General features: G+C 45.2%; 1 protein-coding gene across 1 annotated transcript; it reads left to right on the top strand.

The window, feature by feature from the left end:
• The first annotated feature begins 30,306 nt into the window (after window positions 1-30,306).
• PRPF8 (pre-mRNA processing factor 8) lies at window positions 30,307-65,994 on the top strand. The gene is made up of 43 exons (XM_040423551.1): window positions 30,307-30,434; window positions 33,947-34,057; window positions 40,119-40,287; window positions 40,411-40,575; window positions 41,504-41,722; window positions 42,003-42,215; window positions 42,314-42,439; window positions 42,525-42,630; window positions 43,359-43,549; window positions 43,642-43,761; window positions 43,878-44,067; window positions 44,153-44,272; window positions 44,405-44,539; window positions 44,630-44,759; window positions 45,520-45,716; window positions 45,862-46,068; window positions 46,498-46,661; window positions 46,749-46,875; window positions 47,404-47,596; window positions 47,727-47,914; window positions 48,040-48,278; window positions 48,360-48,506; window positions 48,592-48,802; window positions 48,882-48,998; window positions 50,373-50,620; window positions 51,048-51,227; window positions 51,310-51,445; window positions 51,529-51,698; window positions 52,410-52,539; window positions 52,629-52,775; window positions 53,198-53,358; window positions 53,550-53,741; window positions 53,849-54,086; window positions 54,199-54,327; window positions 54,494-54,607; window positions 55,037-55,210; window positions 55,358-55,551; window positions 56,044-56,283; window positions 63,854-63,995; window positions 64,737-64,877; window positions 64,961-65,100; window positions 65,281-65,483; window positions 65,579-65,994. Exons 2-43 carry the CDS (start codon window positions 33,958-33,960, stop codon window positions 65,731-65,733), a joined length of 7,008 nt encoding a protein of 2,335 aa, XP_040279485.1. The 5' UTR covers window positions 30,307-30,434; window positions 33,947-33,957; the 3' UTR covers window positions 65,734-65,994.
• Window positions 65,995-72,089: the final 6,095 nt, after the last annotated feature.

The following is a 72,089-nucleotide window of genomic DNA, read 5'->3' as shown; positions in this document are numbered from 1 at the left end:
GACAAGGAACAGCTGAGGAGAAGGAGCTACAGATCCCTGAGTGAGCCAAAAGGGTTTGCAAAGCAAACCCAGAAATCTACCATAAGGAAACAGCCCTATCTTACATAGAGCGCGCAGCCAACAGCTGCAACTTCCTGACCACGGGTATAACGGAGTCAGGCGTGGTTCTTGACACCCTCGTGACACTTGCCTACCTCCTCCTCAAGGGCAGCGTTAGCGTCTATCAGCAGATTATGTGAGGCGGTAAGTTCCGCCATCTTGCCTTCTAGATGCGAAGTGCGCTCTCCCAGCTATATTATTTCAGCTTGCACTTCCCTGAGAACGATGTGGAAGTCCTATTATATGGAAGATCGCAGGGAGTCCAGAATACTCCGGAGCAGCTCCTCTGTAAGCGGTGAGGAGCTATCTGATAGTTGTCGGGATGTGACGCGAACTTCGCTTAGCGAGGAAGCGGAGGAGCCGTCACAAGATGGCATGGAGGGCAGCTTTGGGCTTACGCTCAACGGCGGCATTTTGTGAAAGGACTCTGTGAGTTTCGCCGGAGCCTGGTGCTTCTTGACTCGCCCCATATGTGGACAGGATGCAGGAGGAGAGATCCTCATAAATTTGGTAGCAGGAATGGCTAAGATTAAGCCGGATTGTAGTGCTGAAAGCGGAGCTCCTAGACTAAGCAGCCAGCGCCATCAGCGTCCAGGCCACGGCCCCCACTTGTTATTTTTTATTTTTTGTGGAGGTGAGGTGACAAAAACAGCAATTCCATCATTGTTTTTAACAATATTTTTACAGCGTTCACCGCGCATGATTAGTAACTTGATACCTTTATAGATCAGGTTATTATGGAGGCAGCGATACCAATTATGTGTAGTTTTTTTTATTTTTTAATAACTTATAAGTGAACGGATATGGGTTATATGCCATACATGCCATTTGGACGTAGGGTTGTGTCCAAATGCGTGAAGGGGTTAATATGCCTGGCATATATTTCTATACTTTTTTTAAAGCTACTTTTTATTTTTTTAAAGGGGTTGTCCAGTGTCATTAATGGCGTTTTCTGGAAGGGACATATTTTAACATAGAGACACTGTATCGAGACAAGTCTTATTAGACTTGTATGCTCTCCATTAAAGATAAACCAATGACTGTAGAGTCTAAGGATTCGTTAGATATATGATAATCACGCTACTACCAGATGATGGTGAATGGTACTGTTTATTGTTTATTGGTGGTAAATGTCCTCTTCGGTCCCTCTATGCCACTAGTGGATGGTGTGATCAACACTGAGGGCAGAGTCCAACAAGTTACCATTTTCTTGTTGATGTTGTTATCCGTTGGCACGCAGGAGAGGAAAAAACCCCTGTGGAGGAAACCTCTAGGGAACCATGGCGTAAGGACTACCCTTCCCTTGGGCACAAGAGGCAGCTTGTGGACTAGAAGCACTGGCGGTCAATTCATTGATTCGTGGAAGAATCTTCATCGACTTCCTGCTGCTTCTCTGCTCCTGCTACTCTGCAGGTTATGACCCTCAGGTTACTCCTAGTGGCAGTTCTAAATGAAACTGAAGGACCAGGACTGTTATATCACAGTACCGATAAGTCAGAGGTTGGAATTTGAGGCTCATACAAGGACAGCAATTCTCGGTGGATTTTTCTGGTGAGCGTGATGTCATCAAGAGGCTCTGCTATAACATGATGGTTTTCACCCGCTGATCTATTGCGGACATCTGTATATGTAGTGGAGCTGCTCACTTACAGTGGTTTATCCTCCTCCAGATCCTGTGGACGATCTCCCTCACAATTCTGCCAAATGTTATGCCAAGAGATAAAATAGCATTGTAATAGTAGTAACCACCTGTACTTTTACCCTGTAGACCCATCAGCAGTGGCGTACCGCCCATAGAGGCAGACCACGCCATTTCTATGGGGCCCGCGGCACTGGGGGGCCCGGAGCACAGAGAAGGCCCCGCCCACACTATTTAACCCCGCCCACTCATGACATGCTGGCCAGCTATGAGGCTGTGTCACGGAACCATGAACCAGACGTACAACAAGAGATAAGTGAAAATAAGAAGGCTTTATTGAAAATAAAGCTGTAAAGCAAAAGTCCAAACGGATGGTGAAACCGAGCAGAGTCTTTGCGAAGCCAGAGGTCAGGAACCAGAAGGGTAGTCAGACGAAGCCAGGATCAGGAACCAGCAGGGTAGTCAGACGAAGCCAGGATCAGGAACCAGCAGGGTAGTCAGACGAAGCCAGGATCAGGAACCAGCAGGGTAGTCAGACGAAGCCAGGATCAGGAACCAGAAGCAGCAGCAGTCTTAGAAGCATGTGAACACAAGAGGACCAAGCAAGGAACTGAAGCCACAGACCTCCTATATATATGAGCTAGGCATCCAGCTCCTCCCAGGGGAAGGAGGAGCCGCAGGGTGGAAGGCTACAAGAAACCCAGGACCCAAGATGGCCGCCAGCACATGTCAAACGAAGGAGAGCAGCAAGCAGGTAAGACCATGACAGTACCTCCCCCTCAAGGGCCCCTCCTCCGCGGAGCACAAAACGGTTTCTGAGGGAAGCGTGCGTGGAAGGCTCGGAGCAAGGCAGGAGCATGGACATCTGCGGAGGGAACCCAGGAACGCTCCTCTGGACCATAACCACGCCAATGGACCAAAAACTGCAACCGACCGCGGACCAGGCGTGAGTCCAGGATATTGCTCACCTCATATTCCTCACGATTGCCCACTTGGACCGGACGAGGCCGAGGAACCGAGGAAGTGAAACGATTACACACCAGTGGCTTCAACAGGGAGACATGAAACACGTTGGAGATCCGCATGCCAGGAGGAAGCGCAAGGGCATAGGCTACCGGGTTTACCCTGCGAAGCACTCGGAAGGGACCAACAAAGCGAGGCGCCAGCTTGGGAGTGGGCACTCGAAGGTTGAGGTTGCGGGTGGACAACCATACACGGTCTCCGACCTGGTAGGAAGGAGCAGGCGCTCGTCTGCGATCAGCCTGGAGTCTCTGGCGCTGCGCAGAGACCTCAAGGGACTTCTGGATCTGTACCCAAGAAGCACGTAGGACGGAAAGGTGATCCTCCACAGCCGGAATATCCTGGGGAGAGAATACCTCCGGTAACACGGCAGGTTGGAACCCATAATTGGCCATGAAGGGAGACGTCCCAGAGGAAGAGTTCACCGCCGTGTTCCTGGCAAACTCAGCCCAAGGCAGGAGGTCAACCCAATTGTCTTGGTGATCGGAGACATAGCAACGAAGGAATTGCTCCAAGGCCTGATTGGATCGTTCTGCGGCCCCATTGGACTGAGGGTGGTAGGCCGAGGAGAAGGAGAGATGAATCCCCAACTGGGAGCAAAAGGCGCGCCAGAACCTGGACACAAACTGACTCCCCCGATCCGACACAATCTCCTTAGGCAAACCGTGCAACCGGAAGACCTCCCTGGCAAAAATCGTGGCCAACTCTTGTGCAGAGGGTAACTTCTTGAGAGGAACACAGTGGCACATTTTGGAAAACCGATCCACAATCATGAGAATGACCGTATAGCCTCGGGATGCAGGGAGGTCCACAATGAAATCCATCCCCAGGTGTGACCATGGGCGCTCCCCGGTGGCTATGGGTTGCAGAAGGCCCAACGGAAGGTGCCGAGGGGACTTACTCTGGGCACAAACGGAGCATGCCGCTACATATGCGGCGATGTCGGAACGTAGGGAAGGCCACCAGAACAGACGTGAAACAGCCCAGGACAGCTGATTCTTTCCAGGATGCCCCGCGGTCTTGGAGTTATGGTAGGTTCGCAACAACCGAGTGCGCAACTCCTCAGGCACAAAACATCTGCCGTTGGGTCTCCCAGAGGGAGCACCAGATTGAGCCGCCAAAATCTGCTCACCCAGGGGAGAGGTCAGGCTGGTGCGAATGGCGGCCAGGATCTGATTCGGAGGTATGACCGAAGTCGGAATCGACTCCTCCCTGGACAGCTCGGAGTACTGCCGTGATAAGGCATCCGCCCTGATGTTCTTGGAACCGGGTAGGTAGGAGACCACGTAATTAAAACGTGACAAGAACTGAGCCCATCTGGCCTGACGTGGTGTCAATCTCTTGGCCTCAGAAAGGTAGGTCAGATTCTTGTGGTCCGTCAGGATGAGAACCGGAACCACCGAACCCTCGAGCAAGTGCCTCCATTCTTTAAGGGCCTGCACGATGGCCAATAACTCCCTGTCACCAATCTGATAGTTGCACTCCGCGGAAGACAGTTTCCGGGAGTAAAACCCACAAGGAAGCAGAGGACCCTCTGGTGTTCTACGCTGAGACAGAAGGGCGCCTACTCCCGTCTCAGACGCGTCCACCTCGAGGACAAAGGGCAACCCAGGGTTGGGATGCGACAGAATCGGAGCCGACACAAAGGCGGACTTTAGGGCCTCAAAAGCTCGGATGGCCTCGAGCGGCCAGACCTGGGAATTACTGCCCTTCCTGGTCAGATCCGTGAGAGGCTTGGCCAGCATGGAAAAGTCCCTGATGAACTTCCGATAATAATTGGCGAAGCCCAAAAAGCGCTGCAGGGAACGAAGACCACTGGGCTGGGGCCACTGTAAGACAGCCGAAACCTTCTCAGGATCCATGGAGAACCCCTCAGCGGAAATTATGTAACCTAAGAAGGTTACCTGGGATCGGTGAAATTCGCATTTCTCAAGCTTACCGAACAGCTTGTTCTCTCGTAACCGTTGCAACACTCGTCTGACATCCAGAATGTGGGCCTCCATGGATTCAGAATATACCAAGATGTCATCCAAATAGACTACCACACACTGCTGCAACAGGTCATGGAAAACATCGTTGATGAATTCCTGAAAGACTGCGGGCGCATTGCACAACCCAAAGGGCATCACCAAGGATTCGTAATGACCGGTCCTGGTGTTAAACGCGGTCTTCCACTCATCGCCCGCCTTGATCCTTACCAGGTTATATGCCGCCCTCAGGTCGAGTTTGGTAAAGACCGTGGCCCCTTTAAGGCGATCGAACAGCTCGGAAATCAAGGGTATCGGGTGAGCGTTCTTGATCGTGATGCGATTGAGACCCCTGTAATCGATGCAAGGCCTCAACTCACCGCCCTTCTTTTTCACAAAGAAAAATCCAGCCCCTGCCGGGGACGAAGATTTGCGAATGTGTCCGCGTGAAAGCGCCTCCCTCACGTACTCCTCCATGGCCTCATTCTCCGCTACCGACAGTGGATAGACTTTGCCACGAGGAGGAACGGCACCAGATTGTAACTCTATGGCACAATCGTATGGGCGGTGCGGAGGTAGGGCAACCGCGCGCACCTTATCGAATACATCCCGGTACTCCTCGTATTCAGGAGGCAACAGAGAGTCCGAGGAAGTACACAGCAACTTGACAGACCCATGGATGCAACTAGCCCCACACTGCGGTGACCACGAGAGGATCTCGACCGATCTCCAATCGAAAGTTGGATTATGCTTCTGGAGCCAGGGGTACCCCAAGACCACCGAGTAGTGTGGAGACGAAATAACCTGGAGGCAGACCGACTCTCTGTGAACGGCACCAATGGCTATCCCCACTGGAAGGGTCTCATGAGTCACGTGTGGCGGCAGAAGGGGTCTGCCGTCTATCGCCTCAAGAGCCAGTGGGGAACCTCGAGCCTGCAGATGAATGGAATTGGCGGCAGCGAACACACTATCAATGAACAAACCACCAGCACCAGAGTCCACCAACGCCTGGGTCGTCACCGAGCCCCCGACCCAGGAGAGGACAACAGTGATCAGTGGTTTGTCAACACGGGAAACCGGGGACGAGGAGACTCCACCCAAGATCTGCCCCTGACAGGATCTCAGGGTACGAGCGTTTCCCGGACGGTTCGGACATGCCAACCGAAAATGCCCACCGAGACCACAGTACATGCATCGTCCCTCGCGTCTCCGGAGTGCCCTCTCCCCCTCGGACAGGCGAGCAAACCCCAGCTGCATGGGTTCACCCCCAGACAAGTCATCCCCAGGAGGCGTGGGAGGAGAGGGAGGCACGGGTGGGACAGCAAACGTAGGCACCAATCTGTTAGAAGACCTCCGCAGGTTCTCCTTAAAGGAAGGTCTCTCCCTGAGTCTGGTGTCAATCAAAATCAGGAAAGAAATAAGAGACTCGAGCTCAACTGGTAGGTCCTTAGCTGCAACCTCATCCTTCAAGGCATCCGAGAGACCATGAGAGAAAGCAGCGACCAGAGCCTCATTATTCCAGCCCACCTCTGCTGCCAGGGTACGAAACTCAATGGCGTATTCAGCTACGGATCGTGAACCCTGTCTGATGGACATAAGGAGCTTCGCAGCAGAGGCAGCACGAGCCGGCACATCGAATACCTTCCGAAGAGAAGCAACAAAACCGGAAAACTCGGCAACCACCGGATTGTTGTTCTCCCATAAAGGGCTGGCCCAGGCCAAGGCCTTGTCCGAGAGCAGCGAGATCAAGAAGCCCACCTTTGATCTCTCAGTGGGAAAGGCATGTGGCAGCAACTCGAAATAAATGCCCACCTGGTTAAGGAAACCTCGGCACTGAGTTGGCTCTCCCCCAAAGCGCTGTGGAAGAGGGGCAGAACCGGTCATACCCCGAAACACCGCAGGCGCAACAACAGGTGTCGGGGTAGACTCTGGCGCAACAACCGGAGCGGCAGTAGGAGCGAGCCCAGGAGCGACAACCGACCCATCGGCAACGGGAGCGAAATGAGCCGTGCGTTCAAGCAGGGTTTGCAACGCCACAGCGAACCGACCCAACAGGTGATCCTGCTGATCAAGTCTGGCAACCAGCGTGGGTAGCGAGGATGGCCCTGTACCGTCAGAATTCATGGCTTGGTCCTAATGTCACGGAACCATGAACCAGACGTACAACAAGAGATAAGTGAAAATAGGAAGGCTTTATTGAAAATAAAGCTGTAAAGCAAAAGTCCAAACGGATGGTGAAACCGAGCAGAGTCTTTGCGAAGCCAGAGGTCAGGAACCAGAAGGGTAGTCAGACGAAGCCAGGATCAGGAACCAGCAGGGTAGTCAGACGAAGCCAGGATCAGGAACCAGCAGGGTAGTCAGACGAAGCCAGGATCAGGAACCAGCAGGGTAGTCAGACGAAGCCAGGATCAGGAACCAGAAGCAGCAGCAGTCTTAGAAGCATGTGAACACAAGAGGACCAAGCAAGGAACTGAAGCCACAGACCTCCTATATATATGAGCTAGGCATCCAGCTCCTCCCAGGGGAAGGAGGAGCCGCAGGGTGGAAGGCTACAAGAAACCCAGGACCCAAGATGGCCGCCAGCACATGTCAAACGAAGGAGAGCAGCAAGCAGGTAAGACCATGACACCTATGCAGAGAGTCAGCCGTCTCAGGTTAGTGTCATTGCACTACTACACCCAGAAACTCTATTACACACAACTTGAGTACGCTGCACTAGGAACACACCGAGACGTGCACCCAAACCAGTCAGCAATAGATAGAGTGCTGTGATCACTACGAGATTTTCTTTTCACATTTAACTTGGTATTAGTATTTTGGCTTATTTGACTTCGTCTCCTGCTCGCTCCTTTTGTACTGTTGCTTATCCTGGTATTAGACTTTTGCTTGACTTAGACTTGTCCTTGCCTGCTCCCTGTGTCCGACTGCTTCTCCTGGTATTGACTCTCGATAGTACATTGACGCTGCCTCTGCTTGTCCTCTGGTACCGCCTTGACCTCCTGGTTTTGACCTTTGCTAGTTCTACCTCTCTGTGTTTGTCTGTGTTGTTTGTCTCTCCGCACTTACGCAGGTTAGGGATCACCGTCCAGTTGCGCTCCGTTGCCTAGGACCGGTAAGTGTAAGTGGGCAGGGACAGGGGCGTGGGTGGAGTCAGTTTGCACCTTTCCCATCTCCCCTTTTGTGACAGGGTTGCAGTGCATCATAGGACTGCATCAGGAGTGGATCATAAAAGGAGAGAAAGTATTGAGGACAGATACGACTTTGCCTCTTTTTTGAATCCACTCCTGGTTTTAGCTTCCAGCACTGCATGCAGAAACCTCACCGTGTGGCCGTACCCTAACTATCTCAACCAAAACAATCAGGTGTTGGCGTTAGCCCCTTCATTATCCTATTGTAGCCAGATTTACCATACATAGCCATGGACACCAATAACTTTCAGAGAGAATCTATCAGCTCTTGTGACATGTTTTAATAAATTTTAATTTTAGAAATATGTATTCACCATAGCATGATAATGTTGGAACATTTGTTTGTAAAACTTTGCATATGGTTCTTCTGTTATTAATTCTGGAAATGTATGAATAACTTGGTGTTACCATTCCCCTTGTCAATTGGCTGTGTCCCTACACAGTATGACAGTGTCCAACCAGTGCTAATAATCTGTGTAAGGACACACCATATTCACAAAGGGAATGGTAACACGCAGTTGTCAATATTTATAAATTTCAAGGAGGAACAACAGAGGCACTAAACAATGTGTTGCTTTAAGAAAATGCTCCAGCATTTTTATTGCATAAGAAATAAAATTGAAATAACGGGAGAGCCAGCAGGACCTCTTTAATCACCCTTAGCTCAAAGGAAACTCAAGTTAATAATCCCTTAGTTCAGTAGTTTTCGAGGTTGGCAAACTATTTTAAATTTTTGTGGCAAACCTACAGAAGTGTTCTTAGCACACCACTCGTCACTGCTTATCATAAACACAAGTTTGACAGATGGGGTCCCTGCTGATCTTGGGAACGGAGGTTCTGTTCTCCCATTCGAATGGACCACTAGTCTCGCATGCTGCCGAGTACTTGTAATTAGAGATACTGTGGGCAGCTCTGAATTAGCTATTGCCGCAAAAAAGAAGTATGGCCACTAGGTGTCACCATTTCACACAGAACCTGATCAGCACACTGAAGCTTGAGGCAGAAGATACAGTATGTGATCACTTCTAAATGCCAATTTACCTGGACAATTAGAAAATAGTCAATTCAGACATCAGTCTGCTCACCGGTATTACATGTTAAGAACCAAGTATTGTCAACCAATGTCTGTAGTTTTCTCTGTCTTTCCTGCAGGCTAAGTACATTAGATGACTGTTAGGGCTCATGCATAGGCTGTCCGTGGCTGTATTGCAGACCACAATTGGCGAGTTGACTTGAATGGGTCTGCAATCTGGAAGTTACGCAGTGCAGAGTGGAGGCATGTATCGAAAACCCACGGAAGCGCTTCATAGGGCTTCTGATACATACGTGCGTCCACAACACAGGGCACAGATGCTCGTCTGCATGAGCCCTTATTAATATGGATCCTCAGACAACAAGCATTAAAGGGAACGTGTCGCCATGAAAATGCAGTGTAAGCTGCTGGCAGCATGTTATAGAGCAGGAGGAGCCGAGTAGATTGATATATAGTTTTATGGGAAAAGGTTCAGTACAACTTGTATATTAGTCATGTAAATTCCAGCTCATTCTGGGCTTTGAAGTCAAGCAGACGGTCCTATCAGTGACTGACAGCTTTCCCTCCATGACTGTGTATACAGATAGAGCTGTTGATATAGTATGATTATTTTAAACATAATTAAATCTTAGCTATACCTAGGGTGCAATATTTGTTATAAAATCTAGATGACTACAGAGGAAGGAGGCGTCATGTATCTAGACAAATAAATATTTATGCCTTGGTTTTCCCACCTGGAGTATCCTAATTGCATCCAGATGCATACTATGATGATATATACGTCACTCTTTGCTAAACCACGTCAATCATATCATATTGGATCATAAAATGTAAGATTTAGAGCAATGCAGACAACATGGTTAGATCCTTTGTTTAGGAATCATACAAAAATTCTACCATGACACTGTCAACCACTGTGATAAGACCACATCCTTGACTTCAAAGCCCAAAATGAGTAGGAATTTAAATGTATAAATGACAAATTATACTGAATCTTTTCCCACAGAACTATATATATATATATACACTACTCACAAAAAGTTAGGGATATTTGGCTTGTGGGTGAAATTTCAGGATGAACCTAAAATGCACTCTAACCTTTACAGGTGAACTTTATGTGACCTTCTCTAAACTTTTGAATGCACATGTCCAACTGTTCAGTGTTTAAGTACTTTTTGCACAACTTGCTGTTCTCTAACAAGGAGCTTAATGGCAAAATTCACAACAGGTGTTTGATCCATGAATTGCCCAATAAATTTCCTGGTTCAATTAGAATTGGTATTTAAACAGTCCTCCTCATCATGCTGTTCACATTTTGACATCATGAGACCAAGAAGACACCTAACAATCGATCAACAGTACGTCGCCGTTGCGAGGCTTCAAGCAGGATGTTCTCAGACGGAAGTGGCCACTGAGCTTAGAAGTGTCACAGAGTGTCATCAGCAGGTTGCAAAAGAGATACAGAGAGACTAGAAGAGTCAAAAAAGATATAGAAGTGGATGTCTTTTGGCCACATCCCACACTGATGACCACTTCATTGTGAACAATGGCCTGTGGAACCAGATGATGAATGCCACAGAAGGGGAGAGAGGCACCCAAGTGTCACGTCAGACCATTCAAAACCATTTACATCAGTGTGCGAGCTAGACGACCTGCAAGGGTATCTGACCACCGGCGTCATCGTCTTGCATGGGCCAGGGAGCGTCTACGCTGGACGAGGGACCAGTGGGTCTCAGTGCTGTTCACTAATGAAAGTCGATTCACGCTGAGGAAAAATTATGGCCACCAACTATGTTGGAGACATCAAGGAGAGCGCTATACATCAGCCACTGTTGAGCCTTTGGTGGTGGTGTTACAGTGTGGGCAGGTGTGTCTAGTCAATACAGAACTGCCCTACACTTTGTGAATGGTACAGTGATAATCCCATACTACTTGAACATCATTAATCCAGTCATTGTGCCTCAGCACGAACAACACAGGCCTAATTTCATCTTGATGGGCAACAATTTGCCAGCTCATCGAGGTCGCATCATTAGGGAATGGCTGCTGGAGACTGGGGTTCCTCAAATGATTTTTTAAAGGGTTTTTTCAACTGTTTTATACTGATAACTTATCAGGATAGGTCATCAGTATCTAATTGGTGGGGGCCCGACACCCGGGACCCCTACAGATCAGCTGTTTGAGAAGATACCAGTCCTCACAGCCTTCTCACAGCTTTCCCTTGGCCAGTGACGTCATGTTCATTGGTCATGTGGCCAAGTCATTGGGATGGAGCTGCAATATCAAGCACGGCCACTATCAAACATACGGCACTGTGCTTAGTAAGACACTGAGGCAGAAGAACATACAGAGGCGGGCTGCCAGCCCCTATCTCCCTGTATGTGCCCTCCCTGCCTGACTCGCTGCCATTGCTGACCTCTGGCAGCTCTGCTACTTTAGTTCTCCTCCCTGCACTTCTTTCTTAGGGCTCATGCACACGACCGTATGCCCTCCAACACTTACGGTCCGTGAGTGGGCCATATGTCCCGGAGCTCCATACATTGTGCGCACAGGAGTGCACAGCAATGTGATCTTATGAGTGCGGGACAATAGCCCCACGGGCGGCCCGACGTGCACAGCATTGTCTTGGAGGGCATACGGTCGTGTGCATGAGCCCTTAGTAAGCGCAGGGAATAGAGTCGGAATCAGGACTGCCATCGCTTAGAGATGACAGGAAGCACAAAGTAACACGGCAAATTTACTGTCATGGTGGCTTAAGCTGTTTTTGGTCCCTTGTGTTTTTTGAAGAGTTTTAAGGCAAGTCAAAAAGTGGCAGCTCTATCACGGAAGTCTATTGGAATTTTCATTTTAAAAACAATACAAACAGGTGTTTTTTTGCAGTGCTGTTTTTCAATGACGAAATGTTTTTTATGGGTCAATGGGTTTGTTTGTTTTTTAATCATGCAGTATGCTCTGGATGCAGCTGTTTTCGGGCATTTTCCCATACACTTCTATAAAGTGTTAAAAAAACTGAAAAACACCAATAAAAACAAGTGATTAAAAATGACACCCCTAAAAAAAGTCAGTTTTTTATAAGCCTAAAAAAGGCTACAAAAAAACAACATTGCGTGACTTAAGGGCCTCATACACATGGCAGATTTTCCAGATTCTGCCACAGACCTGCTCATGGTGCCATCAGTGGACACTCACTGTGGTTTCAAGCAGCATCCATCTGAACATGTCCTTTCTAGGTGCAGCCTCCCACTGAAAAGAGTGAGAGAATTCTGCATGGTTGGAGGAGGGTTTTTTGCACGGTATCCATGGAAAATTATGCTGGCAAAGGGACTCTGTGTGAACGAGGCCTAAAGGCTCATGCACACAACTGCACTGTGTTTTGTTGTCCGCAAATTGTGGATCCCCAAAACACAGATGCCGCCCGTGTGCGCTGCGCAATTTGTGGAATGGGCCGTCAATAATAGAAACGTCTTTCTTGTCCGCAAAACAGACAAGAATAGGACATGTTCTATCTTTTTTGCAGGGTCACGGAACAGAGCATCTTTTGTGGCCCCATTGAAGTTAATGGGTCCATATGCGAGTCACAAAAAATGGATGCGGACTCATAACGTTCGTGTGCATGAGCCCTAGTATGTTTCACACTCGGCTTTGTTAAAGGGGTTCTCCGGGAGTTCTAGGGAGCAATGATTAGGCGAAATAACATGGCCGCCGTCCTATTAGTGCACACAAAACCTGTCCTAATCACACAGGAGGACAAGTTACTTCAGGACATGGAGATAAAAAGCTGCCTCATCCTCCTCTCTGCTCTGCTTGTCAGAGATTATGACCCTGAATACAGCTGATAGGATCTTCAGCTGAATCTCTGTGGGAATGGAGTTCAGGAGGAGACATGAAGTATAGAGAGTCGACTATGGTACGGACTATGGTAATGGAGACTGCATATGAGTGCTGCTGCTCATTGGCCACATCTGCTCATGAACTCCATTCCTACAGAGATTGAGCTAAAGTTCAGCTGTATTCAGGATCATAATCCCTGACAAGTAGAGCAGAGAGGAGGACGAGGCAGCTCTTTAGCTCAGTGTTGTAAAGTAACTTGTCCTGCTGTGTGAGTAGGACAGGTTTTGTGTGCACTAATGGGACAGCGGCCATTTTGTTTCTCCTAATGATTGCTCCCCTGACAAAATGAGCCATTATGACTAATGTAAGGTATTTGGGAACATATTTATAATGAAGTAATATTTAAGTATTTTCATTTTCTTAATTCCCGGAGAACCCCTTTAAAGCAAAAATGTAATGGCCAAATGTTACATACTGGCCAACAGGTATTTATAAAACGACCTGCACTTTCAGTAATGGCGTTTTAAGTTCCTGTTATCTTTTGTCTCTCGCCGTGTCTTTCAAATAGCACCATGCTCTGGGTTTGGCAGTTTCCCACGCACATTCCAATAGACTTCTCTATATAGGGGAAAACAAGGCTGAAAAAATTCAAGTGAAACATTGTGTGACTAAAAAAAAAGCTACCAAAAAAAGCAGAAAACAAAAACAAAAAAGGCAAATTTCAAGGAAAAGTAAAAACCGTAAAAAAAATAAAAAATGTAGCATAGCAGCAGCCTAACTTATATGGACACAAAATGACAAATACAAATGCAGGGAGGCAAAAACAAAAAAAAAACATTCTCATCCTTAATTATAAGGCTACTTTCACACTAGCGTTGCTAGATTCCGTCAGGCAGTTCCGTTGCCGGAACTGCCTGCCGGATCTGGCAAACAGTATGCAAACTGATATCCTTTTTTTCCAGATCCGGTAAAATACCAGATCCGTATCATTTCGGAATAACGGATCTGGTACAGTATTTAAATTTTTTCAAAGATTAAAAGCGAAACCAGCTCCATCTATATCCCGGCGCATGCGCAAACCCGGAAAACTGGATTCGGCAATTTCCGGAACACTTGGTACCGGATCCGGCATTAATACACTGTGTACAGAATTATTAGGCAAATGAGTATTTTGACCACATCATCCTCTTTATGCATGTTGTCTTACTCCAAGCTGTATAGGCTCGAAAGCCTACTACCAATTAAGCATATTAGGTGATGTGCATCTCTGTAATGAGAAGGGGTGTGGTCTAATGAAATCAACACCCTATATCAGGTGTGCATAATTATTAGGCAACTTCCTTTCCTTTGGCAAAATGGGTCAAAAGAAGGACTTGACAGGCTCAGAAAAGTCAAAAATAGTGAGATATCTTGCAGAGGGATGCAGCACTCTTAAAATAGTAAAGCTTCTGAAGCGTGATCATCGAACAATCAAGCGTTTCATTCAAAATAGTCAACAGGGTCGCAAGAAGCGTGTGGAAAAACAAAGGCGCAAAATAACTGCCCATGAACTGAGAAAAGTCAAGCGTGCAGCTGCCAAGATGCCACTTGCCACCAGTTTGGCCATATTTCAGAGCTGCAACATCACTGGAGTGCCCAAAAGCACAAGGTGTGCAATACTCAGAGACATGGCCAAGGTAAGAAAGGCTGAAAGACGACCACCACTGAACAAGACACACAAGCTGAAACGTCAAGACTGGGCCAAGAAATATCTCAAGACTGATTTTTCTAAGGTTTTATGGACTGATGAAATGAGAGTGAGTCTTGATGGGCCAGATGGATGGGCCCGTGGCTGAATTGGTAAAGGGCAGAGAGCTCCAGTCCGACTCAGACGCCAACAAGGTGGAGGTGGAGTACTGGTTTGGGCTGGTATCATCAAAGATGAGCTTGTGGGGCCTTTTCGGGTTGAGGATGGAGTCAAGCTCAACTCCCAGTCCTACTGCCAGTTTCTGGAAGACACCTTCTTCAAGCAGTGGTACAGGAAGAAGTCTGCATCCTTCAAGAAAAACATGATTTTCATGCAGGACAACGCTCCATCACACGCGTCCAAGTACTCCACAGCGTGGCTGGCAAGAAAGGGTATAAAAGAAGAAAATCTAATGACATGGCCTCCTTGTTCACCTGATCTGAACCCCATTGAGAACCTGTGGTCCATCATCAAATGTGAGATTTACAAGGAGGGAAAACAGTGCACCTCTCTGAACAGTGTCTGGGAGGCTGTGGTTGCTGCTGCACGCAATGTTGATGGTGAACAGATCAAAACACTGACAGAATCCATGGATGGCAGGCTTTTAAGTGTCCTTGCAAAGAAAGGTGGCTATATTGGTCACTGATTTGTTTTGTTTTTGAATGTCAGAAATGTATATTTGTGAATGTTGAGATGTTATATTGGTTTCACTGGTAAAAATAAATAATTGAAATGGGTATATATTTGTTTTTTGTTAAGTTGCCTAATAATTATGCACAGTAATAGTCACCTACACACACAGATATCCCCCTAAAATAGCTAAAACTAAAAACAAACTAAAAACTACTTCCAAAAATATTCAGCTTTGATATTAATGAGTTTTTTGGGTTCATTGAGAACATGGTTGTTGTTCAATAATAAAATTAATCCTCAAAAATACAACTTGCCTAATAATTCTGCACTCCCTGTATATCTCTATGGAAATTAATGCCTGATCCGGCAAGTGCGGTATTGTTCCGGGATTTTGGCCGGAAAAAAAAGCTGCAGTATTTTGTCCGGTCAAACACCATAAAAGGGACGGAACGGAAGACATCATGATGCATAGTGAACGGATTGCTTTCCATTCAGAATGCATTAGGACAAAACTGATGCGTTTTTTTCCCAGTATTGAGACCCTTTACCAGATTTCAATACCGGAAAAGAATAACGCTAGTGTGAAAGTACCCTTAGTGGTACATTTAAAGGGATTCTGTCACCTGGATTTTGGGAATAGAGCTGAGGACATCGGCTGCTAGATTGCCACTAGCACGTCCGCAATATACATTCCCCATAGCTCTCTGTGCTTTTTATGTATATGTAAATTAGGCTAGTAAGGAGCCCAGGGGGCTGTTACCAACGTTTCTGGAATCTAGCCACGCCCACTGTGAAGGAGCGCAGCACCGCCCGCATCCTCCGAATCTCCTCCTTGCTACCTGATGTCACAGAGTTAAAGTGCCTTAATCTCGCAGCTAGCGCATGCGCAGTTCGTTCCCTGAGGCTGATGCCAGCAAAAGGAAGGAATACTATGCCGGCACTGACATGTGGCGAACTCGCGCATGCGCGAGATTACAGTGGTCTAACTTTGTGACGTCGGGGAGCAAGGAGGAGATTCGGAGCATGCGGGGTGGTGCTGGGCTCCTGAAACATTGGTAACAGCCCCTTGGGCTCCTTACTAGCCTCATTTACATATATATAAAATAGAGAGCTATGGGGACTGGATATTGCAGAAGTGCTAGCAGCGATCTAGCAGCCCATGTCCTCAGCTCTATACCCAAAATCCAGGTGACAGGTTCCCTTTAACCTCTTATGGACACAGGGCGTACCTGTACGCCCTGATGTCTGAGTCCTTAAGGACACAGGGCATACAGGTACGCCCTGTGTATTTCCGGTTGAGGGAGTCCATCAAGTCCCCGCGCTGCTGTGGCAGGAACCCGATGGGTGAGAAGACAGCCCGATGCGGTGCAGAGGCTGTCCAATGCCTTGCACGGCATCGGGACCTACCTTCTACGGGTGCTGAGGAGATCCAGCCTCAGGCTGGGTCTCCTAGGCAACCTGTTAGTGTATGACTCAGTGTCATACACTAACAGGCAATGCATTACAATACAGACGTATTGTAATGCATTGCAGAGGGGATCGGACCCCCAAAAGTGAACATCAGAAATAAAGTAAAGAAAAAAAAGTGTTTTAAATAAAATTAATAAAGTATTAAAATTAATAAAGTAAAAAAGAAAAAAAAACGCCCCTTTCCCCTTATTTTATAATAAAAAACTGAAAAACAAAACCCACACATATTAGGTATCGCCGCCTCCGTAATGACCGGCTCTAAAAATATATCACATTATCCACCCTGTCCGATAAACACCATAAAAAAAATATATAAAAACAGTGTCAAAAAAAGCCATTTTTGTTACCTTACATCACTAATCGATCAAAAAGGAGTATGCCCCCCAAAATAGTACCAATCTAACCGTCACCTCATCCCGCAAAAAATGAGCTCTTACATAGGACAATCGCCCTAATTTTTTTTTTAAAACTCTCTCAGACTATTGAGACACTATTATATTAGTGTAAATAAAAAAAAGTAGACATATTAGGTATCGCCGCGTCCGTAAAAACCTCTATAAAAATATCACATGACCTAACCCCTCAGGTGAACACAGTAAAAAAAAAAATTACAGTGTCAAAAATGCCATTTTTTTGTCACCTTACATCACAAAAAGTGTAATACCAAGCTATCAAAAAGTCATATGCACCCTAAAATAGTACCAGTTAAACCGTCATCTCATACCGAAAAAAATTAGCCCCTACAGACAGTCGCCCAAAAAATAAAAAATAAATATGGCTTTCAGAATATGGAGACACAAAAAAATATTTTTTTTCAAAAATGCTTTATTATATAAAACTGAAACAAACAAAAAAAAGTCATATTGGGTATTGTCGCGTCTGTAACAACCTGCTCTATAAAAATAGCTCATGATCTAACCTGTCAGATGAACGTTGTAAATAACAAAAAATAAAAACAGTGCTAAAATAGCTATTTTTTTGAAATTCTGATATTTCATCGCCATTTTCCATTAATTCTTGTGGAACACCTAAAGGGTTAACAATGTTTGTAAAATCAGTTTTTAATACCTTGAGGGGTGTAGTTTCTAAAATGGGGTCATTTTGGGGTGGTTTCTATTATGTAAGCCTCACAAAGTAACTTCAGACCTGAACTGGTCCTTAAAAAGTGGGTTTTGGAAATTTTCAGAAAAATTTCAAGATTTGCTTCTAAAACTTCTAAGGCTGCGTTCACACGGGCGAGATTTCCGCGTGGGTGCAATGCGGTAGGTGAACGCATTGCACCCGCACTGAATCTGGACCCATTCATTTCAATGGGGCTGTTCAGATGAGCGATGATTTTCACGCATCACTTATGCGTTGCGTGAAAATCGCAGCATGCTCTATATTCTGCGTTTTTCACGCAACGCAGGCCCCATAGAAGTGAATGGGGTTGCGTGAAAATCGCAAGCATCCGCAAGCAAGTGCGGATGCGGTGCGATTTTCACGCATGGTTGCTAGGTGACAGTCTATACACTGTATTATTTTCCCTTATAACATGGTTATAAGGGAAAATAATAGCATTCTGAATCAATTGAGGGTTAAAAAAAATAAAAAAATTAACTCACCTTCTCCTCTTGTTCGCGTAGCTCCCTGTCTCTTCTTTACTTCTCAAAAGATAAACTATGGGCTAAAGGACCTTTGGTGATGTCAGATCACATGCTCCAATCACATGGTACATCACCGCGGTGATGGACCATGTAATTGGAGCATGTGATCTGACGTCACCAAAGGTCCTTTAGCCCATAGTTCATCTTTTGAGAAGTAAAGACCGGGAGAACTACGCGAACAAGAGGAGAAGGTGAGTTAATTTTTTTTATTTTTGAACCCTCAATTGATCACTAGTGATGAGCGGGAGGTGCCATATTCGATTTCGCGATATTTCGCGAATATTCGAATAAATATTCTTATTATTTTCGTCGAAATCGAATATTCGTAATTATTTAATTTTTCGCGAATAATATGCGATTAAAATAATCGTACGATTATTTTAATCTTATGATTTTTTTTTTCTTTCCTATGGCTAGGCTAATATGTGTACTTTACGAAATTTCTTAATATTGCTCTAACTTCGTCTTTTAGAATATTCGGAATATTGCTCTAACTCCGTCTTTTAGAATATTACGAATATTCTAAAAGACGAAGTTAGAGCAATATTAAGAAATTTCGTAAAATACACATATTAGCCTAGCCATAGTCATAGGAAAAAAAAAAAAAATCATAAGATTAAAATAATCGTACGATTATTTTAATCTTATGATTTTTTATTTTTTTTCTATGGCTAGGCTAATATGTGTATTTTACGAAATTTCTTAATATTGCTCTAACTTCGTCTTTTAGAATATTCGGAATATTGCTCTAACTCCGTCTTTTAGAATATTACGAATATTCTAAAAGACGAAGTTAGAGCAATATTAAGAAATTTCGTAAAATACACATATTAGCCTAGCCATAGTCATAGGAAAAAAAAAAAAATCATAAGATTAAAATAATCGTACGAATTTTTTTTTCGAATAAAAATACGAATATTCGATTTCGCGAATATTTGGAACTATATTCTAAATATTCGCGAAATCTCGAAATTGCGATATTCGAGAAAAAAATTCGAAATTCGAATATTCGCGCTCAACACTATTGATCACCTACTAAGCATTCTGTATTCAGAATGCTATTATTTTCCCTTATAACCATGTTATAAGGGAAAATAATAACATCTACACAACACCGAACCCAAACCTGAACTTCAGTGAAGAAGTTCGGGTCTGGGTACCACAGTCGGTATTTTATCACGCGCGTGCAAAACACATTGCACACGCGCGATAAAAACTGAACATCGGAACGCAATCGCAGTCAAAACTGACTGCAATTGCATTCCTACTCGCGCGGGTTTGCCGCAACACACAGGGACGCATCCGGAACTAATCCGGACACGCTCGTGTGAACCCAGCCTAAGCCTTCTAACGTCCCCAAAAAATAAAATAGCATTCACCAATGAGGTAGACATATGGGGAATGTAAATGAATAACTATTTTTGGAGGTATTACTATGTATTATAGAAGTAGAGAAATTGAAACTTGGAAATTTGCTAATTTTTCAAAGTTTTTGGTAAATTTGGTATTTTTTTATAGGTAAAAGTGAATTTTTTTCACTCCATTTTACCAGTGTCATGAAGTACAATATGTGACGAAAAAACAATCTCAGAATGGCCTATACAGGTGAAATTCGAAAAATTAGAATATCGTGCAAAGTTCATTTATTTCAGTAATGCAACTTAAAAAGGTGAAACTAACATGAGATAGACTTATTACATGCAGAGCGAGATATTTCAAGCCTTTATTTGGTATAATTTGGATGATTATGGCTTACAGCTTATGAAACCCCAAAGTCACAATCACAGGTACCCTTTGCTCAGGGGGTACGGATTAATTAGCTGACTAGAGTGTGACACTATTGGCATTTGTGTACGTCCCTCCCCCTTTCTCCGTGTCTGTCATGTCATCTTTGATGGACTTTATTAGTTCTAGAGCACGTTGTCCAGTCTTGGTAACTGGTGACTTTAATAATGTGATGGACGTGGAGGAAGATACATACTCTAGGGATCATCCCCATAGAGTAGATAAGGATAAACCAACAGCATTAAGAAGGATCTCGCAGGAAATAGCACTGACAGATATCTGGCGATATTTATATGAGAGGAAAAAAGAATTTTCCTGATTTAGCCGGGCGAATACTGTTATGTCGAGAATAGATTTGGCTTTAGCTAATGCTGATCTTTTAGATTGTGTGACCCATATGAAGTATGAATTACATACGATATCTGATCATTCCCCAATGGTTATTACGATAAAAATGGGGAATGTTAAAATAAAAACTAGGAACTTCAGATTAAACCCCCATTGGATTAAGCTAGTCAAAGATCAGGAAAAAATAACAGGGGAGATCCGGGAATTTTGGTTGTTGAGCTAAATATTTTTCTCAAGCAGGGAAACCAGGAAATCTCCTTTCATCCCTGATTCAAAATCAAAAAAATATTAACAGAATAAAAACATTAAATGTGGAAATGGGGAGATAACTGAGCACCTGGAGGAGATAGAGCGAGAATTTGTTAAGTATTACAATAGCTTATATACAAGCAATAAAAATCAGCAGGATGGAGATGTTGAGAAGTTCTTGGAGAATATCAATCTCCCTAAATTAACAGACCAGGAGTGTAAAATATTAAACCGACCTATAGAACTAAGGGAATTATTTGAGGTTGTTGGAACCATTCAAGGAAACTCTTCTCCAGGGACGGACGGGCTTCCGTTTGAAATCTATCATCAATATGGGGATATAATCTTGCCAATGCTATTGCAAGTTTTAAACAACACCTATCAGACAGGTCAGTTGCCGCCATCCCTATCTGAAGCAGTAATCATACTTATCCTAAAAAAGGGTAAAGATGAGAAAGAGATCGGTGCGTATCGCCCGATCTCTCTCTTAAATACAGACTATAAAATTTGTGCAAAAATATTTGCCAATAGACTTGAGGAAGTTATAGACAGGTTAATTCACCCAGACCAGACCGGATTTATACCCAGGAGATTGGTGCAATCTAGTATACGTCGGGCTTTGAATATCCAGGCTGATCGGGGGGGGGGGTGTTCCCGCTCCATCCTGTCGACAGGGTGGAGTGGAAATATCTTTGGAAAGTAATGCATAGGATGAATATGGGCAAATATTTTATCAAATGGGTCCAGATTCTATATAATCATCCTAAAGCCAAAATTAACATCAATGGAGTATGGTCGGAGCAAATGGAGTTATATAGAGGAACAAGACAGGGATGTCCCCTCTCTCCTTTATTGTTTTCATTATTTATAGAACCATTGGCTGCTAAAATTAGATCGGATGAGGGGATCTCTGGATTTGGTATGAGGGGGACCTTTGATAAGATAAGTATGTATGCAGATGATATTTTGATTTTCCTGGAGGACCCAAGACTGCAGTTGCCTCATCTTATGGAACTAAGAAATAAATTCAGTGACATTTCCGGATATAAAGTTAACTGGGAAAAATCTGTATTGCTACCGCTTGATCAAGAAAATCCACCGAATTCTCTGGGAATTAGGGTATTAAAAAATACGGAGTCTATGGAATATCTGGGTATAAAGCTAAGTGCAAATATATTAGACTACGTGAGACTGAATGTCACCCCCCTATTGACCAGATGTAAAAGCAAAATAGGTGTTCGGCAGAAACTATCCATGGGGCAGGTGGACAGAATTGCAATAATAAAAAATGGTTTTGCTTCCCCAAATTTTGTATATTTTGGCGGCCTGTCCTGTTTGGATTGAGGATCATTTCTTTAACCATCTGGAACGACTGCTGAATGACCTAATCTGGGGAAGAAAAAGGGTAAAACTCAAGCAGAAATATCTCTGGTAAGCGGAAGAGGATGGAGGTTTGTTGGTCCCGTTTTTCCAGGGATATTATTTGGCTTCTCAAGTCCAGTGGATAAAGTCAGGGGGAAATAACATAAAATAATTTCTGGAATCGGGTTTTAATGGACCAAAATATGGAATATTCAGCATATTGGAGACAGGATTTATTAAAAATAAAGGTAAAAAATGCCCAATATGTCAAATGGTGGATCTGTCTTGGGGGGAAGATAAAAAAAAAATTGGGGAATTTCAAACACTTCAAATTTCACACCTTTGTGGTGTAACAGTAACATTGTAGAATTTCAATTAATTACGGATTATAAATATTGGGTAAAACACTGTATTATATATGCATCACAATTAGTGAAGAATGGGACAATAAAAGCACTAAAAGAACTATGCCCTGGAATTAACACAGATTTAATGTGTCAATATCACTATCATCAATTAAAACATGCATTTGTAGCTACACAAAATAGGGTGTATTTCACTACAACAAAACACGAATTTATAGACTTTTGTCACAAACACATTACAAGGGTGACTATCTCTCAGGTGTACAGGATAATAAGGAAGGGAATGGGAAAAATACTAAAGTTCAATAGTGAAAAAAAATGGGTAAAGGACATTGGATCTAATACAATCGAATGGGGCAATATATATAAAAATATTTTTTAAAAACAACGATATCTAGTAATTTTAGGATTATTTATTTTAATATCATTCATAGAATATACTTAACTCCAATATTGTTGAGTAAGATCTATAAAGAACGGGACCCAAAATGTTGGAAATGCAGAGAAGAGCCCGCTGACTATATCCATATGATATGGACCTGTTCAAGTATGCAATCTTATTGGTGAGAGGTCTTTGGTTTTTTAAGTGCAGAATCCCTAATATCCCTCCCATTTAAACCAGAAGTGGCCGTCTTAGCAGACATCCCAACCTGCAAAAACTCATTTCAGGGAGGTGTACTTCTCATTTCAGGGAGGTTTTCTTATTTATTTTTTTCACGAACTTTTTATTACATTTTCCAAACATATGCAGTATCTGCACACTTTGCTCTATGGTGTGGAGGACCAGGCTCATTACCCTGCCCCCAAATTATCATATTTATATATGTGATTAAAGCATCCAGGGGGTGTTAATTTAACACTGGGGTAAATAATATAATTAAAATGGAGGGTTAAATGTGTAAATGTATTTTCAAAAAAATCCATCTCTCTCAATAGTTATATAGCTACTGAATGAGACAGAAGAAGGGATGCCTTTAACATATATATCTCCTTGAGAAGCCAATTTGACCCTAAAGGGTTAATTCAACCTGTAATCTAAACTCTGTCCTGTCACTTCTCTTATCTCTCTGCTCTGCTATCTGACTGAGATAAACCTTTCCGGGATATATTGTCTCACATGCGGGTGTCAGGGAGCCGCTATCTAGTTTCAAAGTATTTTATTCAAAATGAATGCAATTGTGCACATCACATAAAATACATACAATGGTACATGAATATGATGCGCTATAATAAGCATGGCTTATATGTAGAGCAGGTGTCATTACATCCAAATGGAATATGATGAGAAATATATAGTGAAAATAATAAAAATAATACAAAAAATAAAACCCAAATAAAATAACATAAAATAAATCAACAAATGGAGATCACATCGGAGAGCCAATCTAGACCTACACAATGTTATGAAATATTTAGATACCCACATCTCCCCTATAATGTAAAAGATATCCTGACATGTGTTCTAGGGAATGTGCTCAGTAATGAGTCAAGCTATGCTGCGTAGCCGTAGAATACGAGGAGGACATCCAGGGTCCCCACAATTTCTCAAAGGCCTCGTAAGTGTCTTGACGAATAGCGTTCAATCTCTCGTATAGTAGTAATTTGTTGATTCTATCAATTACGGCTTGAAGGCTAAGGTCTGCTGACCGCCACTTATATGCAATGTGGATCCTAGCTGCTAATAACATATGTTGAGATAACTTAAATTTGGAATAAGGCATTCTAGAAAGTTTATCGCCCAGAAGACATAAAGTAGGTATCATGGGAATGGCACAGCCCAACACAGAGGAGATCAGGTCACAAATCTTACTCCAAAATCTTTTTACCACTGGGCAAGACCACCAAATGTGAAAGACCGTGCCACTCACCTCGCATCCCCTAAAACATAGAGGGGAGACCTCCGGATACATCCGGTGAAGTCTATAAGGGACTAAATATGTCCTGTGGAGAACCTTGATGGAGGTCTCTGCTAATGTAATTTGCCAAGAGGTCTTATTTAAAGTCTGTGAGCATTGACGCCATTTCGTAACTGAAAGGTCTTCCTGGATATCCCCCTCCCACTCCAGCATATATGGCAATTTAAGTCCCTCTGGTAAAGTATTAAGTAAACCATATATCCTAGATAACAGTCCCTGTTTATATAGTGAATAAGTAATAGATCTCTCAAAAGGAGTAAATTCCACATTTGTGTCGTTGATCTTGAGGGATTGGAGACATGAAAAAATCTGTAATGCATTAAATGATTCACACTCTGGCAAGTTGTGTTTGTTTTTAAAGTCAGTTATGGACATAAGCTTTCCCCTAGTTAGGAACCTATAAAGGGTGGTGAAATTATTGGAAATCCACCATCTAAAAGTTTCTGACCGAATACCCGGTTGAAATACTGGATTCCCAAATAGGTGAAAAAGTGGCGTATGTTTAGATTGAAGGCCTGCCTTAAATCTAACAGACCGCCAAAGAATCAATGAGTGATGTGATAATGGTGAAGCTGAACGGATAGCTGAAGGCAGGGGGATAGTATTCCATAGGAGGGATCTCCAAGTCCAGGGTGCACATAGGGTTTGTTCCAGAGAAACCCATAAGGGGGAGGAATCTGGCTTTAAGTGTGTCAAAAATAATTGAGCTAAACCAGCTGATTTGTAATATTTGATAAAATCAGGAACAGATAGACCTCCCTGGGATTTGTGTCTACACATTGTGGACCTAGAGATCCTAGCCCTCTTTCCTGCCCAAATAAATTTCATAGTGTCTGCCTGTAAATTTTGGAGGTCCCTAATGGGGATTCGAACTGGAAGGGTTCTGAATAGATATAGAATGCGGGGTAGAACCACCATCCTAACAATATGTATCCTCCCTACCCATGAAACAGGTAGCGAACTCCAGGATTTGTAGTCTTCTCTGATTCTACGGTATAGTGGAATATAGTTAAGTTTGTAAATTGAAGACAACTTCTTAGTTATTAGGGTTCCTAAATATTGGATGTGATTGGTTTGTTGGGTAAAAGGAAAGTTTTGAGCAATTGAAGTTTGGAGTGATGATGGGGAATTACACAACAAAAGCTCTGACTTTTTCTGGTTAATTTTAAGCCCTGAAGCCAAGGAGAAGGTGTTTAGTAACTTTAAGAGGTTCGGGAGTGAAATAAGGGGATTGGTCAGGGATAATAGGAGGTCATCGGCAAATAAACTCAATTTATATTCAGTGTTTCCTAATTTAATGCCTGATAGATTGGGATCGTTCCTGATGGATATTGCGAGGGGTTCCATGGCCAAGGCGAATAATGCAGGCGACAGTGGGCAGCCCTGTCTAGTGCCTCTAGAAATGTGAATTGGTGAAGGATGAGTTGTTGGGAGTTTGAGGTAAGCCACTGGGGCCGAGTAGATTGCTTGAATCGCTTTTACAAACGGACCAGTAATGCCCATATTGTGTAACACTTTGTATAAATAATCCCAGCTAATAGAGTCAAAGGCCTTTTCTATATCTAATGCCAGAATGGCCAGGGGGGTCTTATTAGTGTTGGCTATCTGTATTACATTGAGAACCTTTCTAATGTTATCTGGTGCCTCTCTTTCTGGTATAAAACCTACCTGGTCTTTATGAACAAGTCCAGGGAGGAGTATATTAAGACGCCTTGCTAATATGGATGTAAAAAGTTTAGTGTCCAGATTTAATAGGGAAATCGGTCTATAGTTAGTGGTAGACAAGGGATCCTTTTTAGGCTTGGGCAGTACGGTGATGTTAGCGAAAAGAAAATCGGGATGAGGAGTATGGCCTGCTAGTAGATGGTTACAGAATTGAACTATGTGTGGAGTTAAAATCGTGGCATATTTTTTATAATACAGGGCAGATAGCCCATCAGGCCCCGGGGCCTTCCCCAGTTTCAGTGCGTTGATTGTGTAAATTACTTCCTCCGAACTAATAGCTTTACTCAGGTCCCGTAGAGCATCAGGAGACACTTGTGGGAGCGATATAGATGACAGGAAGTTATCTCTTGGTTGTGCTTGCTCATCCTCTGCACCCTTGTAAAGCTGCCGGTAAAAAGCATGAAACGTATCATAAATGATCTTAGGGTTGGATGTTATATGGCCAGTGTGTGAACGGATTTGGAAAACCTGGTTAATCTTCTGTTTAGCCTTCAATTGTCGAGCTAACATTTTATCAGGTTTATTGGCGTATCTATAGAAATACGATGCGGTCCATCGTAAGGCCTTTTCTGTATTATTTGATAATATGATGTTTATTTGCATCTTGGTGTCCTTGACCGCTTTAAGCAAATATAGTGAGGGTGACCGCTGGTGCGCCAGAACCAGTCTATTCAGTTTAGCTTCAAGCGTCAAAAGGGCCGCCTGTCTTCCCTTCTTTAACTGAGATGCTTCCCTAATTATTCTTCCCCTCATGTAGGCCTTATGTGTGATCCATGTGAGCAAAGGGTCTATATCCGGCTGCACATTCTCAGCAAAAAAGCCTTTCATGTCCTCCTGAAGCCTATCACGAACAGCTGGTCTAGTCAAAAGTGATTCATTAAGTCTCCAAGAAAACAGACGGTTCGTAGGCCAGCTCAATCATCACCATGTCATGGTCCGACCAAGAAGACACTATATGTCTGCTAAATGCCATATAGGGGAGCATAGAGTTGGACAACAGAATGTGATCAATACGTGAATATACATTATGAGCTGGGGAATAATATGTATATCCCCTCTGTCCACCGTTGTGCTCCCTCCACGAGTCCGCTATTGAAAGGGATTCCAGTATGTTCTTAATAGTGACCTTACAAGAAGCCGAGCGTGACGTAGCGGGTGGAGCAGAACGGTCCAACACAGGATCCATCACAAAGTTAAAATCTCCGCACCAAATTACTTTGTCATAAGTGAGAGAGTCAAGTGTATGTTGCATATGAGAAAAAAATGAGAGTGACTCAATATTAGGAGCATATGTACTGACTATACACCACATTTCACCGCAGTAGTCACCCAGTAAAATGACGTAACGACCCTCTTTATCCACAATGGAGCGGGTAACCTGAAATGGAAAATTATTCTTGAGCAGGATTATGGTCCCTCTACACTTGGACTGAAAAGTGGACGAGAAAAATCTCGTGTATTGGGGATGAAAATATTTAGGATGGGATACTGCAGTGAAATGGGTCTCCTGGAGACATATTATATCGGGCTTGTTTCTGCAATACGCAGAAAATGCTGTTTTACGTTTTCTCGGGGAGTTAAAACCCCGGACATTATGTGTTAAGACCTTACACATGACTGATTGTAAAGCATGATGTGGTTAAGGCAAGTCATAATGTGCAATACCAAATATCTTATTCGGCTCAAAGTAGGATCTCCAATAACGAAAATAATAAAAAAGAACATAACATACAATAAAATAAATGCATCATGAGATGCAGTATAATGCAGATCAAACGGGCAAATTGCGATCATCAGGTAAAACAGGAATAAACCTGATTCCGCAATAAACAATTGTCCCATATGGACGAGCAACAAGCATGTCCAATCCACCGCGTCCCAATAGGTAAACACGTGCATCATGAGGGGCAGTTAAGTGCAAAAAACAAGGATAGGAAAAACGTAATATATCGTGAGTTACCCAAGTAAAATGAGTCTCTGTTATTCCGATGCTTCAGAAAACAACTGGGTCATTCAGGTCGTCGCTTGCCTGGATCCTGAAGATGGTGATGAGACGACTCTGGTCCACTCCCTCGTCGGGCGTTGCGGCCTAGGGTGCGTGGATGGTCCCTCTGGTCGGTCTAACTCAATGCCGGCCTTCTGTAGAACCTCGATTCCTTCAGCCGGTGTGCGGATAGTGTGGCTACGAGTGTTCAACTGGAAGGAGAGGGCGAAGGGGAAACCCCATCTGTATTTCACCTATGCTTGTTGGAGAGCCTGGGTCACAGGCCTCATTTCCCTACGCTTCCGTAGTGTGGACGGAGCCAAGTCGGCATAAAGATGAACCGACGAGGGAAGTCCAGGTAGGTTGGATAGGTTTCGGGCTGCATTAAGGATCTTATCCCTCATGTCAGGATGGTGCATACGGAGCACTACATCTCTCGGTATATCAGGTAACCTCGGTTTCCCCAGAGATCTGTGGACTCTGTCCATCTTTAGATATTCGGGCTCGGTGTCCGGCAGTAATTCTGTAAACAGACTCGCCATTGTCGCAGGCAGATCTTGAAAGAGCTCAGGTAGCCCTCGAACCCGAAGGTTGCCTCTCCTAGATCTATTTTCTAGATCCTCAATTTTAAGTTCGAGCTCCTGAAGCTGAGCCGTATGTGAGTCGATGTCTGTTCTGTCTGCTCCGATGGCGTCAGCTAAATCATCCGCTCTGGTCTCCATGTCGGACACCCTGTTGCCCAGGTCCTGTAATTGCCGGGTAAATTCAGCCACCGCTTGAGTCAGCTCAGTGCGGAATAGTGTAGCAATGTTGTTATAGAGGTCAGACGAGTTCGGCTGAACCTCTTCTGGGGCTGGTCTCTGCTCACTTTCCGTGGATGAGGCAGGGCTTGCCGGCATTGCGGCCTGGTCCGCCATGATGGATTGGCGCGTAGCTCTGAAAATCTCCGGTATTGTCTGGGATGAAGCTGGTGTAGCCGGCAATTTAGGCTTCCCTTTGCCACGGGATGTTTTCTGCGTCCCCTGCATGAGAACACTAATGTAGTGGAGCCGTGATGACGGCGATTATTATGGGATTGAGGCAGTGGATGGTGCGGAGCTCACACAGGCATGTCTTCCCAGCGAGCCGCGCGCATGCGCTCCCCAGGGAGCCGCTATCTAATAGCGGGAGACTCCCTGAACCTCCGGGAGAGTTGAGATCCCTGTCTTAGGGTGTTCTCCACCGTTGATTAGGGAAAAATAGGATATGGATAAGAGGCCTTATGGCGGCAAAAGTGATCACTGCGAGAGAGTGGGGAGCAAAGAACGCACCCAGTATTAGGGAATGGAAAAATCTCCTGGTGAAGATGGAGAGATACGAGGAATACGCGACAGGTGCTGGATGAGTGCTGACGACGTGCGGGGAGGGGGGCGGCTGGGACGGGGGAGGGGGGGGAGAGGGATGGGAGCGGCCCGTGGCGACGTTTACCGAGATGACTACCATGGGAGGGGGGTAAGGGTGACAATGTTCGGATAGACGGTGGGGGATCCGAGTTCAATGTAATGTGGAAGTGAATGGGAAGTTTGTTAGTCTTTTTTAAACAGGACGGACTATGTACTAGATCTGCATTGTACTCTTTAATGTATCATATCTGCTATGTTGGCAGAACCTGTTTTGATGTACTCAGACCTCACATTGTCAAAATGTCTGGCTGTTTTAAAATTTATGTTATAAAGGAAAAAATTAAATAAATAAATTATAAAAAAAAAAAAAGAGTGTGACACTTTGAGCCTAGAATATCGAACTTTTTCACAAAAATTCTAATTTTTAAGCTGCATTAATGCAATTCCTTTTCATTTGCATTACTGAAATAAATGGACTTTTGCACAATATTCCAATTTTTTAAGTTTCACCTGGATAAGTCAAAGCGTTTTAAAGTTATTCACACATAAAGTGACACCGATCAGATTTGCAAAAAATGGCCTGGTCCTTAAGGGGTTAAATAGAAAGGAGGACATTGGGAATCCTCCAACTAGCACCCGCCTTTTGGCCACCTCTCTGCTGTACTGTCCAGACCAGACTTCTCTCAAGCCTATAGCTCTCAAGTTACTGCTGCTAAACTACAACTCCCAGCATGCCATGCGGTTTAATTTCGCAGGAGAGCCATCCCGGAAGGTCACAATAGAGACTGCCGCACAGTCAACCTACCAATGGGATTGCAGGCAGAAAATACAAATCAGACACAACCTAACCTATAGACCACAGGACACGCCTCTTTCCGATTTCGTCATTTCCTGGCACGGAAGCGCGCTGTGAGCCTATTGGTTGGGCGGTCGGCGTACTGACGTCGCGTGGCTTCTTTCTACATCCGGGTCACCATACGTATCGTGTGCGCTGCGTTGTGATCCGCAGTCGTAGTTGTTCGGGTGGTGGATCTGCACGATAAGCACTGAGGAGGCGGCGGAGCAGGTTGGTGCCGCAGCAGAAAGCGCGGTGGTTTTATTCTCAGGCGATCTAACTTTTGCGGCTGTTTGATCCTGGGCATGTGTGGGCAGAGGCTTCAGGCCTAAAGTGCGGGCTTCATTGGGTGTCCGCATCCTGTCGTCCGTGCGGCTTCACAATCGCACCGTTTAGTTCCCCTTGGATATTCCTGCACGTACTATGTGATCGCTATCGTATAGCGCTCTGGGCCGGGTTTCCCCCGCAGCTCCCCTTCAGGTCATCAGAGTCGGAGCTGGGCAGCAGTACTCTAGCATGGCTGCTGCACAGGGCCTCTTGTTTCACGGGCCGTGCAATGTGTTGTTGCCGGTGACTATAAGAAGCAGTTGATCGGGGGGGTGTGGGATCCCCGTCTCCCCCCACCGATCTGATACTGAGGTCCTATCCTGGGGGGAGACAACTAATATTATAGGTGCTGGAAACCCCCTTTAAGGTGTTCTAATTTTGGTGCTGCAAGTGGCAGTTAAACAAAAAACACTAACTTCCCGATTCCCCCTCTGATCCAGCTGGGCTGTCCCTGTGATGGTTTGGCTGTTTTCAAGTTCGGCGTACAAGGTTCGGGATATCTAAGAATTTTGTTAAGGATTCCGCTACCATGGACCATAAGTTATGAATCCATAACGGAATTCTTAGATATCCCGAACCTGATCCTTGTACGCCGAACTTGAAAACCGAAATAAGCTCATCCCTAGCTGTGGCCATATACCTCTGCAGCCAGTCACTGGCCTCCGTGGTATACAACTTGAGGCCACTGATTAGTTGCAGTGGTCCCTTGTGGCATGCGGGTACCCCACTGTAAGCAGAACGTTGTCGCAGCCTGGCAGAGAAGATGTGGTGCTGGATCGGACAGAGTGTAAAGTCGTAGTGCCATGAAGACAATTTTTATCTCCTGTCCACAGCATAGGCAATAAGTGTCCGATTGTTGGGGGGGGGGGGGGGCTGCGACTGCCGATCGCGAGAATTAGGGGCCTGTGTTCGAATGGAGTGTCCTTTGCTCAATTCAACTGTACAATGGCTCAGCTTTCTCCGTCAAGTCTATAGCGTGCATTACATGCTCAATTCATACGGGAGAACAGGCGCTTGTTCTTGTAATCAGCACCAGTGGTCAGACCTTCAATGATCACATGTACCCCCCTAAGAATAAGTTGTCTTTGTGAGGCAGCCCCCTTTAAAAAGAAATGTGTATAATTTAACGACCTCCCCGCTGTTTGCCCATCTCCCCCCCCCCCCCCCCCCCACACACACCTAAAAATAAAATAATGGGAACTTGGATAACCACTTAAAGGGGTTATCCAACCCCTGAAATGCCTAGGCACCACATACAGGTTATACTCACCCAGCACCCGTGTCGCTCTTGGTGCACGCCCGCCGCTGTATCTCCCCGTGGCGTGGATCAAAACATCCGGCGATTGGGGGGGGGGAGGGAGGGGGGGGGGATCAATAGCAATATGTGACGTGATGCTAGGCAGGCTCATTCCCAAAGGATAGGGCATCATTTAAAAAATTATAATAATTGAAACACCGCTTTAGCTAAAGGGGTACTCGCGAGATCTCCACCAGGACGCGTGTCCAACCAGCCGCTCCATTCATTTCAGGGGGAAGGCACCACGTGGTATCAAGCTTCTGTTGTGATTGGTGGGGGTTTTAGCGGAAGGACCCCCACCGATTTTAATAGTATGGGGATGTGGTGCAGAACCACACACCAGCTGTGGGCAGATGTGGTGCTGTTCCTGGAAGTAAGCAGCCGTGTTTTTCTAATCCCATACAACTCCTTTAAGGCTAGTTTCTGACCAGCATATTCATTCTGGGAAACAGGCTCCCGGCCTGAACGCTGCTCTTGTTAAGTGACCTTGCAACATTATAATTTATGATTTTGTGAATTCTAACGCGGTGACTGCAGTTCAGTAGATCGGCGATGAGACTGAAATTCACAACCTCATAAATCATTATAATGTTGGGCGATTACTTCTTAGGAGCAGCGTTCAGGCTGGGGAAATACTGCTCACACATGGAGCCTGTTTCCCGGAATCGATACAGACATGTGAAACTAGCCTAAGGGCACTTTCACACTTGCGGCAGAGGATTCCGGCAGGCAGTTCTGTCGCCGGAACTGCCTGCCGGATCCGGCAATCCGGACGCAAACAGATCCATTTGTGAGACGTTTCCGGTATTTATTTATTCTCGTTTTTAAAGGTCTGCGCATGCCCAGACTGCAAAACCGGATCAGTTTTGCTGGAACACTTGGGGCTGGATCCGGCATTAACACATTTCAATGGAAATTAATGCCAGATCCGCCATTCTGACAAGTGTTCAGGTTTTTTGGCCAGAGAAAACTGCAGCATTTCTCTGGCCAAAAAAACGTAAGAGGGACTGAACCGAAGCATCCTGAACGGATTTCTCTCCATTCAGAATGCATTAGGATAAAGCTGATCAGTTATTTTCCAGTATTGAGCCCCTAGGACGGAACTCAATGCCGGAGAAGAATAACGCTAGTGTGAAAGTACCCTAAGTCTAACAATTCTGTCTTCAGATATTACTCCACTTTCTATACCACTCCTTTACTGGAGAAAGACTGCAACACATTTTAAGACTTTTTGAAGTCCCACTTGTTAATTCTGACAAATCCCTTGACAGGCTAACCACATCTACTTCCCCATCCACTTTTTTAAGAAACACTGACTTGTGAAAAAATTCTAAATATCTAAAAAAAAAAAATGCACAAATAACCCCAAAAAAGTCACAATGGGCAGCATGGTGGCTCAGCGGTTAGCACTGGTATCCTGCAGCGCTGGGGTCCTAGGTTTGAATCCGACCATGGACAACATCTGCATGGAGTTTGTATGTTCTCCCTGTGTTTGCGCGGGTGTTGTGGTTTCCTCCGACAAGCCAAAGACATGCTGATAGGGACCTTAGACTGTGAGCCTCATTGGGGAGAGCCCGATGCTAATGTCTGTAAAGCGCTGCAGAATATAGTAGCGCCATATAAGTGAGTAAAATAAATAAACAAAGTCCTATTTTGTGACTTCCAGGATTTTAATACTGATGACCTGTCCTCGGGATAGTTCATCAGTATCTGATTGTGGGGGTCTGACACCTGGGCCCCTTTTTGAGAAGGCACCAGCGCTCCTGTGAGTGCCGCAGCCTTCTCTCTGCTCACCAAGCACATCGCCGTACGTTGTATAGCAGCTGTGCTTGGTATCGTGCTCAGCCTTATTCACTTCTATGGGGCTGAGATGCACCTAGGCCACGTGACCGATGAACATGTCATCATTGGCCTTGGAAAAGCTGGAGAAGGCCACGGCGCTCACAGGAGTGCAGATACCTTCTTAAACAGCTGATCAGTGGGGGGTCCCATGTGTCGGGCCCCCACCGATCAGATACTGATGACCTATCCTGAGGATAAGTCATCAGGAAAAAAACTCCAAGAAAACCACTTTAATGCCATTGTCTTGACTAGGTCCGTTTTCCTTTTTGTCTTTCAGCTTGAAACACCATGGCTGGGGTGTTTCCATACAGGCCTGGGGTACCCCCAATGCCTGGCCCCCCACCAGTAGCACCCGATTACATGTCTGAAGAGAAGTTGCAGGAGAAAGGTGAGAATGAACTATTGATGGACTGTTTGTCTACTTTGGTGTGAAAAAATATTAGTTTTTCTCGTGCATGGCATTGGGGGACACAGCACCATGGGACACAGCACCATGGGTATATGTCCAACTACCACTAGGAGGCACTAGACACAAAAAGTGTTGGCTCCTCCCCGTTGGGCTATACCCTCTCCACAGGCACAAGGCTATTCAGTTTTTGTCTAGTGTCCGTAGGAGGCAGACCTGTCCTGCTTTTTTGCAGGTCCTGCTGTTTATTTTTTATTTTATTTTTTATTCTTTTTTTCTCTCTTCTGCAGGTCTCGGTGATCTCCTCCGTTATACCTGCTGCAGGCTGGGGCTCCATCGTGTTCCACTTTAGTTGCCCCCCCTGCGGGCGCGTACTTCTGTACCATCGCCGGTCACCCAGTCCCCACAGACTGCATCCGCAGTGGCTTGCCGGCATTCCCACGGTTCCCGTGTTGAGTCTGCCGAAGGGGTGACCCTGCGGCGCCCGAAGACATCAGATGGTGAGTATAGTGAGTATATTCCTCCTGTCCCTGCCCCAGGGTTAGGTTCCCTCCTGTGGCCAGGGGGGTGGGATCCACCTTAGCTGGGGGTCCTGGGAAGCTTCCATCTTCCTCCACCTTTCTCTTCCCCCTTGGTTGGTTTTTTCTCTCCTCCCTGGCCACACAGTCCAGGCGTCGCTTCTCCTGGGCCTTCCCCGCTACTTTAGTCCCCGGCTTTTGCAGGGACTAGGCCTCATCTTCCATGGCCCGTTCCCGGCTCCCAGGTGCTCTGTTTGCCCTGTTCCGCCCACCCCCAGGCGTCGCTCCCCCCCCCCCCCACCCTCCTCACCTAGTTTTGTGGGTCCGGAGGCCCCTCGGTCGGCCGCGATTCGTCCCGCCCCCCTCGCTCCATTCCCGGCCGCCTCATAAATCGAGGCCCCGGCTTTTGGGCCTGCTAGGCCGCGATCTTCCCGGCCCCTCCTCCTTGCTTCCCGGGCTTTTTCTGACCCCGCCCGGCCCTCGGGAGGGGCTATCTCCTCCACCCTTTACTGGTCTATCGTGGGTTATCTATCCAGTGGATAGATCCTCATTTTTAAAAGAACTGCAGACCCCCTTTAGGTCATTGTCCTATGTACTGTGTGAAGGCAGCTAATGCTGTACATAGGGATCACTCAAGTCGTTCCCCCCCACCCCTCCTCAATTGCTTCATTTCTCCTGCAGCCTCTATAGCTGCTGCAGCACCTCTTTGGGGAACATGGCATCCGGGTCCAGATATGACAGCCTCTGCTGGCTGCTCTATGAGGGTCTCCTCTCCCAGCCTCTCCTCGGATCGCCACGTCTTTTCACGTGCGTCCGCTGTCTACGAAGGCTGCCATGCGGTCGGCCTGTCCCTGCTTGTGTGCAGTACCTCTTTCCAGACCCCATTGTGTCCCCTGACCAAATCCTTTTGTGTAGGTCCCTTCTGAATGGTCTCCCTCTTTGTCAAAGTCATGGGAACCTTGTCCGACTCTCCCAATCCCTGGCGGAGTTGCTGGACCGCTACCTATCCAATTGCGGCCACCTATGCCCTCCCAGGGTCCTCCCTGCAGATGAGGCATGCTCAGATACCGGGTCCGGCAAGGGGTAGCTCACAGTACAACCTTGGGTGGTCTCAACAGGATTCCACCCCTCCTCGGCATCCTCGGGTCCTCCCCAGGACAGGCCTGAGGCTGGTGACGAATCCTTTCCCGTCACCCCATCCGTTGCCTCGGGGGACACCTCTGCACCGATTCCCTCGGAACAGAGCATCAGGCGGTCTTCCTCCATACAGAAGCCTCTGTGAGGTCAAGACTAACGTGCACGGAGGAACCTCTCCTACCCAGGGTTGGTATCCCCTCTAGTGGATTTTCGGATGGCGCTCCCCTGACTGCACAGGTATTCAACAGCACAGGTAAGGCAGCCGTCCCCGTATTTAGCATAATGAGTCACCTACTTGGTGTCTCTGGTACGTACGCCTTCTCCTTAACAGGGGGGTACCTGCACCACTGCTATAGGCTGTACCTGACAAGCCTTCCTGGTTCCCCTATACCAGGGGCTATGCTCTACACATTTGAGAGTGTTTCCACCGGGTCCCCATCCTGGTGCTGGTGTTCGCCACTCTACCTCATAACAGGGGGTCCCTGTTCTTGGCAAGCGCCTCCTGTTGGTTGGTAAGGAAAAGCAATTATATATGGCTGTTTCCATCCGCCTTGCTCTTTTTCATAGGTAGAGTACCTACTCCTACTCCAGATGCTGAAGCCATTACTCCTGGCTGGCTCTATGGTGTTCCATGCGGCACTATTTCTCCCTTCCGGGCGAGATACACAGGCCGCCTTCAATTGCCTTGGCAATTGCACCTGTCTGTTCCCAGCCACTTTGCTCCTTTCATAGGTAGAGTACCTACACCATCTCCTGATGCTGAAGCCATTACTCCTGGCTGGCTCTATGGTGTTCCATGCGGCATCATTTTTCCCTTCCGGGCGGGATATACAGGCCGCCTTCAATTGCCGTTGCAATTGCTCCTGTCTGTTCCCAGACTTTTTTGCTCCCTTTCATAGGTAGAGTACCTACACCATCTCCGATGCTGTAGCTAATACCCCTGGCGGGCTCTATTGTGTTCCATGCGGCAACATTTCTCCCTACGGGCGAGATATAGAGGCCACTTTCAATTGCCGTAGAATTGCCTCTGTCTGGTTCTAGTCGGCACCAAGCTGCCACCTTGGTCCCTTCATAGGTAGAGTACCTGCACCATTTCCTGATGGTGTAGCTGTTGCTCCTGTCTGCTTTATGGTGTACCATGTGGCATTTTCTCTCCCTTGCCGGACGAGATATTGAGGCCTCCTCCAATTGCTGTGGTCATTGCACCTACCTCATCATAGTGTGCACCAAACGGCCATCTTACTCCCTTCATAGGTAGAGTTCCTGCACCGTCTCTGATGCTGCAGCCGTTACACCTGTCTGGCTCTATGGTGTACTATGCGGCCCTGTTTCCCTTTTTTTCTGGCGAAATAGAGGGCCTCCTTCAGTTGCCATTTCACCTACCTGATTGTAGTGTGCACCTGTCTTGTTCTTTGTGGTACCGTGCGGCCCTATTTTCCCCTTCCCGGGCGGAATATAGGTACCATTGCTAATGCGGTAGCTGTTGCACCTCTCTGGTTCTAGGGTGCACCATGTGGCCACATTGCTCCGATCTTAAAGGTAGTACCTCTACCATCTCCAGATGCTGTACCCATTACACCTTTCTGGTCGTTTTCTGCACTACGCAGCCATATTTCTACTTTACAGGTTGAGTACCTGTACCCTCCAAATGCAGTAGCATTCCCAGATTCTGTGGCTATGTTTCCACTCTCCTTAGACATGCAGCCACTTTACCTATATTTTAGGCGTGTGGTTGTATTACTCAAGGTGCTGGGCCCTATGGTGCAATCTGTGGCCCATACAGTTTCTGTATTACTGGGTGCTTTCTGCCCCCAGGTTCTAATCTGTGCTGCGGATGTTGGTTTCACCCTTTTGGTTCTTCCATACATCTCCACTCCGTTTCTGTCGTGCTCAATGGTCTCCTTGTACTTCTCAGGGCACTGTCTACAACAGGCCATCCTGGTTCTGCATGTGCATGGTTTCCATATCTGGCAGGGGTGGGCCAGCCCAACCCCCACCTTGTCGGTCTAGTGCTACTTATTGTAGCTCCAGTATATGGCTGATCTGTTCTGATCTGGCGGGTGGTCCACATACAACCATGCTCCCTACACCATGGCCAGGTGGTTGTTGGCCTTTGTGCTAGGGTTGCTCTTGCCATCTCTATAAGGTACTACGGTTTGCTGCGCTTCGCGTTACCCCATGTTATAGAGGAGTACTCGAGTTGTTTCCTATTACAGAATGGCCTATTCCTGGTGGAGTACAGGGATCGCCACTGGATCTTCTACCATTGTTGGGGCACGTAGCTGGTGAGCATCGGCCGCTGCAGCAGTTTTCGGTCATCGCTGGATGTCCTCTGCCACATGGAATCCTTCTGGGGTCATCAGCATTTTTCATCGCTGGACGTCCTCCCTGACGGGTCAGGGACAGGACCACTGAGCGCCACACACCTGCCTGGTAGGTAATTTTTCAGCTGGTTGCTCTGGCATCGGACAGGGTCCCGTAGTTCCTTCTGGGTCCAGGTGTTCTCGGTATTCCCTTATATTCTCTGCTTAGTTGTACTACATGACAGAGGGGCAGTCCCCTTGGACCTTGCCGTCGTTTGCACCTGTCAGGTACTTTCTCCCCCCTGGGAGTTTTCAGTACGCCGGTCGCGGCTGGTTTCTACATTTCTGTGTAGTCTCACCCGGCTTTTTCATGGCGACTTTCTGCATTCCTTATGCATATGGATGTCTGTCAATTTAGTGGTACATCCCGAGCTGCTGTACTTGTCCTCTCTGGGACAATGTATACAGTTTGCTAGTCACTGTTCTTGGAATGGGTAGTTGTCCATGGCCAAGGTCCCTTCCCCTATGGTAGTTTCATCTCTCCTTTCCTGGATATTCTGGCTTGCGTTGTGTTCTGGTGGTTCAGCTCCTGGTTCCTTGTGAGCCCATCCCGGGTACTCCTTCTGGAGTCCCTGGTCCCCGTTTATTTGACCACTCAGGTTCTGCATGGCAATCGTTTTTTTTTTTTTTTTTTTTTGGGGGGATCGGGGCCTGGGTTGATTGTTCCCTTTTTGGGTTCCAATAACCTTGTGGTCTTCTTGGGATTCGTGTCTCTTTTCCCATCCTCCCACGTCAAGTACCTGGTATTGAGTGGCTTAGCACAGCGGTTTGCAATTCCGCCGTATGGTCTCCTTCGGGAGGGACCTCCTCCTGTTGTAGAACCTTTCCTCCTTAGGCGGTTGGAGTACTCTCCTTCTACTTCCATGTCTTTCAGTCCAGTGTGTCCTGCTGAGATTTCCTGGGCCTGTATCTGGTTCCTTTTTTCCCTAATGCTTCACATGCCCAGAGTTTCCTCTGGTCTTACGCTTCACAGTGATATCTTGTTTTCCGAGGCTCGGGCCTCATCTCCTGTTTTTGGGACGCAGGTCTTACTCTTTTTTCCTGGCTTTTACCTACAACCCCCTCCTTCTCCAAGGGTTGGCGGTTTCCTCTAGCAGCCTTGGGTTTTCGCCTTTTAAATAGGGCGCATAACTTCATCATCTGCCTTGCGGTGAGGGGAGACCTTCTCCCTTCACATGTGAGCCTTGCTACGGCTTCACTCACTCGTTTGGCTTCCAGTAATTCCTTGTTTCCTTTCTCCCCTGGCCTGTCAGGGGTTGGCCACAGGTTTTTTCGCTCTTTGGGTCTGAGACAATTTAGAGCGTTAGGTAGTCCCAACACGCGGTGCTGTCCTAATTTTTTCTCCAGCCCTTGGCTGAGCTCGGTGTTCCCTTTTGCCGCCTTCTTGCATTTGGGATTTTCTTCCAGGCATTTTTCCTGGGGTGCTGACAGTCTTCTCTGATTCTTCCTTGAGGTTTCTTCCTTGTTATGGAACCTCTTGCCCATTCCGTGTTTTCTCCTGTTGGGTCACATGGTTCTCCTGCACCTGTATACCCAACCGGTGGCATGGCTGTTCTTTTCCCACCCTCGGGGACTGCTTTGGGACGTCCCATGGTGCTGTGTCCCCCAATGCCATGCACGAGAAAATTGGATTTTTTGTACTCACCGTAAAATCCTTTTCTCGTAGTAGGCATTGGGGGACACAGATCCCACCCTATGTTTTTACTTCCGATTTTCCGGGCTGGTCTCTTGATCTTTCCCGGTACGGGAGTTGTTGGTTCCTTGCTTTTTTTCTCTCTCCTACTGCTTTTTGTACAAACTGAATAGCCTTGTGCCTGTGGAGAGGGTATAGCCCAACGGGGAGGAGCCAACACTTTTTGTGTCTAGTGCCTCCTAGTGGTAGTTGGACATATACCCATGGTGCTGTGTCCCATGGTGCTGTGTCCCCCAATGCCTACTACGAGAAAAGGATTTTACGGTGAGTACAAAAAATCCAATTTTTTTCCCCCCTAAATCCTTTATTTCCTCCCTAATGTACTTCAATAGCCCGGAAATGGCAGCAGCTACAGGCCAAGCGTTATGCAGAGAAAAGGAAATTTGGGTTTGTGGATGCTCAGAAAGAGGACATGCCTCCGGAACATGTTCGTAAAATCATCCGTGACCATGGAGACATGACCAACAGAAAGTTCCGGCATGATAAGAGAGTCTATCTTGGGTAAGCGGGTAGCGAATGGTTAGCTAGTGTATTTGGAGAAATACCTTTTTATACATTAGGAGATTTGTCATTTTGCATTATATTAATTAATGTTATGTTTTTTTTTTTTGTTTTTTTTTTTAGAGCTTTGAAATACATGCCTCACGCAGTGCTGAAATTGCTGGAAAACATGCCCATGCCATGGGAGCAGATCAGAGATGTGCCAGTGCTGTATCACATTACAGGAGCCATTTCATTTGTCAATGAGATTCCTTGGGTTATTGAGCCGGTCTACATATCACAATGGGGGTAAGAAGTGGTTAGCAAAATTATATACAGTATATACCTTTTGTTTGCTTTAACCACATGGTTTGCAATGAATGACTGTTCACTTATCTCAGGCAGCTCACTGATCACTGTAGCATATCCTATGTATGTTGGTATCGCACTTCCTCATGTAGAAATCTATGCTCGTTTATTCAATGGGAGGCGGGCACGAGCCTCCCTAGCGTCACCTGCGATGCTAGGGAGGCTCGTCCCCGCCTGCCATTGGCTGCTCCCCCGACACCGGATGTTTTTATCCATGTACAGGGATAAGCGGCGACGCAAAGTGGGGTAAGTATATTCCGTGTGAGGGGCCCGGCATATGGGGGTCTGTTTGATATTGGATAACCCCTTTAATAGTAAGTAACCTCATCAAGTACCTCCTGTTACCTACTATGTGAGGAGGTACTTGATGGGGTCACTTACTATTACTGTAAGGCACATCTAGGTACTAAAGTAATAACACCATGTGCCTCACAATAATAATTGACTCCCGTCATATGGCAACATAGGGGTTAATGAGTCCTCTATATTGCTGGCTGGTCAGTGCGTTTCATCAGAAGCGAGAGGAACCCTCAGCTCGTGTGTCACACCATTCTCCTTCCTCAGTCCGCATTTTAATTGGTGGCAGTGGCTGGCCGTGTCACAGTGGAAAGGGAAGGATGCACTCCTTCCTTCTCCATGTGAGGCTGATGATGAGAACATGGGATGTACTTTGTTTGCTTGCCATGTTTTCTCGTCTGAACTTCTACACAATAGCCCTGCTTTGTGTCCAAATACTGACTGTCAGTATTGAGCCAATCAAGGTATCGAAAGTGTTCATATATTGATACCCGGTGCCGCCCTATGCTAGTTGCACTGGATTTTTCAGTATTTAACTTGTTGGACTATGATTTTCCTTATTTTCTCACAGGTCCATGTGGATTATGATGAGAAGAGAAAAGAGGGATAGACGGCACTTCAAACGCATGAGGTTTCCTCCTTTTGATGATGAGGAACCACCGCTGGATTATGCTGATAACATCCTCGATGTGGAGCCCCTGGAAGCCATCCAACTAGAGCTGGACAATGAAGAAGATGCTCCTGTCATGGACTGGTTCTATGATCATCAGCCACTAAGGGACAACAGAAAGTAAGACTCATTAAATCTCATCTACTGGAACTTAGAGGAGATTCCTCGAAACTGGTGTGAAGGAAAACTGGCTTAGTTACCCATTGCAACCAGTCAGATTCCACCTTTCATTTTCCAAAGGATCAAAAAAAAATGACTGATGAAATCTAATTGGTTGCTATGGAACTAAGCCAGTTTCCTTTGCACACTGTTGATAAATCTCCCCCTTTTAAACGTTTAATCTGAGGTTTGCAATTGTTAAATCTTAAATAATCCTTTTTTTGGGGGGGTTTCCTTACAGATATGTAAATGGTACAACATACCAGCGTTGGCAGTTCACCCTTCCAATGATGTCTACACTGTACCGCCTGGCCAATCAACTGCTCACAGATCTGGTAGATGATAACTACTTCTATCTGTTTGACTTAAAAGCTTTCTTCACCTCCAAGGCACTAAATATGGCGATTCCTGGTGGTCCCAAATTTGAGCCTTTGGTTCGAGACATTAACTTGCAGTAAGTGAAAGCTCGTTTACCGCTGAGGTTTTCACTTTCCTTCTTTTTTGCTTTTTGTACAATTGCCTGTTTTTTTGTTTTTTCTACCTAATCTTCAGGGATGAAGACTGGAATGAATTCAATGACATCAATAAAATCATTATTCGCCAGCCGATCCGCACAGAATACAAGATTGCATTCCCTTACCTGTACAACAATCTGCCTCACCACGTGCATTTGACATGGTAAGATGCCATCCCACATGTTATGTGACGTTTCGATCGATTCAGTGAATAAGCTGCTGACCTTGTTCCTCTGGCATACCTGCAGGTACCACACACCAAACGTGGTATTCATTAAAACAGAGGATCCTGACCTTCCAGCCTTCTACTTTGATCCCCTCATTAACCCAATTTCACACAGACACTCTGTAAAGGTAAGCCACCTCAAATGTTAATTTAAAGGGCATCTGTCAGCAGATTTGTGCCTATGAAACTGGCTGACCTGTTGCATGTGCGCTTGGCAGTTGTAGGCATCTATGTTGGTTCCTATGTGCCCGCATTGCTGGGAAATTTTATTTTAATATATGCAGATGCGCCTCTAGGAGCAATGGAGACGTTGCCGTTACACCTCCACTTTGACCGAGCCAGGTGTGATATGTTTCTCAGCCATGCAGGCACATAAGGACATGGGACCAATTCAGATGTCTTCAGCTGCCAATTGTACATGTAACAGGTCAGCCAGTGTCATAGGTACAAATCTTCTGACAGATGCCCTTTAATGTTTATCATAACCTGGTCATTTCAGTGAACTTGTCTTCTCAGTTATAGTTACCGTGCCGCTGTTGCTGGTAAATTTTACAATGTCATATTCATCTGTAGTTAGGTACCTGTTATAAAGCAGCCCCCCACTGCTTTAACAATGGCAGCTTGAAACTGTTTAGCTCTGTGCCACTTAGGCTAGTAGCTCATAATTTGTCCCCAAGCCTTACAAAGGTCCTATATAAATGTGTGGGCTCATTGTGTTCTTGTTCTCTGGTCATAATTACTTTCGCTATAACTTTGGCTTTGATCAGTTTTCCGCTGTGTTTTTATAACTTTATTACCAGTTTTTCATAATGCACATATGTTGAGCATTTTTTTTATTTTTATTTTTTGTCCTCAGAGCCTAGAACCTTTACCGGAGGATGACGAAGAGTTTGAGCTGCCTGAATATGTTGAGCCTTTCCTCAAAGATACACCTCTATATTCAGACAACACGGCCAATGGCATTGCATTACTTTGGGCTCCCCGTCCTTTCAATCTCCGGTCTGGTAGAACACGCCGGGCTGTTGACATCCCACTTGTAAAGAACTGGTAAGTGGTGTGACGCTTATAGGATCTGATTTGTATCTCAAAATGTTAATCGTAATACATGTTATACAATAATAATAATTATTAATCCCCAGGTATCGTGAGCATTGTCCTGCCGGTCAGCCAGTGAAGGTTAGAGTGTCTTACCAAAAACTTCTGAAATATTACGTCCTCAATGCTCTCAAGCACAGGCCACCCAAAGCACAGAAGAAGAGGTATGAAAATCAGTTTTCTATTCATGTAATGGACTTTAATTCTTTAATTATTCCTCCCCTCCCCCCCCCCCCCCCCCCCCCCCCCCCCCTCATCAATATACCAATTGTATTTTCAGGTATCTCTTCCGTTCATTCAAAGCCACAAAGTTCTTCCAGTCCACGAAACTAGACTGGGTGGAAGTCGGTCTTCAGGTGTGCCGGCAGGGCTACAACATGTTAAACCTGTTGATCCACAGAAAAAATCTGAACTATCTTCATTTGGACTACAATTTCAATTTGAAACCTGTGAAAACCCTGACCACAAAGGTAGGTACTCAAGAACGTGTTTTTCTTTTTTATCTTTAGAAGCTAGGAATAGGAGTTTTAATTTGATTTTTGTTTTTCTGTATAGGAACGTAAGAAGTCTCGGTTTGGCAACGCTTTCCATTTGTGCCGAGAAGTTCTACGTCTGACCAAACTTGTTGTGGACAGCCACGTGCAATACAGGTTGGGAAATGTGGACGCATTCCAGGTAAATATTCATTTTCTGCTCCTACTAATTGTCTAGCTGCGAACGCTAGAAGTGGTTTCATATAATATGTTAGTAAACCATGACTGTGTCAGTCAGAATTATTTTATAAAATATTTGTGCTTTTATTAACAGCTGTCAGATGGTTTGCAGTACATCTTTGCCCATGTTGGGCAGCTCACTGGCATGTACAGATACAAGTATAAACTCATGAGACAAATCCGAATGTGCAAAGACTTGAAGCATCTCATCTACTACCGGTTTAATACAGTGAGTGCTGCTCTTAAGGAGAATATTCATCAGAATTATTTTCTATTAGTGTTAGAATTAAACTTTGTTTTTTCTTCTTTCTGTGTTTAGGGCCCCGTTGGAAAAGGACCTGGTTGTGGCTTTTGGGCAGCAGGCTGGAGAGTCTGGCTGTTCTTCATGCGTGGTATCACCCCTTTGCTGGAAAGATGGCTTGGAAATCTGCTCGCCAGGCAATTTGAGGGTAAGTCATTAGGCCACCTTGTATTTGTGACTTGTATTTTATGTACTTTTGCGCCGCACTCAAAAGTACTAGTAAGAAATGTTATTGGCTGACCAGATAATTCAAATTGCAGGCTTTCAGGAAACTGGTGATTCACTGAGACTAGCACAACAATTAAGATGTATCTAATAAGATCCATCGTTTAGGTACCAAACTTAATAGAAAAAGATAGAGGGCCTCATTTATCGAAACTGACAGGAAAACGGTCTGAGTTGCCCATAGCAACCAATCAGAGCTCCTTTCATTACTTAAAATGTTCTGAAAAAAATTAAGGGAGACCTCTGGTTGCTATGGGCAACTAAGACAGTTTTCCTGTTAGACCGTTTTGATAAATCTTAGTTCCATGTAGAGGGCCAATAAATGTAATTATTTAGCCCAGTCACCACATTAGGCGAGCCTTGCTTGTGGAAGGGCTTAATAGGAGTGCGCTGAATCTTCCATAGACTGCCTCCAAATGGCTATGGGAACTTTTAAAATAATAGTTATGGCTCCAGGAAGGCATAAATTAACAAAACTAAAGTGAAAAACCAGAAGATCGCTGCCGCATGAAGGGATTAATAGTCCCGGAGTTGCTTTTTGGCCCAAAATGGTAAAATATGTCTAATATTGTAGTGGACTATAAATCCTGGTCTGAGACTTCAGTCATTTTTGTCAGCTTGCTTTGTATGCTTGTGTTTTGTTTTTGTGTTTTGACTTTTTTTTTGCGGTGGTGTTCTTTCAGGTCGACACTCTAAAGGAGTAGCAAAAACTGTGACTAAACAAAGAGTGGAGTCTCACTTTGATCTGGAACTCAGAGCAGCTGTCATGCATGACATCCTGGACATGATGCCAGAAGGCATCAAGCAGAACAAGGCTAGGACCATTTTGCAGCACTTGAGTGAAGCTTGGAGATGCTGGAAGGCAAACATTCCTTGGAAAGTGAGTGGAAAATAGTTAAAAATTACTGTAAATGTGCAAAAGTCTCAATGTTCATAGTGTGTGTGTGTGTTTTTTCTTTTCTATGTATTTTTATTTATTTATTTTCTATGTATTTAACTGCATTTATTGATGTGAATTCTTCTAGGTGCCAGGTCTACCTACACCCATTGAGAATATGATTCTGCGTTATGTGAAGGCTAAAGCTGACTGGTGGACAAATACTGCTCATTACAACAGAGAGCGCATTCGCCGGGGTGCAACTGTAGACAAAACGGTTTGCAAAAAGAATCTGGGAAGATTGACACGACTTTACCTGAAAGCAGAGCAAGAGAGGCAGCACAACTACCTGAAAGTGAGCACTTGCCCTAAATTTATAAACTTATAAATTTTTCTAATGGTACTTATTATATGTTGCTTACTGGACCCGTACTGCGCTCCTGAAGCAGTTATCTGCTTCTTGGACTTCAAGGATCATGTGCAGTGCAGTACATTGTGCACGTGATCCTAGCCTGGTTACAACCCACAGCACATACATCAGAATAAATCTCTTGCAAGCGCTGTGGCGAGAGATTAAGTCTCACACATGTGATGTGGCTTGTAACCAGGCTAGGATCACATGCACAATTTGCTGCTCATGATCCCTAAAGTGCAAGGAGCATATAAAAAAAAAAAAACGGGAGCGCAGCATTTGCAGCTGCAGCATTATATACCAATACATTTTCTATTGGATAACCCCTTTTAAATGTATCCTGTCTTTGCTAATCTTTATCTTGCTTTGCAGGACGGGCCGTACATTACTGCAGAAGAGGCTGTAGCTGTGTACACCACAACTGTCCACTGGCTGGAGAGCAGGAGGTTTTCCCCTATTCCATTTCCTCCTCTCTCATACAAGCATGATACCAAACTGCTCATCCTGGCCTTGGAGAGGCTGAAAGAGGCATACAGGTAAATGACCATAGGGATTTATTACTTAAAAAAAAAGTATTTGTAATTTTTTTGGGAGACTTTATAATTGCGTTTCCTCCGTGTTAGTGTGAAGTCCCGTCTCAATCAGTCCCAAAGAGAAGAACTGGGCTTAATTGAACAAGCGTATGACAATCCTCATGAAGCCTTGTCTAGGATCAAGCGTCACTTGCTTACTCAAAGAGCCTTCAAGGAGGTAATGCTAAAAATGTTTAAATCATTGGGCAAAAAATATCCGCATACCAGGGTAAAATGTTACATTTGCGCCGAACTCGCCAGCCATGTTCTTGTGCTATGAATTTCCTGTCCAGAATCTGGTAACTGTCGACATCTTTTTGTTTGGGCAGCGAATAAATATCCCATTTTGTTTTTATTTTATCCCTTTTGTAACTGTGGAATCTAGTGTTGTTCTGAAACCCAGTGGGGAAGATTTACTAATTCTGTAGGTGGGGTAAATTTAGGCTGTCTAGGCCTGCACCATATTTATTACAGTGGCTCAGGCTGTATGATAAATTTGGTGCATGGCTAGGTACTTTTTGTCTAGATTTGTGTCAATTGTTGGTTGCTTTAGTGTGAGACCAAATTTGTGTCCCAATTTTGGTGCATAATATGTCCTAGCCCTTTCCTGTGAAGCCAAATCTCCTTGGCATACTAGACACTGATAATTTCTTTAAATCTAGATGCGCTATTTATGCTGAAATCATAGTAAATGGGTTTTTTCTAGGTGGGAATCGAATTCATGGATCTTTACAGTCACTTGGTTCCAGTTTATGATGTGGAGCCCCTTGAGAAGATCACAGATGCTTACCTGGATCAGTACCTCTGGTATGAAGCTGACAAAAGACGTCTTTTCCCTCCTTGGATCAAGCCTGCTGATACAGAGCCACCTCCATTGCTTGTGTACAAATGGTGCCAAGGTATGGTAACTGCTAGTTGGCATGAGTACCTAAAAAAAATAAAATGTATTTGTTACTATTGTATATTCCAGATAATAAATTTTTCATTTCATTGCCGTAATGTTATCCTTTATGAAACTCTGCGTTTTAGGCATTAATAACCTGCAAGATGTGTGGGATACCACTGAAGGAGAGTGCAATGTGATGCTGGAATCGCGGTTTGAGAAGATGTATGAGAAAATTGACTTGACACTGCTGAATCGTCTCCTGCGTCTGATTGTGGATCACAATATTGCTGATTACATGACTGCAAAGAATAACGTGGTGATCAATTACAAAGTAAGCCCTGAATACGGAGATCTTGCAGATTTTAATGACTTTTGTGGGCATATAGTTAAGATTAAGTAGCGCAGACTTAATCTTACAGTTTTGACATCTCGTGAATGATTGTTTGATTTGTGCAGGACATGAATCACACCAACTCCTACGGCATAATCCGTGGTCTGCAATTTGCTTCCTTTGTTGTACAATACTATGGATTGGTGATGGACCTGTTGGTTCTGGGATTGCACAGAGCCAGTGAGATGGCTGGTCCACCTCAGATGCCAAATGACTTCCTGAGCTTCCAAGACGTGGCCACAGAATCCGCTCATCCTATCCGCTTGTATTGCAGATACATTGATCGCATCCATATCTTTTTCCGGTGAGTGTGTGTTGATCAGTGGTTTTAATAATCTGTTTAGACCTTCGTTCTTAAGTGGCTTACGTGTCCTTTTACCTCCAGGTTTTCAGCAGATGAGGCCAGAGATCTCATTCAGAGATACCTTACTGAGCATCCTGATCCCAATAATGAGAACATTGTGGGCTACAATAACAAGAAATGTTGGCCACGAGATGCCAGGATGCGTCTTATGAAGCATGATGTCAATCTGTAAGTTTTGTTGTGGGTCTTTATTTATTTTTTTTCCCCCTCTTCGCTGTAATTTATTCACCAAACTTTTGTATTTTATTTCTAGTGGTCGAGCTGTTTTCTGGGATATCAAGAACCGTTTGCCTCGCTCTGTCACAACTGTACAATGGGAAAACAGTTTTGTGTCTGTGTACAGCAAAGACAATCCTAACCTGTTGTTCAACATGTGTGGCTTTGAATGCCGAATTCTTCCCAAGTGTCGTACAAGCTATGAGGAATTCACTCATAAGGATGGGGTCTGGAATTTGCAGAATGAGGTAAGCAAAATTGTTCGGTATGAGTACAATTGGCAGATTTATTCTAGGAACCAATTTACTGAGGACTTTGCTTTTGTAGGTGACCAAAGAACGGACTGCCCAGTGTTTCTTGCGGGTGGATGATGAATCTATGCAGAGATTCCACAACAGAGTGCGTCAGATTCTCATGGCTTCAGGTTCTACAACATTTACCAAGGTTCGTGTTTAACTGTATAAAATTTCGACTTTGCAATAAGTGCTGTATGCACAAAATTCTCCCTAGCAGCTGGATTAGTTAACTTTCTAGTATACTGTTCATTACATGTGACTAGGAGAAAAGTATTCTGCTTTTATTACTCTTGTGTGTTGGAATGTGTTTGTACAGATGTCTGCATCTTAAAGGGGTTTTCCAAGTTTTTTATTTTCAAATCATAAAATAGTAAAGGAACATTTACTCACCTATTTTATCCTCTGCTGTGCCAGCTTCTTCCCTCCTGGCTTTGTTTGGCTACAGTGATCACATGCTATATACATCACATATGTTATTGGAACCGTGCTGCTTGCTACACTGTTGACACTTTATCCTTTGTTGCAATCATCCACATAGTTCGACACAGGACATCAATAATCCATATATTGGTGTAGAGTATCAAAAATCACACAATAGTGAGGTACCTTCGATATAGTTAAAATCAGTGATTTTATTATACTCACAAACAGAATAAAATTGCCAGCATATCATAAAATCTGTTTCTCGTCACAGCCCCGGGCTGGGCTTATAGAAATAGCTGAGCAGGTCATGAGCTCTGCTGTTTCTTTAAAGGGGTTCTGCACTTTTATTTAACTGATGATCTATCCTCTGGATAGATCATCAGCTTCTGATCGGCGGGGGTCTGACACCCGGGACCCCCGCCGATCAGCTGTTTGAGAAGGCACCGGCGCTCCAGCAGTGCAGCGGCCTTCTCACTGTTTACCGCCGGGCCGCCGGCCCACTGACGTCATGACTAGTATCAACTGGCGTGGGCGCGGCTAAGCTCCATTCAAGTGAACAGAACTTAGCCCCGCCCACGCTAGTTGATACTAGTCAGTGACGTCAGTGGGCAGGCTGCCCAGCGGTAAACAGTGATAAGGCCGCGCCGCTGCCTTCTCAAACAGCTGATCGGCGGGGGTCCCGGGTGTCGGACCCCCGCCGATCAGAAGCTGATGATCTATCCAGAAGATAGATAATCAGTTAAATGAAAGTGCAGAACCCCTTTAACTCCCATTCTAGTGAAATTGAGCTACTTAAACAGCATAGCAGAATAAGTTACACTACTTCTGTAACTCCCATTCACCACAATGGGAGTTAAGGAAACAGCGTACCTCCGGCTTGCTCAACTATTTCTGTAAGCTCAGCCACCTGGGGTTGACACTTAGTCCCATCACACAGTGGAAACCGCAAAATGGGACAACCTCTGTAATCCAAATTTATTATTTTTCTTTTTTTTATTAAATTTGGGCTCAGGTTTTACTTGGGTATTAAAATACATGAATGTGTGGAAGTTACAAAATGTAACATGTCTTTCACTGATCATTGCATTGTCTGTCTCAGATTGTGAACAAGTGGAACACCGCATTGATTGGTCTGATGACTTACTTCCGGGAGGCCGTGGTAAATACTCAGGAGCTGCTCGATCTTTTGGTGAAATGTGAGAACAAAATTCAAACCAGAATTAAGATTGGTCTGAACTCCAAAATGCCAAGTCGGTTCCCACCTGTGGTCTTCTACACTCCCAAGGAACTTGGTGGTTTAGGGATGTTGTCTATGGGACACGTGCTTATCCCACAATCTGACCTCAGGTAATGAAATAATAACAAGCTATAAACACTAATTTTTTGTTATGATTGTATTTTACTCATTTTGGGCTAAATAATTTTTTCAATTGGTCTTTATTAGAAATATTGAGCTGTTCAGTCACAAAGAGTTAACTAGCTGAGTGAATCGTACTTTGTGCCGTCATCTAAAAAAAACCTTATTTCTAAATTGCTAAAAGGTCAAAGCACTTAAGCCACATTCTTATCAGTAAGATCAGAAATGAGCTATACCTTTATATAAAAGTTCAGAGTAAAGAGCCCATCGGGCGAGATGTCTGACAGAACAGAGAAAATTCTGATCCTGCTACTAGATAAACTCAAGGCTACACAAAGACAGTGGTTCAAAATTATTAATAAAGATTTTTACTCCAAATCATATTCATTTTCTTTCCCTCTTACTTCATTTATTTAGGTGGTCAAAACAGACAGATGTTGGAATCACCCATTTCCGCTCTGGTATGAGTCATGAAGAGGATCAGCTTATCCCTAACTTGTATCGCTACATCCAGCCATGGGAGAGTGAGTTTATTGATTCTCAAAGAGTTTGGGCTGAATATGCTCTGAAGAGACAGGAAGCCATTGCTCAGAACAGGTACTTTTTAAACCTTCCATAGTTGTACAGGCACACATTTTGTGGCTGCAGTTTGAGTTGATTTAATGTACTTTTATTTCAGGCGGCTTACCCTGGAGGACTTGGAGGATTCATGGGATAGGGGTATCCCACGTATCAACACACTTTTCCAGAAGGACAGGCACACTTTGGCTTATGACAAAGGCTGGAGAGTCCGTACGGATTTCAAACAATACCAGGTAATGTATAATGAAGTTTTCTTTATTTTGGCTGTTTTTGCATAGTGCATGCAGTCTTATCACCATGCCCCCTTTATCCTCAGGTATTGAAACAAAATCCATTCTGGTGGACACATCAAAGACACGATGGGAAACTCTGGAATCTGAATAACTACCGCACAGACATGATCCAGGCCCTTGGAGGAGTGGAAGGCATCCTGGAACATACATTGTTTAAGGGCACTTACTTCCCGACTTGGGAGGGTCTCTTCTGGTAGGAAATCTTAATTTCTTTACAAAATATTTCAAATCTATAATTGCAGTTATGCAGGAAATATATTTATTTTTTAATCAGCAGTGAAGCAACATTCCATTCAATTTAGTCACCTCGCTAAGTGCTCAATTCCTCTACTCCTTAAGGGGGGGCGGGTTACAACATGCAAACTATTCATAGTCTGTTCTCCCTTTACATCTGGCTATTGAGAACAACTTCACGTTCAAACCTGACACTACCACCATTTTTTTTATGCTCTGCCCCTTTACTTGTGCCATCACTTTAGGTTAGGGCTACACGACGACACATAGGGCACAACTACATTGCAATATTTGTCGTGTGACATCCGAAATGGATTTTTCCGCGAGCGTAGCAGCATGTCGCAGTGCGATACCATAGACTATCATTATAACAATTGTCGCGTGACAAAATGTCGTTGTGTAGCCCTAGCCTAAATCTTCGGAGATCGATTCTGTTTTCCCCACAGCAGCATTCTTTGACACCCAACTGCAGGGAGCTGCAGCCTGCTCAATTCGCCGAAATGTGGTGCCCTTCTTCTGGGGACCAGATTGCCTTGTAAACATAGTTCCCTTTTTGTATTTGCCTGTTTTACAATTTGTATAAATGGTTAATATACACCTTCAGTGTCGGGTACATAAAATATTTCTGCTCTTCAGAGCCTAATGTTTTTTTTTATACTTCTGTTACCAGGGAAAAAGCCAGTGGCTTTGAAGAGTCGATGAAGTGGAAGAAACTGACCAATGCCCAGAGGTCTGGTCTGAATCAGATTCCTAACAGAAGATTTACTTTGTGGTGGTCACCCACAATCAACAGAGCCAATGTAAGTTTGTAAGCAATGTAATAATGAATGTTAAAAGTACCCATGATTGCTGGCTTTAAGATGTTTAACAGTTTGCATCTGCGTTCTAGGTGTATGTTGGATTCCAGGTGCAATTGGATTTGACTGGCATTTTCATGCATGGCAAAATTCCAACGCTAAAGATCTCGTTGATTCAGATATTCAGGGCCCACTTGTGGCAGAAGATCCATGAAAGCATTGTCATGGATCTGTGTCAGGTAAGTCAGACTAACACTCAAAGGGGTTTTATGGGTATATAACATTGATATTAAATAAACCATGACCGAGCAAAACCCACTCAAGTCCCTGTTCCCTCCTTTTGAAGGAGATCGCTATAGACAAGATTGTGGCACTTGGAGCTTTTTAAGTAGAGAACAGAAGAATGCATAAATGTAAAGGATGTCTAGTGGCAGAGCTGTGCCTGGTAAGCAATGAAGACGTGCGCTGCTATCCTGAGCAGCACTACCCTGTCACTCAACTGACCGGTGTTGGTGCCGGCAGTCAGGCCCCCAAAGTTTTCTTAAGAAAGGCCAGAATCAAAGTCCTTGAAAAACCTTTTTAAGATGTCTTCTACCATTTTGTTAAATGCTCCGTTGTGAAACTTACCACATTGACATTTCCTATTACTGTTGTGTTTCAGGTATTTGATCAAGAGCTTGATGCCCTGGAAATTGAAACCGTTCAGAAGGAAACCATCCACCCCAGGAAGTCGTATAAGATGAATTCATCATGTGCAGATATCCTGCTCTTTGCTTCCTACAAGTGGAATGTGTCTCGGCCATCTCTGCTTGCCGATTCAAAGTATGTCGTTTTTATTTAATTTTTTTCCTCTCAGATTGAGTGGCAATTCCACTCATCCCCATCACTTCCATTGAGAGAAGCTGCAGTACCATAAGCAACTCATGGAACAGTGTGGTGCTGTTTCTTGAAGCAGCCATGGTTTGTTGTTTTTGGATCCAGTACAGCCTCTTTACCTTTGTTTGTTCTTGCAGGGATGTGATGGACAGCACCACAACACAGAAGTACTGGATTGATATCCAGTTGAGGTGGGGAGACTATGACTCTCATGATATTGAGCGATATGCTCGTGCCAAGTTCTTGGACTACACTACGGATAACATGAGTATTTACCCATCACCCACTGGTGTCCTGATTGCCATAGACCTGGCCTATAACCTCCACAGGTAAGAAAATATCACTGACTTTATTTTATTTTCACATTTTGCACACAAACCATCCTTAAGTGTTACAGTGTGGGGGTGTAACGGAAAGATTCACTTTTTATTGCTAGTGCCTATGGAAACTGGTTCCCTGGAGGAAAACCTCTGATACAGCAAGCTATGGCCAAGATCATGAAAGCTAACCCTGCTTTGTATGTGCTGCGTGAGCGCATCCGTAAAGGACTGCAGTTGTATTCTTCAGAGCCAACTGAGCCATATTTGTCCTCCCAGAACTACGGTGAACTCTTCTCCAATCAAATCATCTGGTTTGTGGATGATACCAATGTGTACAGAGTAACCATTCACAAGGTACAGCATGTTCCACGATTCTTCTAAATTTGTATGGCCTTAGAGCTAAAGGCATGAAATAGAAGAGATCTGCTGTTTTCTTAACATTGTCTATTACTGTTTTCTATTTTAGACCTTTGAAGGCAACTTGACAACCAAACCTATCAATGGAGCAATTTTCATCTTTAACCCAAGGACAGGCCAGCTTTTCCTGAAGATTATTCACACATCTGTGTGGGCAGGACAGAAGCGATTGGGTCAGGTATGTCGTAAAGTAATAAACCTGGCAAAATGATGTCCCCCAAAAGTGTTTGAAAATTATCTAAGCACATTAGGGTCAAAGCCCCGAATGTCTTGCTGACCATAATACATTGTCCCATGTACTGCCATTTTAAATAGAAATTGACTTTACCATTTATCCTTTGTAGCTTGCCAAGTGGAAAACTGCAGAAGAAGTTGCTGCTTTGATCCGTTCACTACCCGTAGAGGAGCAGCCCAAGCAAATTATTGTCACCAGGAAGGGCATGTTGGATCCTCTTGAGGTGAGACATCTGATATTTGTGGGGGGTTTTCCCCAGTACATTTTGTAAAAGTTATTAAAGGGTTTTTAAAGGATTTTAGTATTGATGACCTAGTCTCAGAATAGGTCATTAATATCAAATCGATGGGGGACCGGCACCCCCACTGAACAGCTGTTTGAAGAGGAGCTGCCTTCCATTGTTTATTGAGTTATCGACGGCGAGCAGGTGTAATTACAAGAAGCCGTCCCATTCACTTCTATGGGACAGCTCCTTCCTATTTCAAGTGTATGGCCTTCTCTTCAACCAGCTGATCGTGGGGATGTCGGACCCCCGCCACTCTGATATTGATAACCTATGCTGAGGAATTCATCTATATTTAAAATCCTAGAAAAACCCCTTTAACCATTTGTTTGTGAACTTATCTGATGTTACTCCTCGTTTGAACCTTAGGTACATTTACTGGACTTCCCTAACATTGTCATCAAAGGATCTGAGCTGCAGTTGCCCTTCCAGGCCTGTCTGAAAGTGGAGAAGTTTGGAGACCTGATATTGAAGGCCACAGAGCCACAAATGGTTCTCTTCAATCTCTATGATGATTGGCTGAAGACAATCTCTTCATACACGGTACTTAGGACTACTTCTGTTGGCATATAGTCAAAAAGGACAATGTAGTTTTGTGAATAGCAGAATAGTGGCAGAGAATGTCATACTGTTGCATGGGATAGTAGATGAAAGTTTTCACAGCTCTGATTCTTGTCACTTGTTTTTCAGGCATTCTCTCGGCTCATTTTGATCCTGAGAGCACTGCATGTGAATAATGACCGTGCAAAGGTGATCCTAAAGCCAGACAAGACTACAATTACTGAGCCTCACCATATCTGGCCCACACTAACTGATGAGGAATGGATTAAGGTAGAAGTTCAGCTAAAGGATCTGATCTTGGCAGACTATGGCAAGAAGAACAAGTAAGAACAATATTCTTAACATTTTCTTTATTTTCAAGTATGGGTTGCTGCTTAGATGTCCATTCACATTGGATTAATGCCCGACGAACCTGGCTGACAGCTATCTAAGGTGTATGGACAACTTTAGGTTAAGTTCACACAGTGTTTGTTAGAGGAGGATTTGAGGCAGATTTTCTTGCAGGGTTTTCATCCAAAGCCAGATCGAGCAGGAAGGAGAAGTCCAATTCCTTTCGAATCTGCCTCAAAACCTGCACCAAAAAAACTGTGTGAACTTACCCTTATATCTTATCTAAAACATAAAAGGGTTTTTGACACCTTTACCTGCCTCCCCTGACTATGTCCAATCCTACAATGGTATAACAATGTGAGCATTGCTTTATTATCTGTGTCCAGATGAGTCTAAAGGAGACCTTGAATTTGACTGTTGGTTGTACTTCTGAAGTCTCTTGGATGACCTGTTTTAACCCAAATGCATCACCCTTCTCTTTACAGTGTAAATGTGGCCTCTTTAACGCAGTCTGAAATCAGAGATATCATATTGGGTATGGAAATATCTGCCCCATCGCAGCAGAGGCAACAGATTGCAGAGATTGAGAAGCAGACAAAAGAACAATCTCAGCTCACTGCAACTCAGACACGTACAGTGAACAAGCATGGAGATGAAATCATCACCTCCACCACCAGCAACTATGAGACCCAGACCTTCTCTTCTAAGACAGAGTGGCGTGTCAGGTAAAAGGTTTTTAGATCTTGTAGTTTTGCAGTGAAACTCTTGTAGCTGTTTTGCTTGGTTGCAGTTATAAGCGCGCTGGCCTTTATGTAATATAACTGTAGTGTAACAGATCTGAAAGCGTAACTAGTCTCCTCCAGTGTGACTGGACCCTGGTTTAATTGCATTTATGCATATCTAGCTGTTTGCTGGGGGGAGGGGGTCATATGTTTTGATTAGTTTGGATCTGATTTTTGGTGGATATTACAAGCTGTCGGTTTTATATCCTATATCTGCATGTGATGTTCATTTCTCGTGCTTTTTTCCATTGGGGGACACAGACCATGGGTATAGCTTGAGGTATTAGTAGGAGGGACACTATGCAAATGAAAGAGCTCCTCCTCCTCGGGCTATACCCCCCGACTCCACCAGGAGGAACTCAGTCTTTGCTTAGTGTCTGGTGAAGGAGGTTGACACTCTCTGATTCTACTCCTTTTTGTTATTTTTATTCTAGATGGGGACACAGGTCGGCATGGCGCCTTCCTGGTCCCCCATGGAGTGCCCGCCGCCGTCTTTGGGACGTTGCCTGGCTGCCTCCATTTCCCCCCAAGAAGATAAGTGGAACCGGGCTCGACCTGTTAGCTCCGGCATCCCACCAGCTCCTGGGTCACCTGCTGCCGCCCTCCTCCCAGAGCACTGCACTCCTGGAGTCAGACGTCTGAAGAGGTGAGCCCTGCTGGTCCTGAACGGAGGGAGAAGACTGCAGGAGCAGATAAGTATAACGGCGTGGCTGTTACTGCAATCGCTCTGCTTCCCCTCCCCTCCCTGTCTTATGTCTATGGGCCGCCTGGGTGAACTGAGGATGTTCTCTGTCCGGGGGTTCTAGGGCATGGAGGCACTATACTGGCCAATCTCCCTGCTGGGACTCTCTGCTCCCCCTTTATGAGGCATGACTTTTCCCTGACGGCGCCTGCTAACCTTGGACAGAACAAGGGCTGCAACTGCAGGCAGGGTGCTTCCTTCTTAACCTCCGCTTCGCTGTGTTCAGCACGGGGACATGTTTTCAGAATCACAGGGGAGTGGAGCGCGCGATTTTTTCGCGCTTCTATGATGCGGCCGGGGGGCGGAGCCTAGCGCGACCGGGGGCGGAGCCTAGCGCGGCCGGGGGCGGAGCCTAGCGCTTCGCTCCGGCATCTTCCTCCGTCTGCTACAAAGGTTCCCACGCTCCTATCCGCTCCCCTGCTTCTCTCTGAACAGCAGGTATCTCAGTGATACCCTATTCAATCTGCTTCTCTGAACAGCTGTCTAGCTGTGTGTGTGTGTATAAATGCCTTGCTTCTGATGTGAACGATCTCTAGTTCGATTCCCAGGAGACACTTTTAAGGTTTCTTTTCTCTAACTAACTGCAACTGTAGATTCTTGCACAGTTGTTATCATGCCTAAGCCAAGTCACCTTCTCAGGCTCCAATGGGGTCCTGTTAGACCACTGGTGTTTGTGCCTCCTGCCCTGGCCCTGGACAGGATCTCCTTCCTGCCCAACCCAGCTCCTAAGGCAAGCTGGTATCTCAGTGATAAGGCTGTTGCCCCAGTCCAGACTTTCTGAGTTCAAACCACTTTCAGCCTTTTTAAAAAAAAAAAAAAAAAAAAGTGGGAAAAATGTTTATTTCTGTCCCAGCAGAGCTGGCGGTACCCGCTTGGGCATCTGCCAGGTCCTGCGCGGCCGCTGATTTGGCCTGAGTCGCCAAGGCAGCCATGTCCTTTTTGGACCGTATGGCAGTTGCCAATCCAGTGGCCCCTACCACTCCGTCTCCCCGCAGTGGTTCCCGCTGAGGTCGCCTGACTAATAAGAGGCAGCGTGAGCGGTAGCATCCATCTTGGATGACTCCGTTTTTTCCCCCCCTCGTCTAGAGGTGTGTTCAGACGACTCTCTCCCCCCTAAGGAGCGCAGGTCTGAAGGGGGATTGTCCGGCTCGGACGAGGTCATGGGCGGGTCCCTCCGCCTAAGCTCCCCACGTTTGGCGGACTTGGTAGCGGCTGTCCGTGATACCTGTAATCTCCAAGGGGATTCTCCTCTACGCGGGAGTTCCCCCCTTTTTTTGTTTTCTGTCCAAGAAGCCATAGGTTGCCGCATTTTTTCCTATCCATGAGGAATTTCCGCGGTCATACCCAGAACCTGGGACAGGATCCTCCTTTTACGACTGAGCAGTGTGGAGGGCTGGTCTTCTCCCCTAGGGTGGATCCCCCAGTGTCCAGGATCACGGCCTTCCCTGTCCTTACCGGCTCCTCTCTGCAGGACGTTCGGGACAGGCGCCTCGATTCTCTCTCAAGAGCCATTTATCTCTGGCGAAAGGCACGTTAGGTCAGTGTTCTCCCTAAGTGTGGTTGCAGCGCCACCACCTGAACCTGGCGGAACATGAGGCATCTACTGACACACCGGATTTGGTTCCCCAGGTGTCTGTCTTCCAAATTCCTTTGCGAGGCTTCCATGGACATTGATTCCCTCTTTAACCCGCATTGCAGCCCTCTCGGTCATTCTGCACAGAGAGGTTGGGTTGATAGTGTGGGACGCTGATGCTTCTCAAAGTGTCCCCTTACTAACCTCCCTTTTGAGGGTTCCAGGTTTTTTAGGGCTCAGCTGGACGAGTTCTTCTCTACCGCTATCTGGGGGCAAGAACTCTTACATTCCACACCTACGTCCTAACGTCCTTTTCGAACCGGGTCCTCCGGTTCCAGTACCAGTCCTTTCGCTGCCCCACCGCTGGGGGGCTACAGGACTCCCGCAGGAACCTCCCCCCTTCAAGCCCCAGCCGTCATGGTGTCCAAGGACGCAGTCGACCTCGCTGCTACTTCCACAGGTTTGGAGGGCTCATGTTCAGGAACGCCTGGGCTCTAAGAATTGTAACGTCGGGTTACAAGATAGTTTACATCCACCGTTCCGGGGGATCCGTTCCACCTCGGATCTCTGGATGGCAGTTTCTTCCCTTCTGGACCAGGGGTATTATTACCCCGGTTTCTCCAGAGGAACAGGGCACGGGTTTCTTTTCAGACCTGTTCATCGTTCCAAGGAAGGAGGGGTCGGTGCGTCCGACCCTGGATCCGAAGCTGCTCAAAATTTTTTTCCTCCGGATAAGGAGGTTTCAATTGGTATCCCTCCGCTCCGTTATTGTTTCTCTTCTTCGGGGTAATTCCTCGCGTCCGTAGACTTCCAGGACGCCTGTCCGCATGGCCCGATCACAGAATCTCACAACGATTCCTGCGCTTGCCATGGGTGGCTGACTCTATGTATTTTTGTCGCCCTCCCTTTCGGGTTAGCGACTGCCCCTAGGGTCTGTACCATGATCCTAGCGCCTTTGATGGCTCTTCTTCGCACCAAAGACATTTCTTGGCGTCCGGATCACTGTTCAAATGAAACAGCTCGGATGGTTGATCGACTTCTACGATCCTTCTTCTCCCGTCCCTGAAGCTCTCCTTCAGGGGATATTTTTGGATGCTTTGACCGAGAGATTTTTTTCTTTCAGACTACTAGGTCTTCTGGATCCAAATAGCGGTGTCGCACCTTCTGCGCTCCCTGTGTCTCTCCTTTCGGGGGTACCTGCGGGTCCTCGGTCTTGTGGTGGCCTCTTCCGAAGCCGTACCATATGTCCAGTTTTTTCTCACACTCTGTCGCCGCGACAGGAAATCTTTCCCTCTGGGACGAGACCTCTCGTGGTCTGTACGCTTACATCTGCAGGTGGCGCGTTCTGTTTTTTTCTACAGGTCCAGGAAGCTCTTTTTTTGTGGGCTCCCTATGAACCTGACGGCGGGAAGATCGTTACTCCCGTTCTTTTCCTGGACCACTGATGCCTGCCTCTGGCTGGGGCGGCGTTCTCCGGTCCCACTCGATTCTGGGGGTTTGGTCGGCGACGGAATCGTTTTCCCTATCAACATCCTTGAGCTGAGAGTGAATTACTTCAGCCATCAAGGTGGGACCGCAGCCGGACAGTGATGCGGGAAGTATATAAAAAAAAAAAAAAAAAAAAAAAAAAAATAATAATAATAATAATAAATAAATAAATAAATAAATAAAAATAAATTAAATAAATAAAATTCTGCTGTGGGCAGAGTCACACGTTCCGGTGTGGCCAGCAGTATTCCTTCCGGGAATAGGCATCTGGGCTGCGGACTTTCTAAGTCAAAACAAGGTGAAGCCAGGCGAGGGTCTCTGCATCCGGGTGTCTGCGATGACGTGCGTGGCGGGTGGTGCCGTCCGGATGTGGATCTGATGTCGTCATAGGTTCAACAACAAGCTCCCAGGTCTCCGGCTCGCGCCCGAGGTCCGAAGGCGTATGGGGTGGACGCGCTGGTGTCTCCGTGGCAAGTCTTCAGCCTCCTCTATGTCTTCCTTCCGCTTCTCTTCTGTCGAGGGGTCTACGCAAGATTGCGGTGGATGGGATTCCGACCGTCCTCATCACCCCAGATTGGCCTAACCGCGCATGGTTCTCGGATGCTGGCGGATGCCCCATGGCTTCTTCCCGACAGGGAGGTTCTACTGTCTCGGGGTCCTCTCTTCCTCCGGAATCTACGGTCTCTTCGTTTAACGGCGTGGCTGTTGAAACCGCCATCCTGAAGAAGAGGGGATTCTCTGATTCGGTGGTTAGAATCATGATCAGGGGAAGCCGGCTTCCTTCCGGATTACTATCGTACCTTGTAGGCCTTCATGACTTTTTGTGAGAACTCGGGGTTCCCTCCCCTTCGCTTTTCCATCCCGATGGTGCTGTCTTTTCTTCAGTCCGGACTTGAGATGGGACTGTCGCTGAGTTCCCTGAAAGGTCAGGTTTCGGCGCTGCCGTCCTTTTTCAAGGGTCCCTTGTTCTTATGGGTCCTGTGAAGGTTTTTTCTTCAGAGGGTGGCACATTCGGTTCCCGTATGTTCCACTTTTGCCTCCTTGAGATCTCAATTTGGTCCTGCGTGCTCTGCAGACGGCCCCCTTTGAACCTCTGAGAGAGGTCTCCCTGACCTTTCTTACCTGGAGAGTGGTCTTCCTTGTGGCCACATCTCCCATCAGACGGGTGTCTGAGCTGGCCGCTCTTTCCCGCCAGGAGCCCCTTTTCTAGTTTTTCTCCAGGATACGGTTGTGTTCCGTCCGGTTCCCTCCTTTTTTGCCCGAGGTGGTCTCTTCTTTCCACCTTTAGCAAGGATCTTGTCCTGCCCTCCTTTTGCCCTTCTCCGGCAAACTCCAGGGAACGCGCTCTACACTCCCTGGCTGTCGTCCGGGCCTTGGAAGTGTATCTCACGGCTACGGCTTACGTCCGCAGTTCTGATTCCTCCTTGTGGTTCCTGAGGGACCTCGTAGGGGCCTGGCGGCCTCCAAGGTCACTGTGGCGCGATGGATCCGCTCTGCTGTTGTCACGCTCGTGTTAGGGTTCCCCCGGCACGAAATGCCGCTCCCGCCACTAGGGTGGTGAAGGTTTCCTGGGCAAGGCGCAATCGTGCCTCTGCGTCTAAGCTGCGTAAGGCGGCCACCTGGTCGTCCTTACTTTCCTTTACGAAGTTTTATCAGCTGCATCCCTGATGCTGTCTTTGACCGCAGGGTTTTACAGGCTGTGGTTCCTGTTTGACCGTTTGGACGTTCCTCCTGGCGGTGCTGAGATTTTTTTCCCACCCCATGGACTGCTTTAGGACGTCCCATGGTCTGTGTCCCCCAATGGAAAAAAGCACGAGAAAAGGAGATTTTTGTGAAACTCACCTGTAAAATCTTTTTCTCGTCTTTTCCATTGGGGGACACAGCTCCCACCCATTCTGTCTGTTGCAGGAGGGGTCTTCAATTCAGTTTTTGCTTATGGTTGGACCTTATGGCTTGGTCCGATGGTTTCCATAATTTTTTATTGCTCCTTCTCCTACTGCTTGTGCAAAGCCTGAGTTCCTCCTGGTGGAGTCGGGGGGTATAGCCCGAGGAGGAGGAGCTCTTTCATTTGCATAGTGTCCCTCCTACTAATACCTCAAGCTATACCCATGGTCTGTGTCCCCCAATGGAAAAGACGAGAAAAAGATTTTACAGGTGAGTTTCACAAAAATCTCCTTTTTTCTATTTGTGTTAAAAAAAAAAAGCATCTGACTTGCAATTTCATAGACTTGCTTTGGTTTTTACACTTTTTTTTTTTTTTTTTCTTTTTTTTTTTGTGTTGAGTGGGGTATATTCATAGTTTAGGTAGGATTTCCAGTACACAAATCCAGGCAAAACAGGTCATAGAGGGGGGGGCGAGCATTTAAAGAGCAATGGACAGAAGGCTGTAGATACAGAATCAGTAAGACAAAAAGGAATGCACCTGTCAACAGGCTAACGCAAGTGTAGGCAGGGACATTGGATGTCCAGAATTGGTTTGTGGGGTGGTTAGTTGTCTGTGTATCATTGAAGAGACATATCGGTGTATGGGGAATTATTTTTCAGGCAATGCTGCATGAGAAATGGATGCAAACTGACTCCTACCTGGTATACCAGTGTGTTAGAGGTTCATCAGTACAGAGCAGGATAGATTAGTTAGCTGAATTAGACGATTTCATGACTTAAAAGGAATGTGTCATTGAAAATGACTTATTGTTTAAATCGTGTGTTTATGTTAAATATATATATATATATATATATATATATATAATTTTTTTTTTTTTTAGAATTTTTCCATATCGCTATTATAAAATAAAAAATGAAAATAATATAATAATGCTCTGACTTAGGCCTCATGCACACGTCCGTTGTTTGGGTCTGCATCCGAGCTGCAGTTTTGGCGGCTCGGATGCGGACCCATTTACTTCAATGGGGCCGCAAAAGATGCGGACAGCACTCCGTGTGCTGTCCGCATCCGTGGCTTCGTTCCGCGGCCCCGCTAAAAAAATATAACATGTCCTATTTTTGTCCGCGCTTTGCGGACAAGAATAGGCATTTATATTGCCGGCGCCAGTTCCACAAATTGCGGAAGGCAGCAGGGGCGGCTTCTGTTTTTTGCGTATCCGCAGTTTGCGGACCACAAAGCGCATGAGGCCTTATGCGGAGGTCTGGAGTGAGCTGATTAGCTGTGATATCATCTATTGTTAGATCTTGTGTTATCTATATAGAGGTGTTATTTGTCATTGTATTTCTGCCTGTGGTGCTAATAATGGCTACTGGAAAGTTACCTGTACAGAACAGGAAATTGTGACCGATTAGGCCTAGTGGCCAGTGTGAAAATTGCAGGATTATATCATTTATTTTATTTTTTAACTATAGGAAGTGACATGGAAAAATAAAAAAAAGGTGCCAAAAATGAAAAACAATTAACTTAAAAAAAAGTTATTTAAACAATAGCTCATTTCTCATGATGTGCTCCCTTTTAAATGGAGCCCCAAGGTCCTCCACCTGGCCTGTGTCTAAGGCATTTCATCCAGCTAAACCAGAATCCTGCTTTGTACTGTTGTGAGGCAAGAACATAGAAACTGCTGTCTACAGGTGTCTTAACAATTTTGGATACAAATGTGTCCTAGGCAAACCATAGTAAATTCCTGCTAAAATATGGAGCAGGCAGCCAGTAGTGGTATAACAATATGGCTCTTATCTTGATTTTATTATTTTTTTATATACAGAGCAATTTCTGCTGCAAACCTTCACCTTCGAACCAACCACATCTATGTGTCATCTGATGATATCAAGGAGACTGGTTACACTTACATCTTGCCCAAGAACGTGTTAAAGAAATTCATCTGCATTTCTGACCTGCGAGCTCAGGTATTTGCTACCACCAGATAGACTTGACTATTGAAATTGGAGCTCTTCATGTATCCTAACCAGATCATAACTTTACTTACGGGGCATACCAAGGTGTTAAACAGCCTTTTACTTTTAGCAGTAGTTCATAATCAATCCATAAATCTTTGCCTAAATGTAATGGAGGAGAGTTATCAAGACTGGCATCCCCATACTCCAGTCTGGATCTCTTGTGGGCTGGAATGAGATGCACTTAATTTAGGAGGCATGTGTTTAATGAATTAAGTGCATCTCTGGCCTTCCATGTACAAGAAAGTTAACAATCTATACCAGCTTAGGGGCTGGTGTAGACTTGAGCTGTAACTTAAAACAATTTCTGCTGTAAGTCCCGTTGGGCTTCTCCAGACTAGAAAAGTGGCAAGAAGCTCAAGAAGTCGCATATTATGGTGCAACAGTACATGTGCCGCTTGCAACTTTTTGACGCCACAAAGTGGCAATTAAGCATTACGAACTCTCCAATGACTTTATTATTTAAAAAAAATATATATTTTAGACCCATTTTATGTTTCAGTATGTTCCCTTTTTGCTGTATAATAGGTGCTGTCATTGTTGTAGCAAGTTACATAAATGTGTGAGTACTGGGTCAATTGTAATACAGCAGAACAGATGTCTCCTCCTGATTTATTTCTATAAATGAGGTCTTTTGTAACGGTGTCCTGTTGTATAACTTTATATCTGTTTGGACCTTTTTATTATTTAAAGATTGCTGGCTATCTGTATGGTGTGAGCCCGCCTGATAACCCTCAAGTGAAGGAAATCCGCTGCATTGTGATGGTGCCACAGTGGGGAACTCACCAGACCGTTCACTTGCCAAATCAACTGCCTCAACATGAGTATCTGAAGGTAAATTCAAGGTTCAGGGCACTGCTTATTGTGTTTCTTTGGTGTTTTTCCCCCTTTTTATTAATGATTTTTCATTTTTTCAGGAAATGGAACCATTAGGATGGGTGCACACACAACCAAATGAGTCTCCTCAGCTGTCACCACAAGATGTCACCACTCATGCTAAAGTCATGGCAGACAATCCAGCTTGGGATGGAGAGAAAACTATAATTATAACCTGCAGGTGACTAGCTGTGAATTCCCTTTTTGCAGTCTTTGATATATTCAATTAATTATTGTGTGGGCAAATATGGTTAGTCAGGTTATGGAAAGGCCATTTGTAGTTTTGTTATTCTCCTCTCCGCCTTTTTGAAGCATGATAGAATCGCTGTGTTTCTGACATGACTACGTATTGTCTCCTCAGCTTCACTCCTGGATCCTGCACCTTGACCGCTTACAAGCTTACACCCAGTGGTTATGAGTGGGGAAGGCAGAACACTGATAAAGGGAACAATCCTAAAGGCTATCTACCTTCTCATTATGAAAGAGTGCAGATGCTGCTGTCTGATCGTTTCCTTGGATTCTTCATGGTACCAGGTCAGGCATCTTGGAACTACAACTTTATGGGTAAGTTTTTGTACTTGCACGATCTTTCTATTCAGTGGAAATGTATTTAAGTTATTAAAGGTTTTATTTTAAACTTTTGTCTCTTTAACACCTAGGCGTCAGACATGATCCCAACATGAAGTATGAACTACAACTTGCTAACCCCAAGGAATTTTATCATGAGGTTCATCGCCCGTCGCACTTTTTGAACTTCGCCTTGTTGCAGGAAGGAGAGGTGTACTCTGCTGACCGTGAAGACCTGTACGGATAGTCGGTACATCAGATACATCAGGACTTGATGGCTGTTGATATTCAACATGGGACTTTTTATGCACATGTTCAGAATTCTACACCTTCAGTTTGTTTTGCAGCTCTTGTCTATTTGCTTCCATAATTGAGTCTTTGTTAGGTAGCCCGGCTGCAACTGTGTAGGAATTGTATGAACCTCTATTGTCAATATCTTTGCAAAAAGTATTGTGCATTGTAGTTGACACTTGATTTAATAAAAGGTTTTTTTATAAATGTTTATAAAAAGCTTTCTGTACACCATTCTGATGGTTAAAGTCAGTACACGAGTCTTGATAAGGAGAAAGCCAGAACTCTGTCACCTTACATACCACAACAAAGCAAATTTCCACTTTTGGTTTTTGTCATCTCACTGGACTTTTGCAGTTTTTGATAAATGAAAATACTTTGGAAAGTCCCTTCAGTTATCTCTAATGTGTGATACACAAGGAGCAAAATATTCATGTATTTTCAATGACGTGGATGGAGTTAAGGTAACGTTTCAGTTTTCCTCACTGACGTCTTCGTGAAAGCCATTCCTTTACATGGCTCCATGGCTGAAGAAAAAATGTGATTTTGTACAGATGTTTCAACTAGGGATCGGCGGATATTTTATTTTATTTATTTTAATTTTATTTTTTTGAGCCCATACTGATAACTTGTGAACTTTCAGGCCGATAGCCGATAATTTATACCGATATTCTGTGCATTTTCATTTTTGAAAAGAAAAAATATAGTTTGGATGTGGAAATATGTGATTATTTATATATTTTTTATATGTAATATTGGGAAAGGGGGTGATTTATACTTTAATTTTTTGGTGTGTGTTTTTTTTAACTTTTTATTTAATAACTATTTCCCCCCCTTAGGGGCTAGAACCTGGGATCTTTTAATCCCTTGTCCTTTTCACCCTAATAGATCTCTATCAGGAATAGGACACTCTCCCTGCTGCCCTGTGCATAGTACACACAGCAGCAGGGAGATTAGCAGGGCTTCAGTAGCGTCCTGGCTGCCATGGTAACCAATCAGAGCCCCAGGATTACACTGCTGGGGCTCCGATCAGAAGCTGCCACTGCCACCAATGAAGGGGGGGGACCCTGTGGCCACTGCACCAATTATTTTAATCCTGGGGGGAAAAGGGTGCACTGCTCCACCAATAATTTTAATACTGGGGGGTGGGCGCACTGCGCCACCAATGATTAACATTTAATATAGGAGGCGGGTGTGTCAGCGCAGATTCACATAGCCGGCACCCTGCCTCTAAAAGGGAGCTGCGATCAGCGGCAGCAGTTAACCCCTTAGGTGCAGCAGTTGAGGGGTTAACTGCCGCTGATTGCAGCTTCCTGTCATATAGGCCAGGCACCGCCTCCTGTATTTGAATTAGACGTTAATTATCATTGGTGGCACAATGCACCCACCCCTCCTCCCATCTCTCATTGGCAGCACGGCACAGGGGGGAGGGAGAGAGTGACGACTCCTCCCCTGTGCTGCTGAGGGAACATGAGCGTGCCGACAGCAGCGCGCTCATGTTCTGTGATAGCGTGCTGGACGCATTATCGGCAAGGTTAGATGCCGATACCAATAGCTTTGAAAATCATGAATATCGGTAACGCCGAATCGGTCGATCCCTAGTTTCAACCATAGTATGGACTTGTTTAAGACTTTGTTTAAAAAAAAAAAAAAAACAGAGTTTCACGAGTGCTGAAAACTACAGTATGTGCCAACAGGAAGGTAAAGTAGGCACCAGAGAATGGGGCTAACCTTTAGAGAAAGGGTAAGGGTCCATTCACACGTCCGTATGTGTGTGTGTGTGTGTTTTGTGGATCCGCAAAACACGGACATCCGGGGAGGGTGGGGGGGCGGACCAAATATTGTAAGTCTATTGAAATGTGATGTAACTGCTGCAGCTAGACATCATGGAGGTCCAAATGTCTGTTAAGCAGGACGCTGGTACAGACTCCCCTGTCCAGGGCCATGTAAGTTTACTCCTTGCCTTACTAAAACCCGGTGTTTTAAGGCATTGCCTGTTTTCTCCCCCACACCTGCTAAATGACTCTCAGTCCAAGGGTTATCCTATTCCGAGGATCCCCCCCCTTCCTCGTAGGATGAACCGAGAAAGTACTTGTTCTCTAGTGAAGATTTAGATCCTCTCCTAACTGCCATAAGACAGACAATGGCAGTTGAAGAGAAGGAACAGGCTCGTACCATACAGGATGAAATGTTTGGAGGACTGAGAGCAAAAAAAGAGAACTTTTCCCCGTAAATACTTCCATTACTAAAAATCCTTCATGGCAGACTCCTCAGCTGAATCCATCCGGTTTGCAGCAAGAAATGACTCTCTAACAAACACGGCAAGGCGGGCACTTTGGCTTAAATCATGGACAGAAAATATGGCTTCCAAAAATAAATTGTGCGCAATCCTCTTCTCCGGTTCATACCTGTTTGGTCCAGTCTTGGACTCCATCCTAGAAAGTGCAGCCGATAAGAAAAAAGGCTTTCCAGAGGAGAAATCTAAAAAGACAGCCCTTTCGGAGGCCCTCTTTAACAGTTCACAAGTACAATACCAAGAGGTAAAGGCAAGACTGGTAGATGGAGCTACCTAAAAAGAGGAAGGGGAAGAGGTTTCCTCTTCAACCCAAATACAAATGCCGGGAAACAATGACTCCAAGCCGGTGGGCGGGAGACTCCGCTATTTCTGGCAAACCTGGATGCGAGTCACCCAGAACCAATGGATCATAGGTTCCATTTGAGAGGGATTCAAAAATAATTTTGTCCTCCTCCCTAGAAATTTCAAATCTGAGTCTTGAATAACTTCTCAGCAATATCAACTTCTGGCAGATATTCAAAAACTGGTAGATCTAGGTGCGATAACTCGGGTACCTCACTCAGGTCGGTGGGTAGTATATCACAGATTCAAAATGGAATCCATAAGATCAACAATCCCACTAATAGCTCCAGGGGCATTCTTACGCACTATATACTTGAAGGATGCATACTACCACATCCCAATACATCCTCAACACCAACAATATCTAAGATTTTCAATCAAACAGAAGACAGAAGTTTTCCATGACCAGTTCCAATGCCTGCCATTTGGAATATCCTCGGCTCCACGCATATTCACGAAGGTGGTTACAGAAGTTATGGCCTATCTAAGACAATACCAAATAAAAATAATACCGTACTTAGACGATTTCCTTCTCATCGCAGAATCAAGACAGTGTCTGGAAGACCACATTCAACAGACTTAAGCCTTGTTCAAAGACCTGGGATGGATTATAAACTACAAAAAAATCTGACCTGTATCCGGACACCAAGAAAAAATTCTTAGGGACTTATCTAGATTCAATAGAACATTCCTTTCTTCCAGAAGCAAAACAGGGAAGGATAAGAGAAGGAATTAAATCCTGTCCCAATGCGCTCTGTCCGTGGTTCCAAGAGGCGGGGACGTTCAAGGAATGCTCGCGTCATCAGTGCGCCCGGCGTTGCCCGTTCCCGTGGTAACCACACTGGGGCTGAGTGCCGAACTGATCGCTCGGCTATATTGGAACTCGGGAATCATGTGACGCTGGCCACGTCACATGACTCCACTAGCGCCCTATTTAAGGCTACTTTCACACTAGCGTTCGGGGCTCCGCTTGTGAGTTCCGTTTGAAGGCTCTCACAAGCGGCCCCGGACGGATCCGTACTGCCCTAATGCATTCTTAGTGGATGCGGATCCGCTCAGAATGCATCAGTTTGGCACCGTTTATCCTCCGCTCCGCTCAGCAGGCGGACCCCTGAACGCAGCTTGCAGCGTTCGGGTGTCCGCCTGGCCGTACGGAGGCAAACGGATCCGTCCAGACTTACAATGTAAGCCAATGGGGACGGATCCGTTTGAAGTTGACACAATATGGCTCAATTTTCAAACGGATCCGTCCCCCATTGACGGTAATGCAAACGGATCCGTTCTGAACGGATCTAAGCGTTTGCATTATAGGTGCGGATCCGTCTGTGCAGATACCAGACGGATCCGCACTTAACGCAGGTGTGAAAGTAGCCTTAACGGGCAATATGCTGGCCACAGATTGCCTGTTATTGAGGTCCTTCCTGCGATATTACTTAGGCTACTTTCACACTAGCGTTGTTTTAATCCGGCGTTCAATTCTGACACCGGAACTGCCCACCGGATCCGGAAAAACGTGTAAAAAACAGATTACATTTGAATCCTGATCAGGATTTTGATCCCAATGAAAAAATGCATTGGAAAAAACGGATCCGCCATTTATGGACTTTAACTTTTTTTTCACATTTTTCGGCTTTAACCCCTTAAGGACGCAGGGCGTATCGGTACGCCCTATTTCCCGAGTCCTAAAGGACTCAGGGCGTACCGGTACGTCCTAGCTTGAACTCAGTATTCCGGCGCCCGAGGGGTTAAACGGAACGGGATTTCGGCTGAAATCCTTCAGCCGGCATCCTGTGACAACGCCAGGGGGGGTCATGTGACCCCCCCGTGTCGGCGATCGCAGCAAACCGCAGGTCAATTCAGACCTGCGGTTTGCTGCGCTTTTTGCAGTTTCTGATCAGAAACTTTTGAGTGCCTATAATCAATATTTTTCACCCCCCCCTGCACCCCTGCACGATTTTATGCCGGCGGGTGGTGCGGGGGGGGGGGTGTCGCATGCGGTGGGGGCGGCAGGCGGGATCGCGATCCCCCGCCCGCCTCCCCATGAATGATCGTTGGCTTCTAGTGGTTATACCAGGGTGCCAGCACATTGCTGGCACCCTGGTATAAACGGCTGACATCTGTGAAGATGTCAGCCGTTTAACCCTTTCCATACCGCGGTCCGTACGGACCGCTGTATGGAAAAAGTTAACTGTTGTCGGTCAGGGAGCTCCCTCCCTCTCCATCGGGGGGCTGCTGTGCCTTTGCAGCCCCCCGATGGAGAGGGAGAGAGCCCCCCTCAGCCCTGTGCTTACCCTTCCCCGTCTGCGAAGTTCTGAGCAGACGGGGAAGGTTCCCATGGCAACAGGACGCCTGCTCAGGCGTCCTGCTGTCCATGGTGCTGAACAGATCTATGCTGAAAGCATAGATCTGTTCAGTGTAAGTAAAATACAGTATAGAACAATATATATCGTACTGTACTGTATTATACAGACATCAGACCCACTGGATCTTCCAGAACCAAGTGGGTCTGGGTCAAAAAAAAAGTTAAAAAAAGTGAAAAAAGTTAAGATAAAAAAAAAAACATTCATCACTGAATAAAAAATAAAAAAAATAAAATACACTACACATATTAGGTATCGCCGCGTCCGTAACGACCTGATCTATAAAACGGTCATGTTACTTTCCCCGCACGGTGAACACCATAAAAATAAAAAAATAAAAACTATGAGAAAATTGAAATTTTGCCCACCTTACTTCCCAAAAAAGGTAATAAAAGTGATCAAAAAAGTCACATGTACGCCAAAATAGTACCAATCAAACCGTCATCTCATCCCGCAAAAATCATACCTTACCCAAGATAATCGCCCAAAAACTGAAAAAACTATGGCTCTCAGACTAAAGAAACACTAAAACATGATTTCTTTTGTTTCAAAAATGAAATCATTGTGTAAAACTTACATAAATAAAAATAAAGTATACATATTAGGTATCGCCGCGTCCGTATCGACCGGCTCTATAAGAATATCACATGATCTAACCCCTCAGGTGACCACCGTAAAAAATAAAAAATAAAAACGGTGTAAAAAAAGCCATTTTTTGTCATCTTACGTCACAAAAAGTGTAATAACAAGCGATCAAAAAGTCATATGCACCCCAAAATAGTGCCAATTAAACCGTCATCTCATCCCGCAAAAAATGAGACCCTACTCAAGATAATCGCCCAAAAACTAAAAAAAACTATGGCTCTTAGACTATGGAGACACTAAAACTTTTTTTGTTTTTAAAAATGAAGTTATTGTATAAAACTTACATAAATAAAAAAAAGGTATACATATTAGGTATCACCGCGTCCGTGACAACCTGCTCTATAAAATTACCACATGATCTAACCTGTCAGATGAATGTTGTAAATAACAAAAAAAAAAAAAACGTGCCAAAAAAGCTATTTCTTGTTACCTTGCCGCACAAAAAGTGTAATATAGAGCAACCAAAAATCATATGTACCCTAAACTAGTACCAACAAAGCTGCCACCTTATTCCGTACTTTCTAAAATGGGGTCACTTTTTTGGAGTTTCTACTCTAGGGGTGCATCAGGGGGGCTTCAAATGGGACATGGTGTCAAAAAAAACCAGTCCAGCAAAACCTGCCTTCTAAAAACCGTATGGCATTCCTTTCCTTCTGCGCCCTGCCGTGT

Source organism: Bufo bufo, chromosome 3 (genome assembly GCF_905171765.1).
Source record: "Bufo bufo chromosome 3, aBufBuf1.1, whole genome shotgun sequence".
In the NCBI taxonomy this organism is placed as follows: domain Eukaryota; kingdom Metazoa; phylum Chordata; class Amphibia; order Anura; family Bufonidae; genus Bufo; species Bufo bufo.
This window is presented reverse-complemented; position numbering and strand designations above follow the sequence as displayed.

Coding starts and splice junctions, on each gene's coding strand:
- PRPF8 (XM_040423551.1), top strand. CDS start 33,958: ATGGCTGGGGTGTTTCCATACAGGCCTGGGGTACCCCCAATGCCTGGC. Junction 45,717..45,861: donor AGGCAAACATTCCTTGGAAA/GTGAGTGGAAAA, acceptor GAATTCTTCTAG/GTGCCAGGTCTACCTACACC. Junction 51,699..52,409: donor ACTTGGGAGGGTCTCTTCTG/GTAGGAAATCTT, acceptor TTCTGTTACCAG/GGAAAAAGCCAGTGGCTTTG.